Source organism: Hyla sarda, chromosome 1 (assembly GCF_029499605.1).
Source record: "Hyla sarda isolate aHylSar1 chromosome 1, aHylSar1.hap1, whole genome shotgun sequence".
Taxonomy (NCBI): domain Eukaryota; kingdom Metazoa; phylum Chordata; class Amphibia; order Anura; family Hylidae; genus Hyla; species Hyla sarda.
The window spans coordinates 150112348-150184436 of record NC_079189.1 but is presented as its reverse complement, the minus strand read 5'-3'; the positions used below and the strand labels follow the sequence as shown (position 1 = coordinate 150184436).

Genomic DNA, 72089 nt, shown 5'->3' with positions numbered 1-72089 from the left:
CTGCCTTGCCGTGTATCTGATCCTTCGCTTTGTGACCCGACCTTGCTTCTCTGCTGCCTGCTAATTGACCTCTTGCTACGTCTAGACTATGCAACCATGCCACCTGCCCTGACCTTCTGCTATCCAGACTACGAGCTGCCTTATCCCTCCTGTGCCTCACATCTCCTCAGCCGCCTGTGTGGTCGAGCCTTGCCAGGGGTAGCGACCTGGGTGCCGCCTGCCGCAACAAGTCCATCCCGCTTTGCGGCGGGCTCTGGTGAAAACCAGCGGCACCTTAGACTCCGCTCCCTAGCATGGTCCAAGTCATCTGCCACACAGGTCCAGCGGATCCACATCCACCGGGGTTCCTGTATTCTGAAACGTGAGTGTTACACATGCTTTTCTATTATTGTACTGCTTTTTAAAAAAAAAAAGTAAAGCTTTTTTGTAAGAAACCTCCTCCTCGTGTAATCTCCTTACTACTGGGGGTGACACACTGCAACAAATCTCCTCCTCATGTAATCTCCTTACTACTGGGGTGACACACTGTAACAAACTTCCTCCTCATGTAATCACCTTACCACTGGGGTGACACATTGTAACAAACCTCCTCCTCATGTAACTGCCTTACTACTGGGGTGACACACTGTAAGAAACCTCCTCCTCATGTAATATCCTTACAACTGGGGTGACACACTGTAACAAACCTCCTCCTCATGTAACCTCCATACTACTGGGGTGACACTCTGAAACAAACCTCCTCCTCATGTAATCACCTTACCACTGGGGTGACACACTGCAACAAACCTCCACCTCATGTAATCACCTTACTGCTGGGGTGACACACTGTAACAAACCTCCCCCTTATGTAATCTCCTTACTACTGTGGTGACACACTGTAACAAACCTCCTCCAAATGTAATCTCCTTACTACTGGGGAGACACATTGTAACAAACCTTATCCTCATGTAATCTCCTTACTACTGGGGTGACACACTGTTACAAACCTCCTCATGTAATCTCCTTACTACTGGGGTGACACACTGTAACAAACCTCCTCATGTAATTACCGTCCTGGGGTGACATGTGACCTCTCCTCCAGCTCAGTCGCACCACCTCCACAGCATCACACAGGTACTTCAGCCAAGATCTCTCCTCTCCACCACAGCTCTGCCCCAACATGTGATGGTGACATCATCACAGGTCCTACATCTGCAGCATCTAGCAGTCCGTGCCAGGGGAGGAGACGGAGGGAGGGTAAGAATCAGAGGTCTGTCCTCCAGGACTAGTGTAACAGGGAGGGTGTTCCTGCAGGACTCACACCATGCATGTGCCTAAATGTTAGAACTATTAAAATAAAATGTGAAACCTCACAATCAATAGCATAAACGTAACAAAATACCAACGTCTAGAATTGTGGGTTTTTGGTCACTTCATATATCATAAACATTTTTATAAAAAGTGATCGAAAAGTCCCATTACAACAAAAATAGTACAAATAAAAGCTACAGATCAAAACACAAAAAATGAGCCCTCATACATTTATATATACAGAAAAATAAAAGAGTTATATGGGTCAGAATAAGGCAATTTTAAGCATACTCATTTTTGTATAACAAGTTATAAAATAAAATGTTTATAAATTGGAAATCATTTTAATTGTATGGACCTAAAAAATTTTCATGAATGTAATTTCTACCGAAAAGGGCACTGTGTTAAAATGAGGGCTTCTTTCAATTTTGCCATAAATTTTTTTTTATTTATTTCATCATAGATTTTGTGTTAAAATGAGTGATGTCACTACAAGGTACAATTGGAGGCGCAAAAAACATATGGATCTGTAGGAGGAAAATTTTAAGTATCATGGCTATGAGAAGGTGAGGAGGAGAAAAATAAATAAACTCAATTTCCTTAAGGGGTAAATGTTTAATGTCTTGGCAACAAAAGTGAGTACACCCCTTAGTAGAAATGTCCAAATTGGGCTCAAAGTGTCAATATTTTGTGTGGCCATTGTGTGTGCCATTATTTTCCAAGATTGCCTTGAGCCTCTTGGGCATGAGTATAATTTTAAATTGTATAAGTATGTATAAGTATGAGTATAATTTGTATGAGAAATGGCAGTATACTACCTATGAGAAGATAAGGGGTATAACCCTATGAAATCCAGCCATAATTCTAACTCCAATTAGTGAGCTGATACAGCCACCTTAAAAAGGAACTTACACCCCTTTGGGATTTTATATTTCACTGTATATATGATAACACAGGGTGTTTATTTAGTATATTTTATGTAAAGATCAATAAAGAGTAATTTTAGGTGGGGGGGGGGGGGGGGTTCTCTATAGATGGGGATTCAGTCGCAGAGGGGCTTTGGCCCGGAGGGTTTTTGTTTGAGAATAATTAACCTTGGGAATCCTTGGGGACTTTTGATTATTATTTGATGGCTATGTACTAGCCGTCACACCCCCTCCTACAGACATAAATGGAGGGGTCGTGACATCACGAACGCAGAAGCTGAAAGCTTCGGTGTTCCGAACGCCACAGCTGCCGGCCTGGGGATCACGGGGGTCCCCAGCGGCGGGACCCCCGCAATCTAACATCTGTATAGGGGATAGCATGTTTCCAACGGAGTACCCCCTTTAATAGCTGTGAGTTGGGGTTATTTTGAAAAGACACAACATTAAACACTGTTATACAGGAAGTGCACTCACTACTTTACATTGTAGCATAGTGTCATTTCTTCACTGTTGTCATGTGAAAAGATATAATGAATTGTTCTCAAAAATGTAAGGGGGGCATGAGATTACCAGAACACTATGGCTAGCTTTTTGTGAACTGGTATTTCCTGTTTGAGTTTTCTTTTATTGCCTACAAATCCCAGAATTCCATTTTCCGCCCTCCCACACATCAGCCACCCCACCCATTGAAACATAAATGAGCTGCATCCATTCAAAAGACCTGTGGTTTTCAATCAGGGTGCCTACAGCTGTTTCATTAGTTGCAGATTGATCTCTCTCCCACCAAGCGATCACTCCACCCATTGAAGCAGACAAGCTCCCTGTCATCAGCTGACTAGTGAGTCAGATCTCGGCTGCATTGCAGCCTGGGAAAAATCTGAGACAACATTCATTTTGTATGCCGTTAAAGGGGTACTCCGCTGCTAAGCATTTGGAACAAATTGTCCCCAAGGATGGAGCAGGCGCCGGGAGCTTGTGATGTCATAGCCCCGCCCCTCATGACATTAAGTTCCCTCCCATAGACTTGCATTGGGGGGGTGGGGAGCGTGACATCATGAGGGGGCAGGGCTATGATATCACAAGCTCCTGGTGCCAGCTCCTGCGTTCAGAACAGTTTGTTCCAAACGTTGAGCAGCGGAGTACCCCTTTAAAAATAAATATTGGGGTGAAAATCACATAAGAATTGTGACCGTCACACACAGGTATGTGGTGCCTTGGGGGGGGGGTGTATGGCAGTTGGGGTGTTGCTGTGAGGTATATCACGGTTTTAATTAACTCTTGTCAGTCGTGACGCCAGGGTGAGGGTTAATACTGGGATCGCCACCCTTCCCAAAAGCGATAGGGAGATGTAGAATAAATGCAATGTCCACAACCAGAGCTTTGCTGAAAACTTTCGGAAACTTTACTGAAGATTTTCTGTAACATGGGATAACAGGAACAGTATTTATAACAGAGTCTATGTACAGCTTAGCTGAGATTGACGTATGGTTGGGACTTTTGTAAGTTCTTTAGCTTAGTAGGATTTAGTATGCGCAGATCTGCTAGATTTAGGGTTATGTTTAGGTCCAGGGTCCTTGCTAGAAGTAGCGGGGAAGTTTGTAAGAACCCACTGTTTGATTTGAGCCAAGGCCGGCAGGCTGTGGCCTAGTAGCAGTCACTGTAAGTTATGGAGGTCGGTCCTCATGAAGTGTCAGCAACCCAAGAGCAAAGAGATGCTGCTTGCTTTGCAGCACAGGAACAAGAGCACGATCATTGGCTGCAGCTCCCTTATATGGGCAGGGGCTGGCCGTTTTAGGATTGGTCCAGACCATCTGTCAATCAGCTTTACAAGGTATTGTGGGTATCACATGACCCAGAACCTCCAAAGGTCCTTTTACCTACCATAGAGACTAAACCACAGTCACATGACCCGCAGGCCCTGCGATGCCTTGCAAGGTAAGTATACACTTTCTATACAGTATTTACATTTATTTTAGCAATATATTAACTATATGAGGGGTGACTAGGGGATGACTAAAGAAGCGGAACCCCACAGTTACTAGGAACTCTGACTTTGGAGACCCCTAACCAAGGTACGGTATGCAATACGGTACCGGGACACCACAGGTACAGACACTGTATTATGAACTACACTAACTTTACAGCCCCTGTAGCATAGTCAAGTTAAAAAAAATCCTGGAATACCCCTTTAATACACTTCAAAAAGAAAAAAATGGCACAGGCAGTCAAACTTATGTGGCTGCGCCATTAGATCTATTCAGCCATCACACCAGCTGGCGTGAACTCCTTATGGAGCTGGAGGAAGCCTAACATTTAATGCCAGATTTGTTACTTGTTAATTTGCTATTACTTGTGCTGCAGCTTTGTCATTTGACCTCAGGGTGTATGCCAAGTGCAGATGGAGCAGTGGCATTTGATTTTCCATGCTTCTGTCTGCACCAACATGCACTCAAAAATCACTACTGTGCATAATACTGTTGTTATGTACTATTTTTCTTCCTCTTTTGGGGTTATACTAGTTGTTTAGGTGTTATGATGTCAAAAAGTTTGATTTGTCGGGGTCTTAATGCTGAGACGCTCACAAATTGCTAGATATAGCTTCTATAGAAAGTCTATAGAACCGCCTCCTGTCCCATACAGAGCAGGGAAATGCAGAACACTTTTCTCTTTTAACATGTCTCTATGACATTGCACATGTTTTTTGAAGTGACAGTTCGCAAATTATGGTGGAAAATAAGTATTTGGTCAATAACAAAAGTTAATCTCAATACTTTGTTATATATCCTTTGTTGGCAAAGTCTCAACAAGGTTTTCACACACTGTTTTCACACACTGTTACTGGTATTTTGGCCCATTCCTCCATGCAGATCTCCTCTAGAGCAATGACGTTTTGCGGCTGTCGCTGGGCAACACAGACTTTCAACTCTCTCCAAAGGTTTTCTATGGGGTTGAGATCTGGAGACTGGCTAGGCCACTGCAGGACCTTGAAATGCTTCTTACGAAGCCACTCCTTCATTGCCCGGGCAGTGTGTTTGGGATCATTGTCATGCTGAAAGACCCAGCCACGTTTCATCTTCAATTCCCTTGCTGATAGAAGGAGGTTTTCACTCAAAATCTCACAATACATGACCCCATTCATTCTTTCCTTTACACGGATCAGTCGTTCTGGTCCCTTAGCAGAAAGACAGCACCAAAGCATGATGTTTCCACCCCCCATGCTTCACAGTAGCTATGGTGTTCTTCTCCAAACACGATGAATTGAGTTTTTACCAAAAAGTTCTACTTTGGTTTCATCTGACCATATGACATTCTTCCAAGCCTCTTCTGGATCATCCAAATGCTCTCTAGCAAACTTCAGATGGGCACGAACATGTACTGGCTTAAGCAGGGGGACACATCTGGCACTGCATGATTTGAGTCCCTGGCGGCATAGTGTGTTACTGATGGTAGCCTTTGTTACTTTGGTCCCAGTTCTCTGAAGGTCAATCACTAGGTCGTCTCCCCCCCCCCCCCCCATGTGGTTCTGGTATTTTAGCTCACTGTTCTTGTGATCATTTTGACACCACGGGGTGAGATCTTGGGTGGGGCCGCAGATCGAGGGAGATTATCAGTGGTCTTGTATGTCTTTCATTTTCTAATAATTGCTCCCACGGTTGATTTCTTCACTCCAAGCTGCTTGCCTATTGCAGATTCAGTCTTTCCAGCCTGGTGCAGGTCTGGCCATAGTGGAGTTTGGAGTGTGACTGTTTGAGGTTGTGGACTGGTGTCTTTTATACTGATAACAAGTTCACACAGGTGCCATTAAAGGACATCTGCAGCAAATTACAACTTATTCCCTATCCACAGGATAGGGGATAAGTGTTTGATCGTGGGGGTCCGACCACTGGGACCCCCTGCGATCTCCTGCACAGGGCCATGGGTCTGCCGTGGCTCTCCCATGCAGGAGGCGTGCCGTCGCGGCCGACACACCGCCTCCATATATCTCTATGGAGAGGTGGGGAGACAGCGTTCGTGCCTCCCCGCCTCTCCGATAGAACTGTATAGGGAGGGGGTGTACCGCCAACCTCAGAGAGGTCAACGTTATGCGCATTAGCTGCAGATATCCTGTGGATAGGGGATAAGTTGTCTTTTGCTGCAGATGTTGTTTAATAAAGGTATCAAGTGGAAGACAGAGGAGACTCTTAAAGAAGAAGTTACAGGTCTGTGAGAGCCAGAAATCTTGCTTGTTTGTAGGTGACCAAATACTTATTTTCCACCATAATTTGCAAACAGATTCTTAAAAAATCAGACAATGTGATTTTATGGATTTTTTTTCTCATTATGTCTCTCATAGTTGAAAATTACAGGCCTCTCTCATCTTTTTAAGTGGGAGAACTTGCACAATTGGTGGCTGACTAAATACTTTTTTGCCCCTCTGTATACACTTAGGGTACGTAGTAGAAACTCACTGTTTTGGACTTAAATAGGAGTGGGGGAAATGTGCTGAAAAGAAGTGACATCTCCTTTTACAGCGCTTCAGTGCTTAAAGTGTACATACAGAAAAAAACGTTTCATATATTGTAGAGACATATCAAAAGTTTTGATCAGTTGGGGTCTGAACACTCATCCTGAGAACGAGCTGGGAGAAGTTTTCACTTCTTTCCTGGTTCTGTGTTCATGTGATCTGGACGGACTTACAATGTAAGTCTATGGGGCCTTCCAGATCTCTTAGACACAGAGGGGGAGATTTATCAAAACCTGAGTAGAGGAAAAGTTGACTGTTGCCCATAACAACCCATCAGATTTCTTCTTTCATTTTTCACAGGTCTATTTAAAGATAAAAGAAGCAATCTGATTGGTTGCTATGGGCAGCTGGTCAACTTTTTTTCTACACAGGTTTTGATAAATCTCCCCCAGAGAGGGGAGAGTAGCGTGCGCTGCTGCCGGTTTCTCTCCCCACTTATTCTACTTGTGAGTCTGGATCCGAACAATAAGACCCTGACCAATAAAAACTTTCGACTTGTCCATAGGACATGTCATAAATTCTGTGCACAGCAGTTACCATGATCATTTGGAGATGCACCGTCTCCAGTGACAACAATTATTTTTTTCCAAGCAGAATTTCTCAACTCTGAAATTCTCTACTGTGTAGGGGCCCTCACACCTTTTTTTTAAGCTTTTTTTTTTAACCTATGGAGGTCTGTGGGAGGAAAAATGCTATAAACTGAGTAAAAGAACTTTTTTGGAAAAACTACCATAACTTGTCAGTGAGGGTCTATTCACATGGGCAGAATTTCCGCACCAATTCCGCTTCCTTGAGTGGTTTCTGGCTTGTGCAGATTTTGTGTGGAATTCGTGCAGAAATTCTGCATGCGGAAATTCAGAAGTGTGGAATCCCATAGAAGTCGGAGGCAGAATTCCGGAAGCGGAAATTCCACCCATGTGAATAGTCTCTTAGGCTAGGTTCACACTAAGGAATTTCCGACTGTCTACTTGCAAATTTTTCCAGAAGTAATTTCCGCCTCCAAAGGCGTTTTTCGGTTTCATGCTGATTTTTGTCATTTCCGCAAGTAATCCACCACTATTCCGAATGTAATTCTGCCCTAAAATTGAAGCAGAAAACAGTGGGAGTGCACTAAGGAGCCAAGTTCTGCCCCTTTTGGACCATTTGATCACATGACCTGACCCATGTCAGTCAACTTTTTCAAGCTTGGCTGGGGAAGGAAGCTGCTGAAGTGCAGACATGAGCCGGCAAGCCAATTCCTGAATGTGTATAAGCACAGAGGACGTCATCACTGAGGTATAGAGTATGTCAACTAGTATTAGCTGGCCCGAACTAGGGATTTGTGTTTGCAGGTATAGTATAATGTGGCCATGAGGAGATATGCATTTTGCAAAGCACATTGTGCAAAATACACACTTTGCAAGTGTGAGCATCTACAGTGTGTAACCATATTGTGGCCATGAGGAGATTTTGCAAAGCACATGTTGTTTGTAAAATTGTGTGTTATTTTTTTAATAAATATTTTGGTGTAGGTTGAGTCTCGTCCCAGGATTTCGGATAAGGGCCATGGCGAATATTTTAATCAAACCAGAAATGAAGAAGCATGGCATGAGATTGCAGTTGCCTTATTTGACAATTTTGACCAAATGTCTTCTTCAATTCAGAATGAGATTAGTAAGTTTTCTTTTGAAAATATTCTATTCTTTTTGTGTGTTCCTATATCTTGGTTTTTATCTTTTTTTGTGATCAAAATGTTTGATAGTTTACGATTTTTTAAATAATTTTTTACTTTTATCAACTACATATAGTAAAGGACATCAGAAACAGATGGAAATCTGCGAGCGACTATTTTGTAAAGGGGATCAAGAAAGCTGAAAAAAGTGGAATCTGAAGCACAAGGCCCATCCAATCCGTTGGAATATTTTGACCAACATGTGGAAGGAGAGGAGGATGTGTCTAACCTTAGCACTGATCAGCCCCCCAGTAGTACACCTACACCAGCTGCTGGTGAGACTGAAGAGATGGAAGAAGCAACAAACATCCCTTCTTCACAAACAACGACCAGAACACCCACTGCTAGGAGGAGCTGTAGATCCCTCCGAATAAGTGATAGTCAGCTTGAGGTTGAAACTCAAGCTCTATCATTTATTTGGAGGGTTGACAGCAGTGATGACAGTTCTAATTTTGGGTATGAAAAGGCATCTTGCTGCTGCAAGGTGGCTCTTGACCGCCAAAACCATTTTAAAGCATTCTGTCACGCTGTTGAGCAAGTCTTTGTTTCCCCCAGGCCCTGCCTCCATTAGAGGATATGATAAAAAATCTGCACATCACAGCTGGACACAGGGCCCCCAGCCCTCCACCACCTGCCAACAATATTGGCACCCAAACCGAGGGTTTTTATGTGGGTACTTACAACCCCCAGCCTTCTCTGTCCTCTTCTGGGGTTTACCCCTACCATCCTCCCTTTCACCCACAATACCCTAGCAGTGGAATTATCCACCCCAACCCCTCTGCCTCATCTGCTTTGGAGTCATTTCCTTCAGAACCCACATATCACAATATGTGATTTTTTTGTAGGAGCATCTTTGAAGATGGTCAATATATTATCGTGTTGCCTTGTTTGTATGTTGTTGCTGAAACTATTTATGTTGTTAATTTATTTCTTTGAGCCATTGGTGCTTTACATTTAAAAATGTTTACAAAGTCTGATTTTCAGGCTAGGTCAAAAAAATGTAAATTATCCTCAAAAACATTGTTGTCTGTTCACTAATTTATATGAAAACATAATGAGATCCACAAGGAGGTACAGGGTGTTTATCTTGTGATATTGAGCTTACAACATATCCACGGTCAAGTATAGGTGATTCCACATAGGAATTGAATGGAGGTGGCATGTTTTTTCTAAAATTACATTGTGAATATCAAGGAATCACTTTTAAAATAACTTAGACTATAATTTAATAGCATTGACCTTTGATATCTTGTGGCATGTACATGGCAAACTCAACTACATTGCACTATTTGCAACACAGGACCTGAAGGGGGCCTGGTTACTACACACAACATTTTAAATCAGTCTATTGAGATTTTGTTTTTGTGAGTCTGCCAACTAAACTCTATCTACACTTCAATTGGATACACAATACAGAACATTGAATACAGGATATGGTAATGATATATTTTTAAAGGCATTGAGCCAAATTAAAATTTGAGTTTACTACTCATGCTTTGATATAAATATAATAATAGGGGAAATAATGGATGAAACTAAATTTACAAAGGGTGATGTTCTTCATCTCTAACAAAAAGTACCTAAAACATTAAAAGGCACAACAATGAACATCTTCTTGGGTCTTTAAGCCATCTTCAAATGGACAACCTGTTAATCAACAAAAGGCTGTCAATTTGTCCAGGGAACAGGAAATAGGAAGTGAAAGCTTCTCTAACCACTAGCGCTTGTTGAGATGTGCGTCCCGAACGCAATGACACAAATTCCTCCACTTCTATATCGGGGCTAGCATAGTCCAGAATATAGTTGTGGAGAACATATGTAGCTTTAATGACTGAGTCTACTGTCTCAACATCCAACTGAATGGCAGTGGTCAAGATCCTCCACTTCCCAGCCATGATCCCAAAGGCACACTCCACAAAGCATCATGCCCGGCTCAGCCTCTGAACACTCGTTTCCGGTCATCAAGTCCCCTTTGTGGGTATGGGCGCATCAGGTTCTGCATAAGTGGAAAGGCCTCATCCGAGACAAAAACATAGGGAAGTTGATGCATGGTAACCGGAAGTGGGTTTGGTGGAGGCAGAGTTACTTGATTTTGCAGTACATGACGGAAAAATTCAGAAGACATCAGCACCTGTGAGTCCCCGGTACTACCATAGGCGCCAACTTCAATAGCAATAAACTTGTACTGAACATCAATCACCGCCATCAGGATCACAGAAAAATACTTTTTGAAATTGTAGAAGCGTGATCCTGATCCCTGTGGCTGCTGGACACGAATATGCTTACCGTCGACAGCGCCTATGCAGTACGGGGAGTTGGCAACAGACTGAAATCCTATTGCTGCCTGAAGCCATCTCTCCTGTGTTGGACTGGGCAATGAAATTAGCTGCATGTACTGTAAAATCAAGGTGCATGTTTCCTTCACAATCCCGCTGATGGTTGATTTGCCAACATGGAATTGTTTCAAGAAATCTGAAAGAGAAAAAATAAAAAAATAAACATTGTTAGAAAATTAAACTACACATGACTTATAAAATATATGACATTTACCTCAAGGTGATCAACAGATGCTCCATTGGTGAGATGGCTTTACGCAATTTTGTGTTGGAACACTGAAGAGGTGGTCCCACAATGGACAAAAGACTATGAAATGCCTCCATTGGCATACGGACAAAGTTGTAAAATTTCTCAGGATACCTTTTAACTAAAAACAACATACAAAATTAAAGATAGTTCACATTGGGCCAACACATCTAAAGTTGATTTAAACATCCTCAAATTTACAGATAAGTACGAAAAAACATTGTTACCTGATGCTGCCTGCAACAACGCAATACATTAACCAAAATGCTCATCAAAGCACGCATCTCAGGGGGTTGCAAGTGCGTAATTTGTGGTTCCTCGGCAGGAAGGATTGCAGGAGACGGAAGATCTGACATTATATACATTTTGTGGATTAAAGCTGCAAGGAAGCAAAACACCAAGCAACGAGAAAAATCACTATTCCTTGACAAACAAGGAAAATGGAGATTCCAAACTGGATATGGGCACCTCCTTTCTTCATGCAGAATTTTTAAAGCGGAAATTACACTCACAAATTCTGATTAAAAAAATCAGAAGTGTGAACAGGTGCATGGAAATCCCATTGACTCGCATGTACTTTTTAGCAAGCGGAATTTTGGCCAAAAATGTCAAAGCGGAATTTCAGTCAGAAGTTCCATAGTGTGAACCTAGCCTTAGGGTCTATTCACACAGGTGGGAATTCCACTTGCGGAATTCCGCCTCAAGTGAAAGCCCAATAGACTTCTATGGGATTCCACACTTCTGAATTTCCGCATGTGGAATTTCCGCACGAATTCCGCACAAATTCCACACAAGCCAGAAGCCACCCAAGGAAGTGGAAGCAGAATTGGTGCGGAATTTCGCTATGTGAATAGACCCGATATGTTCACACTGAAGAATTGGCAAGGAATTCTCGCTTAAAAATTCCGCCTCAGAATTTCCGTTTTTCTTTCCGCACAGAATTTGCGCAGATTCCCCGCGGATTCATTTGCGTGGATTCCCCGCGAATTCATTCTACATGCGGATCGGAATTCAACATCGGAATTCCGCTTGAGTGTAAACTGAGGAGCAGAAATACAGTAAGGGTGCGTTCACAGTGAGCAAACCAAGAGGAATCCACGCTGAAAAATTTATGTGGGGGGAAAAAAGAATTTTCTATTCGCGCGGAAATGGGGGAGAAAGAAGTGAAGGGTTTTTCATCCATTTCCGCGCAAATTCTGTGCGAAAACGATGTTGGCCAGAATTTTTTTTTACCATTGACTTCTATTTATTTCTGCTAGAGGATTCTGCTTGAAGAATGAACATGTTCTTTCTTCAAGCGGAAAGGAATTCAGCGTCGGAATTCCGCTAGCAAAATTTCCTGATGTGTGAACAGGACAGCAGAAAAAACATTAAAGTCAATGGTTAGAGAAGATGTGCATTAATTTGGAGCGGAGAATTCAAGAGGAATTACTCGAGTAAATTCCTCTTGAATTACTCAGTGTGAACGCAGTGTAAACTCTATTGGGTTTTTCACTGCTGACTGAAGCGAGCGGGAGCATTCACACCACGATTTTGCAATACAGTTCCCGTATCAGGTTTTTCATGAAAAAACTGATTCTTCAAAACCAGACTAAACTGTATCAAAATGTGTGTACAAATTTTAACCCGTATACAGTGTAAAAATGATGTCCGGTTGCATCAGTTTTTTAAGAAAAAAACTTATATACGTTTTTAACTTTTCACTCCCTTATGAATAAAGTTTCACTTGTTTGATTGAAATTCCAAGAAAAAAAACTGTGCAAAGTAAAAAACCGTATGGTGAAAACCGTATGGAACCTTACGCACATACTGTTCTGTACGGTTCCCATTGACTCCCATGTTAAAAAAAATATGTATACGGTTTAATACAGTTTTTTTACCCGGACCAAAAACCTTGGTAGGCTACGGTTTTGTGTACGGGAAAAAAACTGACAAAACCGTACAGGATGCAAAACGGACACAACCTAATGCATCTTTTAGCATAGGGTTTTCAATGGGGAGTCAATGCATACGGCTTTCAATACGGCTCTATACGGTTTTCACATAGAAAAACGTATACGGGAACTGTATAGCAAAAACGTGGTGTGAATGCAGTCTAAGGGGAAGATTTATCAAAACCTGTGCTAAGGAAAAGTTGCCCAGTCGCCCATAGCAACCAATCCGATCGCTTCTTTCTTTTTGCAGAGGCCTTGTTAAAAATGAAAGAAACAAGCTGATTGGTTGTTATGGGCAACAGGTTTTGATAAATCTCCCCCTAAGTTCCTCTCCAAATCCTCAGTGTAAACATTCCAAAACCATCAGAAATAACAAAGGCATTGTAGGTATAGCTTCTGGCGGCCAGGCATGCTGGGAGTTATAGTTTTACAACAGCTGGAGGCACCCTGTCCTATTGACTTCCCCCTAACATCTACATAAACGCCATGTATGAAACCCCCCAAATATTACACGTGAACATAGTGTAAAGTGTGAAAAAGTCCAGTAAACGTGTGTGAACACATGAAGGCAGACAGCCAGGGCTTCCAGCAGCACCTTATCATGCGGTGACATTATCAATAACCGTGGAGTGTGAACAGTGCGCAGTGTGGAGGAGTGTGTGCAGGAGCGCCTGGCCCTGTGCCTCCCCTCCCCCAACGGTCTCTTTTAAGACGGGCCCCTGGGCGGGTGAGCGGGCGGCTGTGCGCCGTGTGTTGAGGCTTGTGCTTTGCAGACGTTCCCTGGCTGGGGTGTGTTGTGTATTGGCAGTGGGGCGGCTCCGACTCCCTGACGCCAGTGAGACCAGATCAATCCAGGCGGCCGGGGAGAGAGGAGGAGGAGGGAGCCTCACATCCCGGGCTGCTTGAGGCATGCGAGCCGCTCCGCATCGCTTCTCGACGAACACCGTATAGGACACACTGCAGGTAAAAAGCGGGACCGGAAGGGTGCGGGAGACTGGTGCGGTGCTCGGCCGGTACTTTGTAAGTAGTTTAATGTGCACCGGGCAGGGCGCCGCAACAATACACGACGGGTGAGGGGCCGCCGTGCGGGAAAAGTTACTTGCCGGGTGTATGTGTGACCTGTCCGCCTCCTTACGGGAAGAGAGAGAAGGCGGCGGCGGCGGGAGGACGGCTGAGCGGGACAAATGCTCCCGGTGCCTCGGCCGGCATTCAGGCTTTGTGTATACATACTCGAGGGGCTATCTGTACGGACAACTCCCCACCGGGGCCCAGTATGGGTGAGCAGAGAGCCCGGCGGTGAGTCAGCCCCGGGATAGTGGGAAGTTTTCCTCAGGATCCTGGAAGAAGGAGGGAGGGGGAGCGGAGGGGCATGATGGCGCCTGCACTGCACAGAAGCCCTTGTGTGAGCGACTCCCCACCCCCCATAGGCCAATCCTGCCGCCGGGACTTCTCCACAGAGTTCTGCGGGACACAGGGGGGGGAGACATGGCGTAAACGTGTCTGCTCTCCGGTGTGAGAGGCCTCATAGGTGGGCAGGAGTTTGTGTGTTACTAAAACGTATGATGCATGTGAAGTGTCAGACCTAGAGGCGGCTGTGTGATGTCTATGGTAGACCCCCTGCTGAGTACTGGATCGGGACGCCCCCCTCTGGAGCCTCCGTATAGTGGAGAATGGCTCATATAGGCATTCTATAGGGCAGTGTTTCCCAACCAGGGTGCCTCCAGCTGTTGCAAAACTACAACTCCCAGCATGCCCGGACAGCCGAAGGCTGTCCGGGCATGCTGGGAGTTGTAGTTTTGCAACAGCTGGAGGCACCCTGGTTGGGGAAACAGTGCTATAGGGGGTGACAGCCTCTGGATGTTCAGTGTAGTGGAGGGTGTATATCACCTGATTTCATAGTATATCTAGTCATTCCTATATCATTCCTCTAATTCCTCTGGTCTGAATACTGTGACCGCCCAAAGACCATAAGAAGAAAGAAAAATAAAACTCCAAGGAATGGCGCTATCCTGTATACATTGACTAGTATATTTAATACAGCCGTACTTTATTTAAAAAAGACACTCAGCAGGTACATCCATGAGCAAAACGCGTTTCGGGTTTAACCCTACCCTTTTTCACTCTGCGATTGAATAGGGTAGGATTATACCCGAAACGCGTTTTGCTCATGGATGTACCTGTTGAGTGTCTTTTTTTTAAATAAAGTACGGCTGTATTAAATATTGTATTAAATATACTAGTCACTTTTATTTTACACGGGATAGTGCCATTCCTTGGAGTTGTATTTTTCTTTCTTCTTATGCACTTTTTAATACTGCAACTGCTGCCACGGCTCCCGGTCAAGCTCCCACGGCCTGCAATACCTCAATTTAGGGGTCATATGCCTATTGTATAAATCCACCAGGTGAGAGTCCATTACCCAGAAGCCCACCTATTATCCACTGTACCCTCAGGATTACACGAGTTGCTGTCCTCCTTTTCCCCCCCCTTTCTATTTAGTCCATATACCAGGGACAGACGCCCCAGAATTTATAAAGCCTGTATACCGCATTTTTGTTACCCATTAAGATGCTGCTGTATGCCATCCATTTCCCATTGACTTGTATTATAAAAGAAAACCACACTGTAGTGTATTGGGGTTTTGTGGCTGACCACGTTTTTGCATACAGCAATGACTGTAACGGAAACTGATACAACTTTTGTGGTCTCTAACTTTGTCAGCCCTGCCATTGGTTACAGGAAGTCACAGGATTTTTGTCCTGGTATTTGTAGTTCCCCACAGGTCTGTTATTGGCGCACTCCACAATTCTGATAACTTTTTTTTTTTTTTCAGGAATTGCGCTATATATGTGATCTCTGTAGGCCCAGGGCTTTACTATTACACATTTGACCTGTGAAGAGTACTGGATTTGGGGCTCCACATAACCATAGGTGGGGATGGCCTCGGATCTCTGTAGAAGTGCTGGCTATTGATGCCAGTGTGTCCGGCTGTCTAGGGCTCACTCTTTGGGGGAGGGCAGCTGTCGTAGCACTATAGTGAGACTCCATATTTCTTGTCGGCGTGTTGTGTCTCGGGAAGCTGCTTCCTGTCTGCTCACAACTGTGCTAAATAACACCTTGTGTGTAGTCAGATGGCCAGCGCTGGGTTATTTCCTTCTCTTGTTCTGTGCCTCCAGGCTATGTTACTCAGTGGTGACAGTATCTGGTGGAAGGATGGGACCCCTCTGCTCTCTTCTTAGGGCAGGATGACCACATAGAAGAGCAGTGTCTCAGTCGTCTTGTCAGACAGATGTGTATGGCTCTAGTCTGTTGCATCAGTCAGGAAGCTGTTTCATATTCTCCCTGGAGAAATGTTAGTAAGCGCCTGGGCTGCTGGGGCTGTGGTTACAGGAGAACTCATCTGAGGTCTTTCCCTGTATTTGTGAGCCTGTCTGCTAAACCTGAATCATTATTCTTCATGAGAGCATCACTTTAAGACCGAATAGGCCCTCTCCTGGGACACAGGTTGTCCTTGCCTTGGTGTCTGACCTCTGAGCACTAGACATGTGTCTTGCATTATGTTTATGATGGGACCTTTCTCCTATTTTCTGTCTGCTGTCCAACATGATGGACCTTTCGGGTTTTGATAACTAAAATATAAACTGAACTAAGCCTTAGGCTGGGTTCACAACACGTTTTTGCAATACAGTTCCCATATCAGGTTGTTGATAAACATATTCCTCAAAACCTGACTAAACTGTATCAAAATGTGTTTACAAATTTTTATCTGTATACGGTTGAAAACTACACGGTTTGAAAAATTATGTCCGGTTGCATCCGTTTTTTTTCTATTTAAAAAAAAAAAATGTACGTTTTTAACTTTTCACTCACTTATGAATAAAGTTTCACTTGTTTGATTGAAATCCCAAGGAAAAAACGATGCAAAGTCAAACTGGATGGAACCGTTCGCACATACGGTTCTGTATGGTTCCCATTGACTCCCATAAACGTATACGTTTTCAATACGGTTTTTACCCGGACCAAAAACCGTGGTAGGCTACGGTTTTGGGTACACGGAAAAAAAACCTGACAACCAAACAGGTTGCAAAACGGACACAACCTGATGCATTGTTTGGCATATGGTTTTCAATACGGTTCCTTACAACTTTCAAATTGAAAACTTTTACGGGAACTGTATTGCAAAAAACGTGGCGTGAACTAGGGATCGACAGATTTTTTTTTTTTTTTTTTTTTTTTAGGGCCGATACAGATAATCTGAACTTTCAGGCCAATAGCCGATAACTTTATACTGATATTCGGGTAGAAGTTATCGGCTATTAACAAACCGATAATCGGTCGATCCCTAGTGTGAACCCAGCCTAATGCTGGTATAGTGACTGTATGAGTACTAGTACACCAGCCTGTGGTGGATCCAGGTGAGATTGTCCGACTGGTACAGGACCAAATGCAATTCTCAGCAGAAAAACACTCCAAAAACTGTATTCCAGTAACCAATCTGTTAAATTTTAGTGACATTTGTCAAAATGTTCCATTGAACAATCTCAGAAGAACAACAAAGGGCTGTCAAAGTGCAGTCCAGATTTGTTGGATCCCAGAAAAGCCCTCCACAAGAGGTTTTCTTCCTGGGAGATCTGAATAAAATTGGTGGTTGGGGGCTCTGTTTAGCAGGTGCTACTTCTAAACTAGACCTTTTCCTTATATATTGATACTGTTGTGTGGCTGCGTAGAATGACAAAGATTAAACCTCAAGTCTAGATGACAAGGCTAACAATGGGGGGGGGGAATCCCAACAGGCTGCAGTGTAAACATGATGTGAGCAATATAGTGGGAGATTTATCAAAACCTGTCAAGAGGAAAAGATGTCCACAGCAACCAATCAGCTTGATTCTTTCATTTTGCAGAGGCCTTGCTAAAAATGAAAGACAGGACAGGTTTTGATAAATCTCCCCCATGGTTCAAAGTAGTGCTGGGCGGCATACCGGTTCATACCCAATCCTGGTGTGTTTTTTTTTTTTCTTTACGATATGAATTTTTCACATACCGCCATACTGCTTCCATAGCAACCAACTCCAATGTGTGATGGCGTAGAGAAATGTCCGACTGCACAGCGTCTCTGGGAAGTGTAGTCCGAGCCGCACTGAACTGGCTGTGAGGAGCTGGGAGGGGACTACAACTCCCGGCGGGCACGTGTCTTCCGGGTAGGTGCGGGAAGCTCTAGCAGAACTGTGGAGACATGGAGTAGAGTTACCGGGCGGCCTGACCGAGACCCCAGGTACCATGGTGAGGGCCCTTGACCATCTGACACTATACTTAGTACACCCCCTGCAGTACCGTTAAATACCGTTAAACCTCCATAATTTAGAAAAATACCATGATATACATTTTTGGTCATACCGCCCAGCACTAGTTCAAAGTATGTGGCTGAAATGTGGGCATAAACATGAGGGGGAGGGGGGATTTATTGACACATGTGCAGAGGAAAAGTGGAGCAGTTGCTCATAGCAACCAATCAGTTTTTGTTTTTTTCTTTCTAGAGGCCTTTTGTAAAAATTAAAGAAACAATCTGGTTGCGATGGGTAACTGTTCCCCTTTTCCTTTTGTGCAGGTTTTGATAAATCTCCTCCATGGTTCCCGATAGGATGTAAAGTAATTGATTTGGGATAATTATTTTTGACGCTGACTTGTTTGCACTATACAAGTGAAGTCTGCATTTACTACTGTTAGTGCTGTCTGCTTGCCTTATGTGACGGCCCACGCCTGCCTATAGGCTTCTATTCATTTATTTATTTTATTTTTTTTAAATCCTCCCCCTCTATAAGGGCTAGCTCAGTAGGCTTCTGTTGAATAGAGGAATTCAGTAGAATTCATGCAGTAGAAAATATCAAATCCATGGATGACTGGTGATGCTACAATGTAATGTGAGGGTCACTACAGACATTGCAATCCACAGTTAGTCTTAATGATTTCGCTGCGGATCTGCACAACTTTCATTTGTATAGTAGCAATACTAAGTTACTACAGCTTTGCTGCTGCAGTTAACCCAGCATGACAATTACACAACATATAGAACTGTCTTCCACAGCTGTGAGCCAGGCTAACCAGCTGATTGGTGGCATTGCCAGATGTTGGCAACCCACCAATCCTGACTATTTATCCTCTGAATAGGACATCAATAAGTTACCATATGGGTCAATTCACACTTGTATATTTTCTTCTGCAGATCTGCTGTAGCAGATTTTGCTACCCATTGAAGTAAATGGGCAGCAAAATCTGCAACAGCAAATGTGCAGCAAAAATATGCACTTGTGAACGTACCCTATAGCTGCATTGAATAATCTGCAAAAAAAAAGCAGGTTTTCCACTGAATTTTGGTGCACAAAAGCTTAAACCACAAATCACTAGTCAGACCACACATAGAATACTGTGTACAAGAAAGATATAGTGGAGCTGGAGAGGGTTCAAAGACGGGTAACCAGATTTGCTAAATCTGGGCCTAAAACGCTACACCCGAACATAGTGTTTGGTTATAGCCACATGTGACCTGTAAATGTGTTGGGTGTTTTTGTATTTCTCAATTTTCGCTTTTCATTGTATCTGAAATGATGCAACACTGTTAAGTTCTGCATACTTTAGTATGTTTAGCATTCTTGGCTGGTGTAATTCTTCTGTACGAGCAATGATTTCAGTATTGATTCTTTCACTGTGTTTACACATCCTAGTGTGCCTTTTCATTGATAGGATAGACTGCGAATTTGGGCACAGTCCTTTTATTCCCATTAGAGCTAGTTCACCGCTGAAGGGACCGCCATTGCGAAAAGACTGAAATTAAGGGGGGGAAAAAAATACTGTATGTCCCCGCTGCAATCGGTCAGGACCCAGTGGTGTCCATTATGCTAAGGGTCTATTTGGCTCTTTAGTTTGGTACCAAACAGGACAGAGCTTAGTGGTGGTATGAACTTGGCCTAAAGCTGCTCTATTTTTTTTTTCTTTTACCTTCTATAAATGCTATGTATTGTTTTCCATCCCTAGTATTACAGCTTCATGTCCAAGTGGTGCACAGAACAGTCTATCCAGCTGTAGCTTTATCCAGCTAATGGAGGTCTCAGCTCGTCCTTATAAATAATGTAAGCTATGGCTAATGGAGGGGCTCCAGGGACTGAGGAAAAAGCATCATTACCAGACTTCAAGATGCTACAGATCTCAGATTGATTTACAGCACTGATCTGGTGCAAAATGATCCATCAGGGCGAGCAGGGTCATTCTGCAAAAGCATATACATGGGCCTGTGAGATCAGTTATTCCTAGGAACTGATGAAGAGCTAAGAGTAACATAGGGGTTATGTTTTCAATTCTTATGTATGGCATATTCCATCAAAAAAAAAAAAAAAAGTTTTCTTCCAAACATTTCTTGATATCTATATAACCAGTATGCCAGCTATATTTCCTTTCCATTTATGGTCCCACTATACTGCATTTTATCACTGTGTTTAGGTGTATGCTACCCTTAACTTCCAGTTGAGAAATATTCTCAGGAAGTGAATACTTATTTTTTATTTTTTTTTCGCTCCCCCTTGATTTTGAACAGGGACCAAATAATAATCTCAAAACACCTAAAAAGGCATGTCCACCTATATATCCTGAGATGTTTACTAAGTTTTCCTAGAGTTTTTGGTGCATATGGTCTCATGATGTTTGCACTTTTCTGATCAACTAATAAACTACTCACATTAGCCATGTGACAAGTTGCCGGATATGTGCTGTTAAAGGGTACCTCTCATCAAATAAACTTTTGATATATTTTAGATTAATGAATGTTGAATAACTTCCCAATAGCATGTTAATTAAAAAATATGCTTCTTTCTATTGTATTTTTCCTGATCAGTCCTGTCAGCAAGCATTTCTGACTCATGCTGGAGTCCTAAACACTCAGAGCTGCCAGCCTGCTTTGTTCACAGCCAAACAGGCTGTGAACAAAGCAGGCTGGCAGCTCTGAGTGTTCTCCTTTGTGAACAAAGCAGACTGGCAGCTTGTAGTGTTTAGGACTCCAGCATGAGTCTGAAATGCTTGCTGCCAGGACTGGTAGGGAGACCCCTAGTGGTCGTTTCTTCAAAGTGGAAAATTAAATAGAAAGAAGCAGATTTTTTAATAACATGCAATTGTAAAGTTATTCTGCATACATTAATCTATAATATATCAAAAGTTTTTTTGATGAGAGGTACCCTTTAAGAAACCTGAAAACAAAAACGAAATTCTTGGGGATTATTAAAACTCGACAATCTGGGCCAATGTCTTAAAGCAACAAGAGATTGCTTCGTGACACTTTAGACTTATAAGCTTTTTAATGCTCCTCTGTAAATGGTGGTGCCCATCTGGCACTTCAGCATCCCAGTCTGACCTCCGTACAGTGAGCAGATACAGAACATTAGCCGTAAAAGCTGGCCTCTTGTGTTCCTCTGGTTCATCTATCATCCTGATGTTTCCTAGCAGCATTGTGCAGCTTGTGTTGGACAGCTGTGTTCTTGGATAATTGAATTCTGTTTTTAATGATGGGTGACTTGGCTCTGAACAGGAATTATGTGCAGCCCTCTACCCCATGGCTCAGGGACTGCATTATCAGGGATGTGAATGTTTAGTTTTGCCCACCATATTGAACAGGACACATTTTAGTCTCCTTATTAGAGATCCTGCATTGATTCTACATAACCCTTTGGCCATGTTACCACGGCAGAAAAAGTATCCAGCACCAATCCATTATACACTGGGGTTTCTGCTGAATAATTCGCTCTGTTGCAACAGATTTTGCCAGTTTTGGACGCAGATTGAATGGATTTTGTTGTGGGATTTTGCAGCAATCCTGCTCCCTACTGGTGTTGAAAGAATCCAGACTTGTAGTAATTAGGGCTCAGTGTGGTCTGCCAGGATAGCGAATTCGCCAGGGCTGAAGAAGCACAAACATATTGCGGTCCAGCAAGAATGTTTCTCCAACCAGCTTCAGGAAGAATCCCCCTTGCTAGTGAGGGTGAGGTTTGTTTCTACCAAGCACAAAGGTTAGGGTTTACAAAGCCACTCCCACATACTGTTGAAAGCCACACCCATACATAGTCAGCATTAGATTACAAGGCAAAGGTTCAGCCTACAGAAGATGACACGCCTTCATGTGCCATCAATAACCACCACATCTGCAGCTATGGTGCCCAGTTGACAACACATGAATCTATGCCCTATCACACAATATCAAGCTCAATGTGACAACCTAATATTTCCACGACATCGGGCAGCCCCTGGCTTATGTCAATAGCCAGGAGCCACAGCTAATAGTCTGCAATGGTGGTCGTTGCTATGAAGCTATTAGCAATTTAGAGCCCATGATCAGTCGATCACGGGGTCCCGATCAACGGACATGACAGCTGGAGAGTCCCTTCCTGTGGTTGGCAGACTGGAGGAGCAGAGCGGCGATGACACCAATCAATGCTATGTCTATGGCAACGCATTGAACAGTGTTCGCAATCAAAGGTTTGCATGCAATAGTCCACTATAGGGACTAAAAATTTGTGACTAAAATAATTGGTTAAAAAAAATGTGAATAAACCCCAATAAAAGTTTAAAGGGGTATTCCAGGCAAAAACTTTTTTTTTTTTTAATTTATCAACTGGCTCCGGAAAGTTAAACTATTTGTAAATTACTTCTATTAAAAAATCTTAATCCTTCCAGTAGTTATTAGCTTCTGAACTTGAGTTGCTGTTTTCTAACTGCTTTCTGATGACTCGCGTCTCGGGAGCTGTCCAGCTCCTATGGGGATATTTTCCCATCATGCAAGGGATATTCTCCCATCATGCACAGCTCCCGGGACGTGACATCATCATTGAGCAGTTAGACAGAAAACTTCAGAAGCTAATAACTATTGGAAGGAATAAGATTTTTTAATAGAAGTAATCTACAAATCTGTTTAACTTTCCAGAGCCAGTTGATATATAAAGTTTTTGCCTGGAATACCCCTTTAAAGAATTAATAATTAATATCCCTCTTTTTCCATTTTTCAAATAAAATGTAGACAAAATAAACATTTGGTATTGCAACGTGTTGTATGAAAATATAACGTTAATGAAACTGCATTGTGAATTGCATAATTGTTAAACGTGTATTTATTATATACACTGCTCAAAAAAATAAAGGGAACACTAAGATAACACATCCTAGATCTGAATGAACTAATCGTATGAAATACTTTCGTCTTGACATAGTTAAACGTGCTGATAACAGAATCGCATAAAAATTATCAATGGAAATAAAATGTATCAACCTATTGGGTCACACTCAAAATCAATGGGGAAAACCACACTACAGACTGATCCAACTTTGATGTAATGTCTTTTCAAACAAGTCAAAATGAGTCTCAGAAGTGTGTGTGGCCTCCACATGCCCGTATGACCTCCCTACAATGCCTGGGCATGTTCCTGATGAGGTGGTGGATGGTCTCCAGAGGGATGTCTTCCCAGACCTAGACTAAAGCATCTGCAAACTCCTGGACAGTCTGTGGTGCAACGTGGCGTTGGTGGATGGAGAGAGACATGATGTCCCAGATGTGCTCAATCGGATTCAGGTCTGGGGAACGGGCGGGCCAGTTCATAGCATCAATGCCTTCCTCTTGCGGGAACTGCTGACACACTCCAGCCACATGAGGTCAAGCATTGTCTTGCATTAGGAGGAACCCAGGGCCAACCACCCCAGCATATGGTCTCACAAGGGGTCTGAGGATCTCATCTCAGTATCTAAGTGCAGTCAGGCTACCTCTGGCAAGCACATGGAGGGCTGTGTGGCCCCCCCCCCCAAAGAAATGCCACCCACACCCTTACTGACCCACCGCCAAACTGGTCATGCTGGAGGATGTTGCAGGCAGCACAACGTTCTCCAAGGCGTCTCCAGACTCTCATGTCTGTCACGTGCTCAGTGTTAACCTGCTTTCGCCTGTGGATGTCGGACCCTCATGGAGTCTGTTTCTGACCATTTGAGTGGACACATGCACATCTGTGGCCTGCTGGAGTTTATTTTGCAGGGCTGTGGCAGTGCTCCTGCTTCTCCTTGCACAAAGGCAGAGGTAGGTCCTGCTGCTAGGCTGTTGCCCTCCTATGGCCTCCTCCACGTCTCCTGATGTACTGGCCTGTCTCCTGGTAGCGCCTCCATGCTCTGGACACTACGGTGACAGACACAGCAAACCTTCTTGTCACAACTCTCATTGATGTGCCATCCTGGATGAGCTGCACTACCAGAGCCACTTGTGTGGGTTGTAGACTCCGTCTCATGCTACTACTCGAAAGAAAGCACCGCCGCCAGCATTAATAAGTGACCAAAATATCAGCCAGAAAGCATAGGAACTGAGAAATGGTCTGTGGTCACCACCTGCAGAACCACTCCTTTATTGGTGGTGTCTTGCTTATTGCTTCTCATTTCCATCTGTTGTGTTCAATTTCCATGTGGTGATTGCCAATCAGTGTTGCTTCCTGAGTGGACAGTGTGATTTCACAGAAGTGTCATTGACTTGGAGTAAAATTGTGTGGTTTAGGTGTTCCCTTTATTTTTAGTATAATTTTTTTTTTTTTTTTTTTTTTTAGCAGTGTGTGTATGATGATGATGGTTTATTTTTATTTTATTTTATTTTTTTGTTACTTCCTATACCAGGAAAAACATAAGTTCCATGAAAAAATACTGATAACTACAGATCATGGTGCATTAATATAAAAAAATTTGTTATAGGGGGTCAGAGACAAATTTAAAGCTCATTACTCATTTTCTTACTATTATCTTTTTTTCTTTACCCCTAGAGGATTCAGCCCTCTCCCGTTGTATTAACAGCGCTTTATACCTGCTGGGACCCGCTTGCTATCAGCAGACAGGACCCATGGCTTATGCAAGACATTGCTGATTGGGCCGATGTCCGGCCTTAACCTTTTAGACGTGATCAAACTTGATTGCGTTGTCTAATATGGGTAAAAAGCATTCCTCCATGGCAAAATCATGGGATGATGCCTTTCTCCTGTCCAATCAGCACTCCTGTACTGCAAGCAGCCTGCACTAATGGAGCACCAAAAACACTGATCTGTGCTATGGCTTCGCAGTAGATTTGGTGTTAAAATGAGGGCTTTTACTACGATGTACAATCCCACAAACAAGTCCTCATGTGGGTTTAGAAATTTTAAAGTTATGGATTTTAAAAGGCGAGGAGGAAAGAAATAGAAAGTGCAAAATGAAAAATTGTTGTCCTTTTTTAGGGTGCATTCCCATGTGGCGTATTTTGCTGCGTATTTTCCTACCCATTGACTTAAACAGAGAAAATAAAATACGCAGCAGCAAATATGCCGTGTGGGAATGTACCCTTAAGGTGTTAAAATGTTTAGCTTCTTTATAGGAAGGCTAAAAAAACTTGGATTCTGTACTAGTTGGTCTTGATGCTATTGAAGGAACCACAGACCAGACCACTTTCTGTTGTGCTGTGTGCAAAAACTATCCTTGTCCCCTGTTTGCTACTAGATTCAGAAAGACAAACCACTGCTATCCTTCTCTCATCCCCCTCCTAACAGAAGAGGGAAGTCCTGTTTGACCTGTGGTTTTTCCAATGGAACTTTTTGGGAAGGGCCTGCTGTGGAACATTCTTGCCAGCCATGGGAAAAAAAAATAAAAAATCTCATGCCTGAGCATCTGGGTTCAAAACACAAATTTTTCAACTCGAGTATTGTGATCCTGTAGGCAGAGCACCTAAATGCCTGTTGCAAATATGGACTGGACAAAAATTGAAATGTAATTTTGAGGCCCTTTTTATTCTGCTAGTTTGGTGTTATTTACTTAAACCTATAGAACCCCTTGTCTACACCAAGCAGGATGAAGCAAATTCAGTGTTTGCTGTCGAACTCATGTGGTGTCCAGGACATCCTGCAATAAATCTAAATCCAATGTGTGTTTTTCTTTTCCATAGTGGTTATCCTGCAATAAACTGCCCAGTCTCCAAACTCTTTTTATATTGTAGTATTTGCAGTTTATACTATAGTAATATGTGCATCCTGTAGGAGGAAAATCCATCTTTAGGGTAGGGGCACACGCAGCAAAATTCTGCACGTGTGACCCTACATTTTTAAATGGGCACTGTCCAGATACAAAAGCTTTTTATATGTTGTACATCTTGGCAAAAGATTAACCTTTCTAATATACTTCATAAGAAAATTGTATTTCCTTTTTATAGAAATCATGGCTTTGTCCAAGTTGAAGCACAGGCATAGACAATGTCCAGTAAGTGAGGGTGGACTAGCACTCTGTGCTCTCTCCCGTCTTGGCACTCCTCTGTGCTCTCTGCGGTCTGCTATGAGGCACAGAAGTGCTAGCCCACCTTCACTTGCTAGATTTTGTCCATGCCAGTGCTTCAACTGATGAATGCTAAGCCATAGCATTGATCAGTGTTATCGGTGCTCTGCTGCTCCAGCCTGGATCTCTGAAGTCTCCTGCTGTCCTCTCAGTTCGGGTTGCTGCAATTTCACCGTGGCGGTCCCGAACAGCCCACTGAGCTAACCGGCAACAACTTCCTACCGTTTTTTTTTTTTTTTTTTTTTTTTTTTTTTTTTTAAGATGCCGCAGTCAACTTTGATTGCGGCGTCTAAAGGGTTAATACCAGACATCAGCCTGATCGTCTATGTCCGGTATTGGCCACGGTTCCTGGCTGCTGATAGCAACCGGGACCTGCTGGGTATGAAATGCGCTTCGCATAATGGGAGCTGGTCACGAGCGTAAGTTTATGTTTGTGGTTGTTAAGGGGTTAAATGTATGTCCTGGTGTTAAGTACCAGGACAGACATTTACGTTTGATGTCATTGTGGGGTTAACATTTAGTTTGGATAGGACTTCAGCAGTCACAGTAATGCTTCTGAAGGGTGTGGGGACAAATGTCACTTAATTTAGCTGTGGTTTTTCCCCTGGGCGCGCACTGTAGCATCACAGCTGGTATAGAGCAGTTGGCTTGATTTCACAGTGTGTGGCCTAGTAAAGACTCGTATCCTAAAAGAAGTGCTGCACAAGCCCGAATTCTGTGCTGCTTCTTGTGAGCTGTTAGCCGTCTGTTAATAATGGAGGAATTCGCAATAGTTCTCAATTTAGGAAAATGTACCTGCATTTACATGGTGAGCTTCATCAAATCCTATGTAGAGTAAGAGTGGGTGCAGTTGCCAATATCAACCAATCAGATTGCCTTTAAAAAAATGAAAGCACACTGTTTGCTATGGGAAACTGCACTACTCTTAGGGTGCATGCACACCACGTTTTTGCTATATAGATCCCCTGTGTGGTTTTAAGTTAACCGTATGAACCATATAGAAAACCGTATGCATTGACTTAACATTGTAAAACATATGTCAAATGCATCATCTTATACGGGTTTTGTGTTTTTATTTTTTTTTATTTATTTTTTTTTAACCGTACCAAAAACCATAGTCTACCACGTTTTTCAGTTGAGGTGAAAACCCGTATTAAACTGTGTACAGTTCTTTTTAACATGGGAGTCATTGGGAACCATATGTGCGTAGGGTTCCATCCTGTTTTCACCATACAGTTTTTGACTATACAGTTTTTTTTATTTTATTTTTTTTACAGTGAAATTTTTATTAAAAATTCAGCCGGCGGTTGCTGTGGCCAGCTATTAATCATTTAGATTAAAACCCACAAAGTTGACGACAGCATCTGAATGACATTTAAAACTGTGGTGGTGCAGTAATGTGAATCTCCCACCAAACTGGAATTGCGTTGCAGTCTGATCCACTGTTCTGGCAGCTGATACGCTTCCCTTGCCTTCTGGTTGCCGGTATTCTTCTATTGATAAAGCCTTTCTGGAGCAGGTTCTACCAGCAAAGCGCAGATCACATAAATCAGTGAGGTTTAATGGAACTGCTTTGGTCTGTCCTGTTAAAGAAGTACTCCAGTGCAACAACACTTATTTTCTATCCTTTGCATAGGGGATAAGTGTCTTATTGCTGGGGGTCCAACTGTTATCCCTCTATGGGAGAGCTGGAGATACCGAAATGCTCTGAGTAACATGAAGGGGACATATTGACCGCCACTTTGTGCGGGGGTTGACACGCCCCCTTTATTAGGATTTCCGGGGTGCAGTGCTGGAGATTGCAGGGGTCCCAGCGGTTGAACCACCTGCAACCAGACACTTATGCCCTATCCTTTTTTAAAAGTGATCAAAATGTGTGATTGCTACCAAAATGGAATCGGTAAAAACTTTAGATCATGGCACAAGGAGCCCAAAAGTGTTTATTTTTTATTTTTGCAGAAAATGTTATGGAAAATAGTCCCCTAATAGATGGATGTGTAGCTGAATGGCCTGATCTTTAGAGGGGTACTACACCCCTATAAATTTATAGGAATCTGTTTGTATTTAACCTCTTAATGAAAGTTTAAAAACCTCTGCTACATAATAAACCTGCAGTTGCAGACTTAGTAAGTCAAAATTACATAATTGCCTTGTCAAATCTGCAGCAGATCCTGTGTATGAATGCACAGAAGGGTACGGTCACACGGAGCACATCCGTAGCGTATTTCACAATGCGGATGTGCTTTCTATAGTCACAAGAGTGAGCTCCTTGCTGTGGTGTCTGTTCATGACTGTTGGTGAGAAATCTGCCGCTATGAGTGGACACACGGCTACCCAGCCCAAGCAGGGAGCTCACTTGTGTGCCTGCAGTCAGCGCAACCAGTGTGAAATGTGCTCTGTGGGGGAGATTTATTAAAACCTGTGTAAAGGAAAAGTTGACCTGTTGCCCATAGCAACCAATCAGATCACTTCTTTTATTTTTCAGAGGGCTTTTCAAAAATGAAAGAAGCGATCTGATTGGTTGCTATGGGCAACTGGAAAACTTTTCCTCTGCACAGATATTGATAAATCTCCCCCTGTGACCCTACCCTAAGGGTGTATTCATATGCAGCTGTTCTGTCAGAGGTTTGTTCCATAGGTTTAAAGAGGACTGTAAAAGTCCACACAGGATTCGGACAATCCCTTTCAGATGGATGTTACAGAATTTTAGGCACTGAAACTTATACTATGAATCTGTCACATGAGCAATCCCCTAATGCTTTGATCACAAGTAGTGATGAGCAGAAAATCACTTCACACGTTCATAATAGACTGTGGATTATTGGGGAGATTTATCCAAACCTGTGTAGAGGAAGAATGGTGCAGTTACCCATAGCAACCAGTCAGTTTGCTTATTTTTTATTTTTTTTAGGCCTCTTTAAAAATGAAAAGCGATCTAACTGGTTGCTATGGTCAACTGCACCAATGTTCTTCTGTGCATGTTTTGTTAAATACCCCCCCCTGTGTTTCTAGCCATTGACTTCAATGGGACTACAGCAAATCTGCTGCTTATTTTCCCTCAATGAGAGCTGAGCCACAGTAACTCAGGAGGACACTGGCTTTGGCAGGGGAGGATAGGTCATCAATAAAGTCCTGTGTTGCTGGCTTTAGGGTATGTTCACATGGCAAAACTTATGCAATTTGGCAGAAATTCAGTTGAGCAAAGCTTTCTGAATACCATTCGGCCAGAATTGTGGCAGAATTTTTGTTCTCAAAACCTAAAATTCCACCACAAAAATTCTGCAGTCTGGGACTGCAGAATTCCATTTAAATTAATAGATTAATCGTAAATTACAGTGGACTCTCCGGCAGAATTCTTCCAGGGCATTCCGGATGTAAATTCTGCTATGTGGTACGTAACCTTAGCAGGGGTGTGGAAATAAAGAAATAAAAAAACTGCTTTTCCAAGGGACCAAAGTGGAACACAATCTACTTGTCCCTCAAGAAAAGCCACTTGTCATGGTAGATAAAATAATTTTAACCACAAAAGTATGTAAATAAGGTCTTAATTAGTTTCTGCACTTACATTTTCCCTCGTCGTCCTTTAATTGCCATAACTCTTATTTTTGCATCTACAGACCTATATGAGGCTTGTTTACAGGTTGGCCTGATTACACCAATACCAAATTTGTTTAGTTTCTGTCATGTTTTAATAATTTTTTTTTTTCTTTTTTACTTTAACCCCTTCATGACCCAGCCCATTTTCACCTTCAGAACCTGGGCATTTTTTTGAACATCTGACCACTGTTACTTTAAACATTAATAACTCTGGAATGCTTTTACTTATTCTGATTCCGAGACAGTTTTTTCGTGACATATTCTACTTTATGTTATTGGTAACATTTCACTGATATTTGCAGCCTTTCTTGGTAAAAAAAAAAATCTAAAAATGTCATGAAAATGTTGCATTTTTCTAACTTTGAAGCTCTCTGCTTGTAAGGAAAATGGATATTCCAAATAAGTTACATATTGATTCACATATATAATACGTCCACTTTGTTTGCATCAAAAAATTGACGTGTTTTTTTTTTTTTTTTTTTTTACTTTTGGAAGACATCAGAGGGCTTCAAAGTTCCGCAGCAATTTTCCAATTTTTCTCAAGATTTTCAAAATCGTACTTTTTCAGGGACCAGTTCAGTTCCGTACACCCTGAGTGTCAGTGTGAGGTGCAGACTTGTTCCCCATGCAAGTCTGCATCCGCTCCTGCACCTCACACCACATAAAAAAAGGGAAGTCGGACCGGCCCTGCTTGCCTGATACAGGGCTAAGTCTTTGAAAAATTCAACTGCCCGGCACCTAGAACTACATGTCCCGGCCTTTGGGCGATAGGACGTCCATATCCCTGCCTCAGGCTGCAGTACTGAAAGTCTAGCCTAGACTATCCATCTTGGTGCCATCCCACTTTTTGAGATTTTTCTAGTTTTTCCCTGTCTTTATTCACATGTGTTAATGTTTCTCATTACTTACAGAAAAATTTTATATTAATTCATTACCACAATAAAATCTGCTGCAGGTCCCTATTAAATTGTGTAGTATCTGAGAAGAAAAACAAGTTGTGAGCAGTTAAAATTGGAGTCTTTGACTGTTCGCTGCTGCTATGTGGAGAGCCAGCCCATGCTTTTTTTAAAGGCATTTTCTAACGGAGTTGGCGATTTCCCTCTCCTGCAGACCTCTATGCACACGTGAGCCTTAAATCATGTAAGGAAAGAATCACATGACTTGCCATGAGAAAACCCAGGTAAAAAAAAAAAATAAAAAAAAAATAATCATGAATATGCTAATACACACTAATTTTAAAAAGCACCACAATAACACCAGTGTGTCTAAAGAAAGACAGTGGTGGAGATTTATCAAAGCCTCTCTGAAATTGTGCAGAAAATGTTGTGCCAAATTACAACCCAAAAGTGCAATGCTTTATTCTTAACTATGCAGTGAATGAGATTTATTAACTGCGTTGTGAAAAAAAAAATAATAATAATAATAAATTCATACCACCTCTGCCTTGCCTACTGCAAGTTCTGAGGTGATTTTTTATTTTATTTTTTTATTTCAATTGTGGGAAATTTTATCAATCTGACGCACGTATGCCAAAAACACAGCAAAAAAAGGTTGAAGTGGCTGCACACAGAAAAAGGTGTGTTTTTTCTTTGGTGCAGAAGTAATTGCTGTGGTTGGTCTGTGCCCTGTGCAGACTGGTAGAACATATTTTCACAGTCAGATGTTTACATAGACATTCAGTGTGGCACATCCTTTTTTAGTATGCCAGTGGTTGTCCAACCACTGCAGAAGAACCTTGTATTATATAGACTCTATGGTATGATGAGAACCCCCACCCTTATTTTCCTGCACACAGGCCGACATTTATCATTGTCTTTTAGACAGTTTTTTGGGGTCTAGAAAAGGCGCAAAAAAGGTGCAAGCAGGTTTATTTGTGGCTTTTTTGCACCTTTTAGTTTACACACTTCTGCTGATTTTGAGTTGCAATACGCATGGTATGGACGGGTTTTATGAACTGCGCCTTTTTGTGAAAATACACAAAAAAAAGCGCAAAGCAGGTGAAAAGTCTCTAAAACGACACCAGCCCAGACTTGGCTTAGCTTTTTGATGTATGTGAAGAGAGAAACTTCAGAAAATGTGACCTGCACAAAATGTATCAAATGCTCTGCGACCATTTACTAAATTTGGTGCTCCTACACATTATCAGCACACACAAGTGTAAAGAAAATGCTTCACTTAGGCACCTACAATGATAAATGCCGGCCACCGTGTACATTGTGCCTCCTCCCTGCCTGACTTTTTGAACTGTCTTTGGAAAACAGGTGTTAGAAAAAATGCACATCTGCGTGGGTGTGTATGTGGAGAAGCACAAAAGCAGGATAGCCACTATATATAGATCTGTCTACTCAGCTCTAATTGCATAATTTAATCAGGACCCTCTGCAACGGAAATGCATCCATACTGCTCTCAGGCATCAAAGGAAACATCTTTCCAAGCTGTATCCTTTTGCAGGGCTACACACAGTCCCACACCACACGCCTAATTGTTAAACCCCTCCACTGGGAAGAATGAGGAATTCTTCTCTTTTGTCTCCTTTAAACAAGAACTTCCTCCGTTATTTAGGTTGGGTGTCGGAGATGGACTGCGTCACAGAGGCCAGCTGATTTTCACCCCTTCCCTCCTGCTTCACTTTCACATGGACAATACATGTCTCACTAAATGACACGACCCTACCGACAGTATAAGAGTCAGAACAGAAGCATGAAGGATTAATTTAATGGCCATTGCAACAAGACGCACAAAGTCCAAAGCAAAAGTACAGTACACTGCAAATATATTTTTAGTTTTGCGAAATCTAACTCACAGTTGTAATCAGGGCTGTGGAGTCGGTAGATAAATGTTCCGATTCCGTAGTTTTTTGTACTTCCGACCAGGGCTGTGGAGTCAGTCGGAGTCGAGGAGTCGGACGAAATTTTGGGTACTCTGAGTCGGCAAACAATGCACCGACTCCTACTAAATTTAGATTGGAATAAAATAAAAAAAAAAAAAAAAAAAAAAAAAGTTTAATTGTCCGAATTCACAAAAAGTTAATGACTTCTCTACTATAAGAATAAAGATCAATACATGCAGTGCCTCATGTAACCGCAAAACGAACACGTTAAGTGACTGTGAAGAAGCATGCTTTTCATGTGCTTTACTATTTGGCACACAACGCACAATTAGGAGCGGCAATACTTATACTTTCCATAGTGTTGTGTCCTGCTGTTACAGGGAACCCATGGGTAACCTAGCCTCTCACTGATGAGGGATTAAGGAAATATGTTTTTTGCAGGACTAGAGACATTTGCATAAGTGAAGGGAATGGAGGGTCAATAGTTCAAGACTGAAGCTGTAAACCATTGGAAAAACTGCTGCCATTCAGCTAAGGCTATAAAATCTTGTAAACTCGATTGTTAGCTTAAAGGGGTACTCCGCCCCTAGACATCATGAGGGGCGGAGCTGTGATGTAGTGATGCTCCGGCCCTTGTATCGCCCTGTCATTACGCACAGAGCGAACTCTCTCTGTGCAGTGATGAGAGCGCGGTGCCGCTTCGGCGATCCCGGGGGTCCCCAGCAGCGGGACCCTGGCGATCTGACATCTTATCCCCTATCTTTTGGAAAGGGAATAAGATGTTAGATCGCCGGGGTCCCGCTGCTGGGGACCCCCGGGATCGCCGCTGCGGCACCGTGTGCTCATTAGTGCACCGAGCGAGTAATGACGGGCGATACAGGGGCCGGAGCCTCGTTACATCACGGCTCCGCCCCTCATGATGTCACGGCCCACCCCCTCAATACAAGTCTATGGGAATGGGCGTGGGGGTTGTCATGCCTCCTGCCATAGACTTGCATTAAGGGGGCGGGCCGTGATGTCACGAGGGGGCGGAGCCATGATGTCACGCTGCTCCATCCCCTGTATAGCCCATCATTACGCACAGAGCGAACTCTCTCTGTGTAGTAATGAAAGCGCGGTGCCGCAGTGGCGATCCCGGGGGTCCCCAGCAGCAGGACCCCGTCGATCTGACATCTTATCCCCTATCCTTTAGATAGGGGATAAGATGTCTAGGGGCGGAGTACCCCTTTAAACTTGACTATGGGATTCTACTAGGGAAATTATGTTTTATAATTAATGCCCCTTCCTGGATCCTCCCACTGCCCTATCTTCAGCAGCAGATCAGCACACAAACTGTTCAATACAGTAGACTGTTGGCTTCCCAGCCAGTAGTCCTGTGATAATGACATATATGTTGTCTTTCTTTCGTTCAAGGAATGTATAAATACATTCACATACAGAGGAGTCGGCGTTGGAAGCACAGAAAACTCCGGAGTTGGAATCGGAGTCGGAACATTTATCTACAGACTCCAAAGCCCTGCTTCTGACTCCGGCTCCCCGACTCCTCTGTATTAATATGCGAATGTATTTATAAACACTTAAAGTTGAATCCAAGAAGCTGTTCCACCAAGTTCTTCTAAGCTCTTCTAGCAGAGAGAGGTAGTTGGGCAGAAGCTGCTGCCTTCTTCTTTTTGTGTGCTGATCTGCTGCTGACGATGGGGCAGTGGGAGGATCCAGGTAGGGGCATTTATTATAAAACATGATTTCCCTAGTAGGATCCCGTAGTCATGTTTAAAGTTTAAGCTAACAATCACGTTTACAAGTTTTCATAGCCTTAGCTGAATGGCAGCAGTTTTTCCAATGGTTTACAGCTTCAGTCTTGAACTATTGACCCTCCATTCCCTTCACTTATACAAGTGTCTCTAGTCCTGCAAAAACATATTTACTTAATCCCTTATCAGTGAGAGGCTAGGTTACCCATGGGTTCCCTGTAACAGCAGAACACAACACTATGGAAAGTATAAGTATTGCCGCTCCTAATTGTGCGTTGCGTGCCATATAGTGAAGCACATGAAAAGCATGCTTCTGCACGGTCACTTAAAGGGGTACTCTGCCCCTATACATCTTATCCCCTATCCAAAGGATAGGGGATAAGATGTCAGATAGTTGTCAGATCGCCGTCACGTCCCCTCCCATAGACTTGCATTGAGGGGGCGTGGCGTGATGTCACACGGGGCGGAGTCGTGATGTCACGATCTTCCGTTGTCGGGAGGAATTAGCCTGAGGGCCTCCAGCGCTTCCGGAAGCAATTACAGGTGGGTGCTGCTTGCTATACTGCGGGGGTCCCCAACGGCGGGACCCCAGCAATCTGACATCTTATCCCCTATCCTTTAGATGGGGGATAAGATGTCTAGGGGCGGAGTACCCCTTTTTAAAGTGTTCATTTTGCGGTTAAGTGAGGCACTGCATGCATTGCTCTTTATTCTTACAGTAGAAAAGTAATTAATTATAACCTTTTGTGAATTGGGACGTTTAAAATTGGTTTATTTTTTTTATTCCAATCTAAATTTTGTGGGAGTCGGTGCATTGTTTGCCGACTCGGACTCCAAGTACGCAAATTTTCGTTCGACTCCGACTCCACAGCACTGGTTGTAATACAGATATATATTTTTTTTGTCATGGAATTTACCATTGTTGTGTACAAGACTATTAATACAGCAGCTGTACTGATTACTTTTTCATTGTCATTGCAGAAATGAAAGAAAAAAACCACTTGGTTTTGTGTACCCTAAAAATTATGATTTATATAGCACAAGCATATTCTGCAGTGCTTTAACCCATTAAGGACACAGCCCATTTTATTTTTGCATTTTCGTATTTTCCTCTTTTTTTAGATTTCCATTCCCAGACCTATATAAGTGCTTATTTTTTGCGTGACCAGATGTACTTTGTAACGGCATCACTCATTTTACCCTAAAATATATGGTCTCTTCCCCCCCCCCCCCCCCCCCCCAAAAAAAAAAATGTTTTTGTGAAAGGAAATTTTTACGGATAAAAGACATTTGGGGGGGAGGGGGCGAGTTTAATTTTCGTGCTGTACACTTTGCAGTAAAAATTACATATTTTCTTCTTTGGGTCAATACGATTTAAAATGATACCCATGGTTACATACATTTCTATTACTGCACTGCTGTTTAAAAAAAAAAAAAAAAATTACGGTATATAATATATAAATCATTTTTATTTTTTTTTTTTTTCTTTACAAAATTAGAATGTTTAAAATTGCCCTATCTTGACCACCTCTAACTTTCTTATTTTTCCATATTCAGGGATGTGTGAGGGCTAATTTTTTTGCACCTTGATCTGTAGTTTAATGCCGTTCGTCATACGGGATCATTAACATTATATATTTATAGTTCGGACATTTACGCACTCGGCGATAACAAATGTATGTTTATCTTTTTTTTTTTTTTTTTTACGCTTTTTTTATTTTATTAATATGGGGAAAAGGGGTGATTTAAAACTTTATTGGGGGAGGGGGTTTTCACTTTTACATTTATTTTACACTATATTTATAGCAATCATTAGATTGCTAATACTGTTGAGTGCTATGCATAGGGCATAGCACTGATCAGTATTATCAACGATCTTCTGCTTTGGTCTGCTGAAAGGCAGATCAGTGCATAAGACACCGGGAGACGGACGGAGGAAGGTGAGGGGACCTCCGTCCGCCATCTTGGCTGGTCTGATCCCCGCGATCAGATCAGCCATTAGAAGTGCTGCAGATGCCGTGATCTGTATTTATCACTGCATCTGAGGGGTTAATGGCAGACAGCGCGATCGCTGATGTCCGCCATTACAGCCGTGCCTTAAATGTATGGCGCTGTCCTTAAGGGGTTAAAGTGAGTGTCCTCAATAGGGCTCACAAAACAAAAATTCCTTGCAGATGTTGTCCTTGGCGGGATCAGTGTTATTACTGAAAGCAGTGCTCAAAATGAAGTCTATCCAGATCACCTTAGTTTCTGTATGGAGCACCACTGCCTGTGTCACTTGTTGACCATTTGGATGTAGAAAAACAGATCGTTGATCTAACACTTAAGTGATAAAAGCAAATTTCACAGTTATTGAAACATTCTTAAATTACATTTTGTTGCATAAGACTTTGAATGCTAGTCTTTTATTGGTCATGGAGCACTGGCTTTGTTGCATGAGAGTGAAACGCTCAGTATTGCAAGACCAGCATTTGAAATGCATTGTATTGTCCTTTATAAATATTACACTGCTTTGTTATTGGCTTTTATTACTTTGAGTAACAATTTCACCCGCATTATCTGGTTGGTACAGCCTAAAAGTGTGAGTGCTGGGGACACCATTTTTATTTATTTCATTTATTTAATTTTTTTTGAGCCATTATTCGTGAGATGGCCAAAAATGTAAAGACTAGTCTCCTTATCACCCGCACTACTGGCCTGTACCAACAGGTTAGTTCTGGTGACACTGAAGAGCAGAAATTGTACTACCAGTTCTGCTTCACATTGCTGACTTCCACCTCTGCACGTCTTGGAAATATGCCTTCGGAGGCTATAGTTGGTGGGAGCCAGTCAGGATTGTTGGGTGCAGGCAAAAACACATCCGTAAGTTGTGGATTGCCGTGAGCTGTAACGTAGGTCTGAAAAAAAGCAGTCTGTGGTTATTTCTACGTATTGTATGTTTCTTGGTGGTTATTGACATATAGTCATTTTGTCAGTTATATGCTACAATTGTCATGGCAAATATTCTGCGGTCTTTGGGGGCTACTGACAAGTATGTGGTAGTCTTATTAGATTAATGCTTTAGAAACTTGCTGTATGTGCAGAATCCTCAGTGATTCTTGAAATGTCATTGTGCATCTGAAATTGTATGTTGGCGGCTATTGATATGATTAAGTAAGTGAAACTAAGAATAGCACAAATAGAGGGGAATAAGTTGACCTTCTCCAAGCACAGGTCACATATTCTCAAGGGGGTTGTGTGCTTACTGTGAATGTATGCCATGTAGAAGCCAATATGTTCTGTGTTATTTAATGTTTTCAGATGATGAAACCACCCGACCCTAACCTATTATTTATATCTTTTTTTTATTTTTTTATTTATTTTTTCCACCCCCTTAGATGCTGCTTGTCTGCTGGGAATTACAGACTCCTACTCTTGGGCTGGATGCTGTCTTCAGACTGAGAGGCAAAGAGAGAAAGCGTTCTTATTTTTAGAAAGTTGGACCACTCTGTGCTCTGATCTGTGACCTTCTCTGCTTGTCACAATGAATGTGACTAGCCTTTTCTCCTTTACTAGCCCAGCAGTAAAGAGGCTGCTTGGCTGGAAACAAGGAGATGAGGAAGAAAAATGGGCAGAAAAAGCAGTAGATGCATTGGTAAAAAAGCTGAAGAAGAAGAAAGGCGCCATGGAAGAGTTGGAAAAGGCTCTGAGTTGTCCTGGACAACCCAGTAACTGTGTCACCATTCCCCGCTCACTTGATGGAAGGTTACAAGTATCTCATCGAAAGGGGCTACCACACGTCATTTATTGTAGAGTATGGCGCTGGCCTGATCTGCAGAGCCATCACGAACTGAAACCTCTGGAATGCTGCGAGTATCCATTTGGCTCTAAACAGAAGGAAGTCTGCATAAACCCTTACCACTACAAGAGAGTGGAGAGTCCTGGTACGTAAATAAACACAAGGCACAAAACCTGATCTAAACTGATGCTGACTGTATTGTATAGAGCAGAGCTACACAACTTGTGCTCCTCGGTGACCTTTTGGCCAGTCCCAACCATCATGGTAGTGTATAGAGCACTGTGACTATTTTACATATGACCATTTTTGTTAGGGGTTGGGATGTAGAAGTTGGAATTCAGAAGACTAATCCCCCCCCCCCCCCCTGATTTACTTAGGGCTCATCAACACTGCCGCCTGCTCCCGTCAAAAAATGCCCATTCTACAATCCGTTTACTACTTTTGCAAATGGGTAGCAAAGGGCTGTAAAAGGATCCCATTGATCTCAATGGGATTTTTTTTACAGTCCTTTATCACCCGTTTGCATTTGTTTTGTTTTTTAATCCGTTATTTTTGATGGGCAAAAGACTTTGAATGCATAATTTTTTTTTGCCTGTCAAAAATAACGGGTGAAAAAACGGGTCTTTTAAATTTTTAATATTGAAGTCTATGGCAAATGAATGAACATGTAATGTCATCCGTTTGCCCCTGGTTTATACTATCCGTTATTACTTCTGAGAATGCTCAGAAGAGGTGAAATCAGCAGACTTATGCAGTGTTGTGGGACTACTACTACTCCAATCATGGAGCAGACTTGTTTCCATGATGGGAGTAGTAGTTCCCCAGTTGCGGGTGGCTGGGGAGACTATTAGTGCTTGTGCTTCTACTACCCCCTTCATGGAACAATCTGTTCCATAATGGGGGATGTAGTACAGGGGCTGAGAGTGATCACACTGGGTCTTACTTCTGAGACCTGATGCGATCAGAAGTTATAAAGCAGGGGAGCGGCAGCATGATCCGCAACCCTGTGATGTATCCGCAACCCTTCTGATCGCATCGGGCCTCAGAAGTGCAATCAATTCCTCAGCCACTGTACTACAACCCCTATTATGGAACAGACTGTTCCATGATGGGAGTAGTAGTAGTACAAGCACTAATGTAGCCTCCCCCATTTGCCTGCAGACTCCTGCAGCCAGGAACTACTACTCCCATCAATTAAACAAATCTGTCCAATGATTGGAGTAGTAGTAGTAGTCCTGGCTGCAGGAGTCTGTAAGTGGCTGACTTTTCATACTAACGGATGAAAAACTGATGCAAAAGGATGCCCCAGAATGTCATCAGTTTGCATCTGTTAGTAGTACGGTCTGTTTAGGAGGCTGTGATGGGAGAAAAGCGGGACGGAAGTAAATGGCTGTGTGAACCTAGCCTAAGAGTGAAGTTGTGTTTTCTTTGTGGGTTTTAATTCCCTACAGGTAATTTTTTTCCATTGTTCCAAGGTTTCCCTATTTTTTTTTTTTTTTTTTTTTTTTTTTTTTTTTTTTTGCTTTTTTTATTTTTTTTAACTGCCCTGAGCTGTGGAGTTTTCTGTGGAAACCATAGTAAATGTTATAAAACTGGGAAAAAGTGGCGTGTCCCTAAGTAAAATGGAGAGTTGATCAGGTTTTTAAAATTTTGGTGCAAATTCTGGCACACAAGCTGATTTTAAAACGGGTTTGGTTTACAATAGTAAATAAGGGCCATAGTGTGTGTGGGGGTTCTTGTTTTGGCTACCCCTGAAAAACACAGGATGCCATGCATTTTTAGGTGGTCATGCCACTTTTTCCTGGTGACCATTCCCTTTTTTACGGGTTTTCTTCTGAGTAGAGTCGGTTGTGTTTTTTTTTATATATATTTTTTTTTTTTTGTAAATTCTTGGGCACGAAGCAACACAATTTGGGCGCAATACCTGGTAAAATAAAGATATCCTTAGTAAATGACCTCTAGTGTGTGTGAAACTCACACGCTCCAAGTGCCTTCTATTTGAAATGAGCTGCAGTTAAAGGGGTATTCCGGTGAGGGGAAAAAATAATTTAAGAATGTGTCACCATTTTATTACTAAATAAAATTGTTCTATCAAGAGAAAACCTTTCATTTATGTATTTTAGTTTTAGGACAATGTAGTTTTAATGTTGTTTATACACGCCAGTGATCAGCATGAGAGATCAGTGTGTGCAGTGTTATAGGTCAGTGGTCGGCAAGCTGCGGCTCGCGAGCCACATGAGGCTCTTCACGCACTTTAATGCGGCTCTTGCAGTGCGGTCGGGCCGCGGCGGCCGCCCATGCACACTGGTAACATACAAGGGCCTGATACTAGTATCAGGCCCTTGTGTGCAGAGCAGCAGCGGCCGCATAGTGCCGACCACTGCTGTATACTAAAAACCAGGGTGCCTCCAGCTGTTGTGAAACAACAACTCCCAGCATGCCCGGACTGGTAAAGGCTGTCCGGGCATGCTGGTAGTTGTAGTTTCACAACAGCTGGAGGCCCCCTGGTTTTTAGTATACAGTATTAGTTTTTACCTGCTCTGGCCGGCCCCCGCCTGCAGCCACACACAGGAGCCGGCCCAGGCAGATAATCGTTGGGTTTCCTATGCCGGACATCACTGTGTCCCGAAAAATCTTTTCGGGACATAAGGATGTCCGCCGGTCACATAACATTCCCCGCCCGCCGCGCGTCATCCTCCGGTCCTCCTCCGGTCCTCCTCCGGTCCTCCTCCGGTCCTCCTCCGGTCCTCCTCCGGTCCTCCTCCGGTCCTCCTCCGGTCCTCCGCCTCTATGGTTGTACGCACGGGACCTCCGTGACGTCCCATGCGTACAACCATAGAGGCGCAGGAGGACCGGAGGACGATGCACGCTGGCCGGAGCCTGGTAAGTGACCGGTGGCGCGTAATCTTCAGTGTTTCGCCACCGCTCCTACGGTCCCGGCACCTACTGCTATGGTCCATAGGCCATAGCAGTAGATGGTGACCGGAACCCTGTGGGGGCGGTATACAGACATACAGCCTCCAGCCGTACACTGAATATGGCTTGAAGCTGTATGTCTGTGGTTGGGGGGGGCTGCCAACTATTGTGGGGGGAGCTGCCTACCATTGTGGGGGAACTTCCTAATATTGTGGGGGAGCTGCCTACCTAATATTGTGGGGGAGCTGCCTACCTAATGTGGGGGGGGGGGGCATGCTGCCTGCCTAATGTGGGGGGAACTATGCTGCCTGCCTAATGGGGGGGGGGGGGGGGGGGGGGACTACAAGGTACCGTACATCATGGTAGGAGGGGTAGTTTTATACTGCGAGTATATCCCAAACTCTATATTTTAACTGTGAAAGTTGGGGGTCGTCTTATACGCATATATGGTTTATGGTTTATGGTTTATGGTATATATGGTTTATGTGAGGGGCACATGATGGGGGGGGCATTATATGTGGGGGCTAATGACAGGACCACCCCCCCTTCATGTGCCCCCACATATAATAAAAACTTATTGAAACTAAAAACAGTGTACCATCCTATGTATTTTCGGTTTTAAAAATGTGGCTCTCAAAATAAATTTCAATCGTGGTTTTGGCGAGATTTGGCTAAGGTGAAGAAAACTGTTGCCCACCACTGTTATAGGTCCCTATGGGAGCTCTAACGCTGCAAAAAAATTTTTTTTTAAAGTGTTAATAAAGGTCATTTAACCCCTTCCCTAATAAAAGTTTGGATCACCCCCCTTTTTCCCATAAAAAAATAAAACTGTGTAAATAAAAATAAACATATGTGGTATCTTCGCGTGCGTAAATGTCCGAACTATAAAAATATATTGTTAATTAAACCGCACGGTCAATGGCGTACGTGCAAAAAAATTCCAAAGTCCAAAAAAGCTTATTTTTGGTCACTTTTTTTATACCATTAAAAAATTAATAAAAAGTGATCCTAAAGTCCGATAATAACAAAATGGTACCGATAAAAACTTCAGATAACGGGGCAAAAAATGAGTCCTCATACCGCCCTGTACGTGGAAAAATAAAAAAGTTATAGGGGTCAGAAGATGACATTTTTAAATGTATAAATTTTCCTGCATGTAGTTATGTTTTTTTTTCCAGAAGTACGTAGGGTATCATTTTAACCGTATGGACCTACAGAATGTGTCATTTTTACCGAAATGTGCACTACGTAGAAACGGAAGCCCCCAAAAGTTACAAAATGGCGTTTTCTTTCTTCGATTTTTTTTTTTTTTTTTTTTTTTTCCGCACAAAGATTTTTTTCCCCCCCCCTGTTTTGCCATAAATTTTGGGGGAAAATGACTGTCACTGAAAAGTAGAATTGGTGACGCAAAAAATAAGCCATAATATGGATTTTTAGGTGGAAAATTGAAAGGGTTATGATTTTTAAAAGGTAAGGAGGAAAAAACGAAAGTGCAAAAACTGAAAAACCTGAGTCCTTAAGGGGTTAAGTTCCTTGCTTTCACCAGATTCCTCATGTTGGCTCCCTCTGCTGGTCAACAGTGGGAGATATGACAAGATATTTAATGTTTCATATTTTGACAAGTACATTTTTTAAATATATCCAAAAATATTTAACAATTTGAAAAATGTATTTAAACTATAAAGTTAAAATAAATAATATTTGGTGACACATTCCCTTGAAATCAACTGGTGTTAGAAAGTTAAACAGATTTGTAAATTACTTATATTTAAAAAAAAATCTTAATCCTTCCTGTACTTCTCAGCTGCTGTATGCTCCACAGGAAGTTCTTTTCTTTTTGAATTTTTTTTCTGTCTGACCACAATGCTCTCTGACACCTCTGCCCATGTCAGGAACTGTCCACAGCAGGAGCAAACCCCATAGCAAACCTCTCCTGCTCTGGACAGTTCCTGACATGAGTGGAGGTGTCAGCAGAGAGCGCTGTGGTCAGACAGAAAATAACTTCCTCTTTAGTATACAGCAGCTGATAAGTAGTGGAAGGATTAAGATTTTTAAATCTGTTATAATTTAATTTACAAATCTGTTTAACTTTCTGGCACCAGTTGATTTAAAAAAAAAAAACAAGTTTCCACCAGAGTATTCCTTTAGTCTCCCTTCTACTCTTAATTTTCCTTCATTTCAGTGGGCCATCATTTTAGCTTTTTATTGGTGTCCAGCACTTGAGAAATAAAGCTGTCATAACTTAAAAATATCTAGCTTAGCTATAAATCTAACTATTGCAGAAATAGTGGTTGTTGCTGCGTATACTAAGTGGATAACTAAGTCATTAAGGGGTTTTCCCCACATAAACAGGATAAGGGTTAACCATTTAATTGCATTAGGGGATACATTTACAAGATGTTGAAAACCCTTTAGTTTTATTGAGTTTTAAGAACTGGATGTCTTTATTCTGGGATAGCTTTGACCAGCTACATGTTTGGTTTATATGGGCAGATAAACTAGGGCTTGGAATTTGTATTACAATTGTTCTTTAAAAATTTTTGTAATACGTCATTGCTGCTTGGATATGATTAGAGATGAGCGAACTTACAGTAAATTCGATTTGTCACGAACTTCTCGGCTCGGCAGTTGATGACTTATCCTGCGTAAATTAGTTCAGCCTTCAGGTGCTCCGGTGGGCTGGAAAAGGTGGATACATTCCTCGGAAAGAGTCTCCTAGGACTGTATCCACCTTTTCTAGCCCACTGGAGCACCTGAAAGCTGAACTAATTTATGCAGGAAAAGTTATCAACTGCCGAGCCGAGAAGTTCGTGACGAATCGAATTTACTGTAAGTTCGCTCATCTCTAGATATGATCTGCACCTCCATGCTCAGCCACTAGTGCTCATTCCCATCCTTGCATCCATACCCACAGGAATTATATACAGCTTAAGTGAAGTGCCAGACCTCACCCTCGATTTTGTATTTGATATTATCTAGGGGTTTGCCGCAATGTTGTAAAAAACAGAGATTTAAAAAAAAAAAAAAAAAAAAAAAATACTTGTCCAAGGGACTAAAGCGGAACACAATCTACTTGTCCCTCAAGAAAATCCACTTGTCCTGGTACATAAAATAATTTCAACCAAAATAGTATGTAAATAAGGTCTCTATTAGTTTCTGCGCTTTCATAACTTTTTACATCTACGAACCCATATGAGGCTTGTTTTTTGCGGGGCCAGTATACTTTGTAATGACTTTTCATTTTTCCTTAACTTATGCTCTGAAAAAAAAATGCTAATTTGGGGGGTTTTTCTTTTTTTTCGCCAGTCACCTTGTGGTCAAACTTGCATACGATTTTGATACTTTAGGTCAGCCTAATTACACAAATAACAAACTTAAAGTTTTAATGGGGAAAAAAAAATCCCTGACCTAAAAAAAAAAAAAAATATATATAATATATAATTAAAAAATTTCCCCGTATACTGGGCTGTATGAGGGCTCATTTTATGCTGTTTATAGTTTGTATTGGTATCCTTTTGGTATTGATCTGACTTTTTGAACATTTTTTACCTCCTTTTTTTCTGGGATATGATGTTCTAAACATAAAACTCAATTCTGTGTATCTTTTTTTTTTTTTCTTTTTTTTTTTTACGTTAACACCATTTACCGCACGGGATAAAAATTTTATTTTTTTAATAGCTCGGTCAATTATGCACGCGCCAATACCAAATATGTTTTTATGTTCACATAATTTTATATGTAAATGGGGGGGATGATATGAACTTTTAATATAAAAGGGGTTAATGGGTGCTTTTAAACTTTTTCCTTTAAACAATTCCTCAAAAAAAAGTGATTTAAATAAATAAAAAAAAGTTTAGATTCCTCATACAGATCAATGCCGTTTTATTGAACTCCATTGATTTGTGTTCATTTGGTTGAGCCTGCTCAAGTCTGGCTCAATCAAATGCAGATCTATGGGGGCAGCCATGAATGCAGAGGTAAGCCCTCTGGCTACCTCCACAGGGGATCACCCCAGGATCGCGCTGTGGGGGGCGATCCACCCCGCTAGACCACCAGGGATGGTTAAAAGATCACTTTAGACACCGCTGTCAACTCTGACAACGATGATCTAAAGGGCCAATAGCCAGCTGCGGCGATAGCCGCATGTTGGGCTATTAGCTGCGGCCCCAGTCTACATCCTAAACCTATAGATCTGTGTAAAAAAATATATATATTACATACACACACACACACACACACACACACACACACACACACACACACACACACACACACACACACACATCTATATATTTGGGATGTAGACTGTTCAGTCACTAGTAGACTCTAGTCTTATAAAGTCTGAGGGTTCCCCTTGGTGTATCAGCAGAATCCCCTTGGCCTAAAGTGCCTACAGATTTGTTGTATGCAACCTCTAGACATGGTTTTCTCAGAATTATTTTTTTATTCTGACTCCCAACATTTAGACAGTTATTCAGTGTCCTAGGGGGAGATTTGTCAAAAGGAATTGGAGAGGAATTTATTAATTCTGCTTGCTTATTCCTCTCCAATTCATTCAGGTGTGCCAAACTCATTTGAATTGAATTCCGCTACTCGGTTCACACTGAGGAATTTCTGCGAGCTGAATTCAGTCGTGGAATTCTATTCCTTATGAAGAATGGACATGTTCATTCTTCATGTGGAGTCTGTGTCTAAATTCCCATAGACTGCAATTTAAAATTTTCTTTCTCGCAGAACAGTGCTAATAAAGGGAAAGTCTAATTGGTGGTTGTGGTCCAGCAACAATCAGTTTCCTCCTATATTCCACGCAAAAAAAAAAATCGAAATTCCGCTGCAGAATTTTGTAGTGAATTCCTCTCTAATTCCTCAGTGTGAACATACTCAGAGTGGTTAAGTTGCCCATAGCAGCAAATCGGATCGCTTCTTTAATTTTTTCACAGGCCTCTTTAAAAACGGAAAAACTACCTGGTTGCTATGGGCAACTGCACCACTCTTGCTCTACACAGGTTTTAATCTAATGTATAGATAGCTATTCAGAGAGAACCATATATAGTTGTTGCATACAACAAATCTGTGCTGTAGGAGCTAGTCACTGTACTGGAGCATTGCCCCACATGGGGATTGGCCGACATGTTAAGCAACTATGTCAGGTAGAGAGAATCAGGTGTTTTTCCTGTAAGCGATAAACTCTTGGTAACCCCAGATGTAAATGCTGTGCACGTGTGGCTTCCTATGCAACAAACACCTTTTTTACATACTGTTGTAGTTTGTTGTATTCCTTTGGTGTTGAGCCACCTCCCTTGCCTTTCCTTCCTGCTTCATTGTCTCTTGTCCATGATATGAGCTTACCAACTGTGCATCCTCCCAGCTGCTGGCCTCTGCCGCTCCCTTGATATTACTTTGTGTTTTTGAACATTGCTACTTGGGTTACTGGTAGAAGCAGACATCAACATGTTGCAAGGTTGGGCTGCTGGAGCGTTTATTTTTTAATTAGAAAGTTAATGGATTTTTAAGCTTGTGTATCAAATGTTGGGTTGATATTTGCTTTTCATGCCTCCAAACACCAGAGTAGGTTTGTTAAATTAGTGAAATTGGACAAACCACAAACTTTTTTCTGTAAATGTTAACTCCTCCTGAAGGGATTGGTACAGCATTGTTAGAAAGTGCTTACGTCTGATCGTCATGTTCAGCATGCCGGCTACCTGCAGTGGGTCCCAGCAGCTTGACGCCTGCGATCAGACATCTTATCCTTTGGAGCGGAGTACCCCTTTAAGGGACATAAGGAGTGAGTTATCAAAACCTGTGTAGAGGAAGGGTGGTACAGTTGCTCATAGCAACCAATGAGGTCACATTGATTTTTGAAAAGGCATCTCAAAAATTTAAGAAATCTCATTGGTTGCTATGACTAACGGCATCATTCTTCCTCTATACACACTTCTAATTATCTCCCCTTTTTAGGGTAGTTGCCTCCAATAGGTAGCACTAGGGAGACTGCATTCATACTTTTGCAGTAAACTAGTTGCTCAGTTCTGTGTGCCACTGTGTATACAGTAGGACTGCACAATAGATCTCAATCAAATAGCAATATGTCGATTTTAGCCCTTTGCAAAATTTTGCAATTATCTAAGCACTACTATGAGGAGAAACAGTGGGCTGTACAGTGGAAGAACCGGACGTGCCGCATGGGAGATGACAATCAGGTGAAACACTGGAGCATAAGCTGGCTCCGGCGGTAAGCTTAGCTCCTGTGCAGCCTGGCCCCGCCATTATGCAGCCCATTTTTTTGCCTTCCAGCAGAGCCTAGCATTGGGAGGAGGTGACTTAACCTCTTCACGACTGGCTGCCATTAATATACGGCGCAGCTGTGCGACAGGTCTATGAACAGAGAATGCCGAAGGAAGTGTCGATAGCTCAGTAGAGCTGATCAGGGGCATTTTGCTGTGGGTGTCCCGATCAGCTGGAAGTGGGTGGAAGGGTCCCTACCTGCCTACATCCTGTCCGATCGGTGCTCCATTATGCAAGCAGCCTGTAGTAATGGAGCACTGATCAATGCTATGTCTATGGAGTGCAAGTAATAGTCCCCATGGTAGTTTTTTCCGAACAGTGTGCCTTCAGCTGTTGCAAAACTACAACTCCTAGCATGCCTGGGCAGCCTTTAGCTGTTCAGGTATGCTGGTAGTTGTAGTATTGCAGCAACTGGAGACAAGTTGGAAAAACCCTGCCCTATGGGGCCCCCCAAAAAAAGTAAAAAGAAAAGTTAATGTGAATAAGCCTATCCCTAATGAAAAAGGTTAAATCCACATTTTTAAATTTGGTCACTTCATGTACCAGAAAAAAAATTGAGTGATCAAAAAGTCCCATTGAAACAAAAAATGGGTTAGAAAATTTCATTTTCCAAGTGCAACTGTCATGAAATCTTGGTGCAATAAACTGCAAACAGCCTTTGTACTGTGTGCAGGTGGTGTGTATAGCAATATTTTGACCTAATATTTGAAGGCTTTCATGAACCCCCCCCAAAAAATGCTTTTGATCCAAGCCACTGACGGTCGGATAGGCGTGGCGCAAGGTACGCGATGCCCTACCGCTGCCGCCACCCCCTGTATGTCATCACTGGGACACCTGTGTGATTGACACACAGGTCTCAGTGCATGCGCCCCTTCAGCTCATCTAACGTGAGCTTCCCCAGTGAGCGCTCACTCCCGCCTCCGTCTTACTCCTTAGTGTGCCTGTGCAGTGCTAGGTGCAGAGAGCGCGCTTCCTCTCTGCCCCCAGTATCGGGAACTGTCCTGCTTGCGCACTCATCTCCACCAGAGAGAAGATAGTATAATAACCAGCCAAAAAAAGTGAGCTGAAGTGGGCATGCGCTGGGACTTGTGTGTCAATCACACAGCGGCCCCAGCGCTGACATACAGGGGGGGGCATCGCTTACCTTGCGCCACGCCTATCCGACTGTCAGTGGCTTTGATCAAAAGCATTTTTTGGGGGTCATGAAAGCCTGCAAATATTAGGTAAAAACATTGCTATACCCACCACCTAAACACTGTACATAGGCTGTGTGCAGGTTATTGCCCCCAGATGTCAGGAGTTGCGCTTTAAGCATACTCATTTCTCATTTTTTGTACAAAGTTATAATTTTTTATAAAAAGTAGTTATCTAAAACAAAACCTACATAAATTCATTGTAACCGTATGGACCTACAGAATAAAGATAATAGGTCATTGTTACCAAACAGTGCACTATGTAGAAGCATATAATTGTTGGCGCATAAAACAAGCCTTGTATGGGTCTGTAGGTGGAAAATGGAAGAGTTAATAATACTAATAAGAATGCAAGCAGGGTACGTGGGGAGAACCCATAATGGCCATAACCTTTTCTTTTAAGAGCCCCAAAATAAATAAATTTTTTTTTTCTTTTTTTGTTTTGCTGACATTTAGTGGCTTCCATTAGGTATATTACATAATTTTACACATCACTGTATGACTAAGGGGAGGCCACAAATAAATCTGCATCAAACATAGATTTGAGTGGCTATGTTTTTTTTTTTTTTCTGTGCTATATGGTAAATGTTTTGTCAGCAGTTGAAGCTTGTGCTGTGGACCCGCACCACACTATGCAATGCTTATAGATTTATTTAAAAAAAATTGACTTTTCTGTTTAAAAGGGGGGTAAATCGGCAATAAATCCAGAGCATAACTTGTCGTGCAGCAGGTTTAAAATTCACACTGCAGGTTTTTTTATTTATTTATTATTGCAGATTGATTATACAGTGTGTATTGCAGGGTCCAGGTCGCCATGGTGATTAAGAAATTTGTGCTGGCCTAGGTTTTTACAAAAATTTTGCAGTAGGGTTTGAATCTTTTTATTTTTTTTATTTTTTCTTAAAAAGAGGCTGTTAATTGGCTTCAGTGGTCAGAGAAATCTGCTGCTTAACACTGGAGGCAAAACGGGGATGAGGGGGACACTACTGATCTGGGAGATGAGAGGACAGTAATGCTAGTGACACATGGGGGGGGGGGGGGAGTTGAAAGGACACTAATGACTGATCATATGCTGTCATGTTTCCTGACATCAGACCTCTTGACTCCTAGATGCATAGAAAACTTGTCAAGCTCTGGTGTACTGTAATACACTGTTTTCCAGATATCTAAAGCCTATTTGCCCCAAGTGATATTACCCATGTCACTCAGCTTTTTGTAAAAATGTGAGACCGTGAAGATCGGAGTATTTCTTACCACATCTTTTACCTGCTGTAAAGATACAGAAGTGACTTACTCAAAAAATATCTAGACACATAGTTAGAAGATATGAGAATTGTATGTCTTAATGTACAACACACTGTATAGATGTATCCACAATAGCTTTAGAGTATAATGGAAAGTTTGATCATTCTAGGATATTCTTGAGTTTACACATCTAGACATAATATAAACCTATCAGGGAAGCGCAGCACAATAAAATGTCTACAAAAACTACTGAGGGGCCAGTTAAAGGAATGACACTGCAGCTGTGTACTGCAATACTGCTCACTGCGTCTCCTTAAGGAGTCTACACTATAGTTAGATGCACTGTATTTTTCACCATATAAGACGCTCCGGCATATAAGACGCACCCAATTTTAAAGGAGAAAAATCTAGAAAAAAAATTCTGAACCAAATACAATGGAAAGTATAGGACAGTGATCTTCAACCTGCAGACCTCCCAGATTTTGCAAAATTGCAACTCCCAGCATGCCCGGACAGCCGTGTCCAAGCATGCCAGGAGTTGTAGTTTTGCAACATCTGGAGGTCCGCAGGTTGAAGACCATTGGTATAGGAGGTAACTCGTGTGTCCCCACCGCTCCAGACCCATCACCACTGCCCTGGATGTCGCACTCCATCTCGGTCGCCGTCGCTCCGTAACGTCTCTGCTGCCCTGTATCCTCACTCTCCGTCGCCGCCATCACGTCGCTACGCACGCAGCTCCTATTGGATGACTGGACAGCGTGCGCAACAACGTGATGACTATGGAGAGCGCCGGCCATGCATGGGATCTCGGCACTGAGCAGGTAAGGTCCCTCCCGGTGTCCTATAAGCTGTTCAGGACGCCGCGCTTTCACCGCGACGGTCCCGAACAGCCCGACTGAGCAGCCGGGTTAGTGTCACTTTCACTTAAGACATGGCGGTCAGCTTTGATCGCCGCGTCTGAAGGGTTAATACAGGGCATCACCGCGATCGGTGATTTCCTGTATTAGCCTTGGGTCCCGGCCGTTGATGGCTGCAGGGACCGCCGCGATAGGACAGGGTTTTAATGTGTATTTGCTGCTTTTTTACTAAGTTTTGTATGTTACACGTGGAGCTCATAGAAGTTTTGGAGAGCTGAAATTTTTACCATTGTGTAAATGAAGTTTTTTACCCGTTTGCTTATTCTTATGTCATGTACTTTCCCACATTTCATGAGATGAATGTTCTTCTTAACCCCTTAAGGACGAAGACAATTTTATTTTTACGTTTTCATTTTTTCCTCCTCCCCTTCAAAAAATCATAACTCTTTTTGATATTTTCATCCACAGACTAGTATGAGGGCTTGTTTTTTGTGCGACCAGTTGTCCGTTGTAATGCCATCACTCACTTTACCATAAAATCTATGGCGCAACCAAAAAAATACTATTTGCGTGGGGAAATAAAAAAAAAACGCAATTTTGCAAATTTTGGAAGGTTTTGTTTTCACGCCGTACAATTTATGGTAAAAATGATGTGTTCTTTATTCTCTGGGTCAATACGATTAAAATGATACCCGTGATTATACACTTTTCTATTACTGTTGCGCTTAAAAAAAAAAAAAAATCGCAAACTTTTTAACAAAGTTAGTATGTTTTAAATCCCCTATTTTGCAGACCTATAACTTTTTCATTTTTCCGTATAAGCGGTGGTATGAGGGCTCATTTTTTGCGCCGTGATCTGTACTTTTTATTAATACCATATTTGCTTATACAAAACTTTTATTACATTTTAAATTTTTTGGGGAATGAAATTTTATTTAAAAAAAAGCAGCTATTTTGGATTTTTTTCTTTTTTTTTTTTTACGTTCACGCCGTTCACCGTACGGGATCATTTACATTTTATTTTAATGGTTCGGATATTTACGCATGCGGCGTTAACAAATATGTGTGTAAATTTTTTTTATTTTATTTTTTTTTTTACACTTTTTGGGGGGTAAAATAGGGAAAATGGGACAACTTGCGTTTTTGAGGGAGGGGCGTTTTCAATTTTATATTTTTTTATTTTTACACTCTTATAGTCCCCTTAGGGGACTATTTATAGCAACCATTCGATTGCTAATCCTGTTCAGTGCTATGTATAGCACTGATCAGGGTTATCAGTCATCTTCTGCTCTAGTCTGTGGGAAGGCAGATCAGAGCAGAAGACTCCCGGAAGACAGTGGAGGCAGGTGAGGGGACCTCCGTCTGCCGTGCAGGATGATCGGATCGCCGCGGGCGATCCGATCATCCTGTTAAGTGACCACGATGCTGCAGATGCCGTGATCTGTATTGATCACTGCATCTGAGGGGTTAATGGCGGACATCCGCGGGATCGCTGTTGTCCGCCATTACCGGCGGGTCCCTGGCTGGGATCTACAGACGGGACCTGCCGCGCATGATGCCGGCATCGCTATGATGCAGGCATCGCTCCGATGCCCGCTGTTATGCTCAGGACGTAAATGTACATCCTGGTGCGTTAAGTACCACATCACCAGGATGTACATTTACGTCCTGCGTCGTTAAAGGGGTACTCCCATGGAAATTTTATTTATTTATTTTTTTTAAATCAACTGGTGCCAGAATGTTAAACAGATTTATAAATTTCTTCTATTAAAAATCTTAATCCTTCCAATACTTTTGGGGGCTGTATACTACAGAAGAAATGCTTTTTCTTTTTTGGATTTCTCTTATCACAACCACAGTGCTCTCTGCTGACGCCTCTGTCCACTTTAGGAACTGTCCAGAGCAGCTAATGTTTGCTGTGGAGATTTTCTTCTGCTTTGGACAGTTCCTAAAATGGACAGCAGAGGTCAGCAGAGAGCACTGTGCTCTAGATAGAAGAGAAATCCTAAAAAGAAAAGCACTTAAGTCTACAGCCCCTAAAAAGCATCGGAAGGATTAAGATTTTTTAATTGAAGTAATTTACAAACCTGTCTAACTTTCTGGCACCAGTGGATAAAAAAATAAACATTCCATGGGAGTGCCCCTTTAAATGGCAAATTAGCTAAGGGCTCGTTCACATTAACGTCTGTCTCTGTTAATTTATGCCCGTTCTCAAATCCGTTCAAGCCTTTTGCAAACGGCTGTAAAGGAATCCCATTGATGTCAATAGGCATTTTTTTTACAGTCCTTTGCAAGCCGTGTGAAAAAAGGCTTGAACGGATTTGAGGACAGGCATAAATGAACAGGGACAGACGTTGATGTGACCGAGCCATTAGATGTTGGCAACAGTTTTCTGGACTGGTGTGATATTGTGCAACAATTTTAGGTTGCAGTTGTTAAAACACGGACCACTGCAAAAAGCTATCATGCCACACTAAAATAAAATTTTCCTGAAAGTCTAAATTATTTGTGCAATGTGCCACTTTTAATGCCTAAAAAAAGGGAAATCCAGTTATAAATACCCCCCATTTGTTAAAACCAGGCTTTGTAGGCTATAGGACTGCACTTCATGCTGAACTCTGTTAAAGGAGTAGTCTAGTGCAGACTATTCCAACTCCATTCTGCCCATAATTTTTTTTATGGACACACGTTTTTGTGCTTGCCTATTCTAGCAAGTTTTGCTTAAAAAAATTACTATTTTTACTGACACATTTGTTTATAAAAGTTATGATTCTAGCTTGAGCTCACATTTCTTTAATTAGAACATTTGATATAGAAGATGTAGTGAATGTATTATAAACATTGAATGAAAAGGTGGTCTTGCATTAGGAAAGCTGCAATACCATACTCTGCCTATAGACAGGCCTCCAAAAAAAATTATCTAAAAGTTTTATATGCAAATGTATTATCGATTAAAAAGTACAGATGAAGTCGCAAGAAATGAGCCTTCATACCTCCCTATATACGGAAAAATGAAAAAGTTATAGGTGGTCAAAATAAGGCGATTTCAATTACTGATTATGTATAAAAAGTTTTTTAGATTTTTTTTTTTTTTTTTTTTTTTATAAGCAGTACAAAAATATAAAAATCTAGCCATGGATATCATTTTAATTAGGGATCGACCGATTATCGGTTTGGCCGATAGTCACTAGAGGTGAGCGAACTTACAGTAAATTTGATTCGTCACGAACTTCTCGGCTCGGCAGTTGATGACTTTTCCTGCATAAATTAGTTCAGCTTTCAGGTGCTCCGGTGGGCTGGAAAAGGTGGATACAGTCCTAGGAGACTCTTTCCTAGGAATGTTCGTGACGAATCAAATTTACTGTAAGTTCGCTCATCTCTAATAGTCACGATTTTGGGCGTTATTGGCAATTACCTTGCCGATAATGCACCGCCTCGGCCCCACTGCCTCCCCCATCCCCGGTTTTATAATTGCCTGTTCCCGGGGGCCGGTGTCCACGCTACTTCTGGCTCCTGCTGCGTCCTGTGTTACGCTGTGCAATGACGAGTGACGTCCTCAACGCGACGTCACTGTCGGTGCGCACAGTGACAGCTCAGGAGGACGCCTCCGAAGCCAGATGTAGCGTGCACCCCGGGAACAGGTAATTATAAAACCGGGGATGGGGGAGGCGGGTGTGCGGCGGTGAGGGGTGGCGGACAGGCAGGGGGAGAGAAGCGGGTGGTGGCGGCCTATGGTACTGCAAAAGCCGCTGCAGTTCATTCATTTAAAGCGCCCGCTTTAAATCAATCTGCAGCGGTGTCACGGGGGAGGGGTGGCAATAAATAGCCGATAACTTATACCGGAATATCGGTATAAGTTATCTGCCCTAACCTCCACAGATTATTGGTATCTGCCCTTAAAAATTGATATCGGTCGATCTCTAATTTTAATCGAATTGACCCACAGAATAAAGAACACGTCATTTTTACCGATAAGTGTGAAAACAAAACCCTCCAAAATGTGCAAAATTGTCGTTTTCATTTAAATTTCCTCCCCCCCCCCCCCCCCCCCCAAAAATTTTTTTTTTTTATTAGTTCACCGTACATTTTATGGTAAAATGAGGTTTCATTACACAGCACAATTGGTCGCGCAAAAAACAAGACCTTATATGGGTCTGTAGATGGAAATATAAAGGAGTTATGGATTTTAGGAGCGGAGGAAAAAACTAAAATGCAAAATGGGCTTGGTCCTTAAGGGGTTAAATATATATTGGCCACTGAGACCTACAGGGTATTCCGCTTTGGTTTTGTATTGGAGCATGCATATGCAATGTTACTGGTTTCCATGATTCACACTTGAAAGCTTGTTTTGTGAAGAGCAATCTGAATTGTTTGGAAGATTTCCCCCCCAAAAAAACGAATGCTGTTCTTTTCACCATATTCACCAATGACATTAAAAACGATTAGTGGGTGTTTATGTATTGCAACTGAAGATCTGTTTGTGGTATGTGTTTTTATATATATGTGTGTGTGGATATACATTTTTATATTTTTCTTCTTTTTTCTTAGTTCTTCCTCCAGTTCTTGTTCCAAGACACAGTGAGTACAACCCGCAACATAGTCTCCTTGCTCAGTTTCGCACGATGGAGCCCACTGAGCCACACATGCCGCACAATGCCACGTTTCCAGATTCTTTCCAACAGCCAAACAGCCATCCATTTCCGCATTCGCCCAACAGCAGCTATCCAAACTCTCCTGGCAGCAGCAGTACTTACCCTCACTCTCCGGCAAGTTCTGATCCTGGAAGTCCTTTTCAGATCCCCGGTAAATGCTTTATATGCATTAAATGCTCCTGTATATATTTTATTTTTATGGTTCAGTATTATCATTTCACTTGTGACTATGCCGATTCTGAAATGTTTGGTAACAAACCTTTTTGTGAGGAGTGAATGTCAGAGTAAAATGTGTTGTGCAATAACAAAGTGCTCTGGTTACTAAGCGGTGCTCTGAAGAACTCTGGGCTATTAATTCCAGGTAGTATCTGGGCATTGTAGGTTTTATTTTCCAGACACTTTGTTTTTATTGTAGAAGCCAGGAAAGGATGTGTTTTTTAAATGTGGGCATCAACATCCTCCTATTTTCATAAAATGACTAGACACAGTGGGGGAGACTTATCACAACCTGAGTAGAGGAAGAGTGGTCCAGTTGCTCATAGCAACCAATCAGATTGCTTCTTCCATTTTTTCATAGGCGCAATCTGGTTGCTGTGCACCACTCTTCCTCTTTACCACCTAGTCCCATCTGGAAATGTATTAGCAACAATAAGGCTTGACTTAAAGGTTTTCAACTTTTTTTTTTTTTCTTTTTCTCTTAGCGGACACCCCTCCTCCAGCTTACATGCCCCCAGAGGATCAGATGACCCAGGAGAACTCTCAGCCAATGGACACAAACATGATGGTGCCTCCTATCCCTCAAGAGATAAATCGAGCAGGTAAGCAGAGTGTTAAAGTTTTTTTGTTTGTGTACCTAATGAACAGTTAATGTGCTTACAGAGTCTTGGACAGCACATGTTTTAATTGGCCTAAAAAAAGCTGCAGCTTGTCATTGGTTAAGTATTGTTTAAACAGGAAAACACTAGATCTGTTGATAAAACACACTGCGAGCGATCCACTTGTTGGAGTAATTGCTATATCAACCATTTCCTTGTTTATACAACAGCTTAGGGAATAAAGTAGCTAAAATATCATTCTGTCCCTCCTTTTCCCAAAAGAAATGGGATGCTTGTTTGCTGAAAAAGCTGCAGCTATGAACAACTTCTTGTGTCCTGTGCTGCACTTGTTGGCTCTCATTGTACATGTCAATCAGATAAATCTGCTGCCATTCAATGAAGAAACGTGTGTGTGTGTGTGTGTGTGTGTGTGTGTTTCAAAATATATTTTGTTCCACCTTTCCCTCCTAGCAGGATAAAAGATTATTTCTGTCTTCGATTCTAATTGCCTTTTTCCCCAGGATATGCCATAAGTGGTCCCCCTGGAAGGACCTGCACCAGTACATGGATGTCGTAGTTGCTGCATCCGGGTGGTGACTGAACAGAGGTGGCTGAAATTACAGAAGCGGTTATACTTGCTGCATTCTGCTTTTTTCCCAGAACTCCCATTTACTCCCATTTCTATTGTGGAAACTGTAACACAGCAAGCTCGGCTGTTTCCAAAATGCCACCACCTCTTTAGTCTCCACTTGTATGCAGCTGCCTCTACAAGTATGGTGTCTGTTGGGAGGCCCTGGTTTTGGGGAACTCTGTGTCCTGAAGCAGAATATATCCTGTTGATATGCGAATTGTTAAATGGCAATAACCCTTTAAATACACTGCATCAGCTTTAACCTTAAGACTTTTAAGACTTAGGACTAGTTTTGCAGTTTTTAATGTTTTAAATTTTTTTTTCTTGGCCATTTCCCGTGGGAACAGTTTCTTTTGGTTCCTACTTCCCTTTTTTATATATATATATATTATTATGCTGGATGCTGCATTTCATAGTCACGAGTTGTTGTAGATCACTGGCCCTGTAGAGGGCACAGAACTCACTACTTAAGACTGTTGTGATGTTTGTGTGAACTGAAAGATCTTGTTCACACAGGGCAACTGCTCTCTAATAGTAAAATGCAAATTTATGGTGACTTTTTTTATTACCATGGCAATTCTTTGCATTTGACAGATCAGTCACAGAATTTCATAGCTGATTCTTTAGTAGTGAGAGGCCTGAAAACATGTTATATCAGAAGCTAACTGTTGCTTTTGTTATCTGGTAAAGTACTGAAATAGGTCTTCATTATGGATATGCTGAAGTGGCGATACTGGTTAAGCACGGAGTGCCTAAAGTGTACTGCACCTTTATTAGGTCTACACCAGATTGCAGCATCCTTTTACAACCCTCTCCTGCTTTTCCAGTCCCAACGCTTTTTCTTCTTTGTTTACTGAAACCTGGACTAGACTCTTTAACGTGGGGGGGGGGGGGGGGGGGATGGGAGTGGTATAAACAAGGTTCTGTTCAGACTTAAACTTTATACAAGTAAAATACAATACAGGAAGTAAAAGTCTTGATTTTGAGGCCAATGTGGTTTGAGTACAGTGACGCCCCGACATACGATCATTTCAACATACGATGGCCTCTCAGAGGCATAAACGGCTATCCGGCAGCGCAGACTACTTCAGCCACCGCCGGATAGCCGTTTATGGTGCCCCGTGTGGTCCGCTGACGATCACTTACCTGTCCTCGGGGCTCCGGCGCGTCCTCTTCGGGATCCTCTGCATCGTCTGCACTCTCCATTGTCGTCATTACGTCGCTGCGTACGCCGTCCAGTCATCCAATAGGAGCGGCGTGCATAACGATGAGATGGCGGCGACGGAGAGCGAAGATGCCGGGGAAGCAGAGGCCTTACCGGAGCGTCGGGGATGCGGCGACAGCGATGAAGGGCGACATCCAGGGCAGCGGTGACGGTCCGGATCGGCGCGGACAGGTGAATACAACTTCCTCTACCAGTGGTCTACAACCTGCAGACCTCCAGATGTTGCAAAACTACAACTCCCAGCATGCCTGTCCGGCCATGCTGGGAGTTGTAGTTTTGCAACATATGGAGGTCCGCAGGTTGGAGACCACTGTCCTATACTTTACATTGCACGGATCCCTCAACATACGATGGTTTCAACAAACGATGGTCCATTTGGAACGGATTACCATCGTATGTTCAGGGACCACTGTATTTGTATGTCTAACACACAGTAGAAAAAGCTGTCTGGCACTATCTGTATAAGGGGGTATGCTATTCTGACAAGCTGCTTGATGGGGAACTAAATGTCTTCTTCGGTGGTTCTCTTTACAGAAGTATAGTATAACAGTCCAGCATAGAAGAAAAAAAACGAACGGCAACTCACTGCAATGTGAAGAAACTTTATTCGCTTCATGTGCAGATAAAAACCACGAGGCATCGGGGACACGCAAAACAATTGTTACCCGGCAGAGCACACTGGCGTCCGTGCGAACAGCAGCCTGATGCCTTGCGGTTTTTATCTGCACATGAAGTGAATAAAGTTTCTTCACATTGCGGGGAGTTGCCTTTCGTCTTTTTTCTTCTATGCTTTATTTTTATGTCTGTTGGGTTCTAAATAGGGATCGACCAATATCGTTTTTTTAGGGCTGATACCAATAATCTGTGCAGGTTCGGGCCGATAGCCGATAATTTATACCGATATTCCGGTATAAGTTATCGGCTATTTATCCCCCCGTGACACCGCTGCAGATCATTGCTTTAAAGCGGGCGCTTTAAATCGATGAGCTGCAGTGGCTTTTGCGGTGCCATAGACCACCGCCGCCACCCGCTTCTCTCCCCCTGCCTGTCCGGGGGTCCTGAGTCCTACTGCCGCTCCGCTCCCCCCACCGCCGCACTGTTCCGCGCCCCCTACCGCCCCACCGCACCGCCCCATTGCCTCCCCCATCCCCGGTTTTATAATTACCTGTTCCCGGGGTCCACTCTACATCTGGCTCCGGTGGCGTCCTCCTGAGCTGTCACTGTGCGCACTGACGGTGACGTCACGTCACTCGTCATTGCGCACAGCGTAACGCAGGACGCAGCAGGATCCAGAAGTAGCGCGGACCCCGGGAACAGGTAATTGTAAAACCGGGGATGGGGGAGGCAATGGGGCGGTGCGGTGGGGGGTGCGACTTGGGGGGGGGCGGTTGCATTGCCCGGGGGGAGGGCATTATTGGCTAGGTAATTGCTGATACTGATAATGCCCAAAATTGTGATTATCGGCCAAACCGATAATCGGTCGATCCTTGGTTCTAAATTAGGATTGGACCTGGCTATTGTTCATTTTGTCCCCTTATGGACCAGTTCTATGGAATCTGTTTGCCTGTTGATCAGCCTATACTGCCAGACATTTGTTGGTCCTGAGAGATTTAGTTTAACAAGCTGCATCCTGTCAGTAGAATTGGGTGATTTCCATTGTTGGCCTTTGCTGGGAACAGAGACACATCGCACCTGCTCTGCATGACTTATAGCAAACGTAAGGAAGTTGTGTGAGAAATCTGTGAGAGAGAGATGATTCATCCCAGAAGAATTGCCAGCTGGCAGCGTTTCTTACAAACTTTGAGAAAGCTGTAGCCTTGATGGTTACTGGTATCTTGATGTGTGAAAGTTAAGTAACCCTTTTCTTCTAATAAGGCACATATTAATTATGCCTGCTGGGGGAGGTTCACTGGAGACACACACTATCATCATGGATTTCATTGGCTGCAGTGGGGACAGCTGTTGCAGCTGCAACTATTGAATATGCCATTTAAAGGAAATGATCAGCTGTCTTCTCTTTTTGCGAAAAAGTAGTAGTGAGACCCCTACCAATCATTAGAATGAGATAGCAGTGATCTGTGGAGTGAAAGTGCTGGGAGTTAAAGGGGTACTCTGCCCCCAGACATCTTATCCCCTATCCAAAGGATAGGGGATAAGATGTCAGATCGCCGCGGTCCCGCTGCTGGGGAGTCCCGGGATCTCCGCTGCGGCACCACGCTATCATTACTGCGCAGAGAGAGTTTGCTCTGTGCGTAATGACAGGCGATGCAGGGGACGGAGCAGCGTGACGTCATGGCTCCGCCCCTTGTGACATCACGGCCCGTCCCCTTAATGCAAGTCTATGGGAAGGGGGCGTGATGACCGCCACGCCCCCTTCCCATAGACTTGTATTGACAGGGGCGGGCAGTGACGTCACAAGGGGCGGAGCCGTGACATAATGATGCTCCGGCCCCTGTATTGCCCGTCATTACGTGTTGAGCGATCTCGCTCTGTGCAGTAATGAGAGCGCGGTGCCACAGCGGGACCGCGGCGATCTGACATCTTATCCCCTATCCTTTGGAGTACCCCTTTGGAGTACCCCTTTAAAGGGCTTTGTAGCCCCTGTGACGACTGAGGTAATTTGTGAAAGGCAACAGCTGAAGGCACTCTGGATGGGAAACACTGCTTTAGGAGGTAACTGTGCTTTGGATTGACAGTGTAACTGCTTGTGTTTACCTAGAGCTCCATTGCCTTGCATATTAAACATTACATGCCGCCCATTGTTTTGTATTTATCCTTTTGTATATTTGCCAGCAACAAAGAAGCCTGTTGGGATATTGTAAGGGGGGTGGGGGGGGGTGCAGTTGCCAATAGCAACCAATCGGATTGCTTCTTTCAAAAAAAAAAAAATTTCTTAATGAAAGAAGCAATCTGGTTGCGATGAGCAACTGCACCACTCTTCCCATACACAGGTTTAAAAATAAAATAAAAATCTCCCCCATTGTGCTGCCTGTGCTTTGGAGCTGCAAATAAATCTCCTGACACTCTCTTTAAGGGCATATGAAGCAGCCTGTGAAATGACACCCATCTCCCTCCTTCTTAGGACTTCTCACAAAGTTTTGCACATATGGTTACATACACACCTTGTGTGTGGATTTAGTTTGTGCCTATGCCATGTAATTATAAAATGTCTGTCTTGCAGATGTTCAAGCCGTTGCTTATGAGGAGCCAAAACACTGGTGTTCTATTGTCTATTATGAGCTGAACAATCGAGTTGGCGAGGCTTTTCATGCCTCCTCCACAAGTGTGTTGGTGGATGGTTTCACCGATCCGTCAAATAACAGGAACAGATTTTGTCTTGGGCTTTTGTCCAATGTTAACCGTAACTCCACTATTGAGAACACTAGGAGGCATATTGGGAAAGGTATGTTTGATCTAGTGCCTATAATATAAAAAAAATATATATTTATTATGATGGCCCTTTATTGCTATGTGTTATTGACCAATTTATGCATTGCTATCAGTACTTTATTTACATTTTTATGGCAGTTCCAGATATAGTAGATAGTTTGTTGGATAGATGAGAAAAAAAATATATAATTTTTTTAAATTCTTTTATAGGTGTTCACTTGTATTACGTTGGAGGTGAAGTGTACGCAGAGTGTTTAAGTGATAGCAGCATTTTTGTCCAGAGCCGGAATTGTAACTATCACCATGGTTTTCACCCAACCACAGTCTGTAAGATACCAAGTGGTTGCAGCCTTAAGATATTCAACAACCAGGAGTTTGCTCAGCTTTTGGCTCAGTCAGTGAACCATGGTTTTGAGACCGTCTATGAACTAACAAAGATGTGCACTATCCGGATGAGTTTTGTAAAGGTAATGTATCATTAACATAGTGCAGTTTGCGTTTTGACCATACTGTGGTTGATTTACGAAGAGTGGAGTGTATTAGTTTTCGTTTTGTGGTTATGGTTGGTTGTTGGTGGGTGGTGTTTGTTTTTTAGTTGTTTTTTTTTTTGCCTTTTACAACTGCTCCTTCAAATTCACCACATTTTGCCTATGGTCCCACAAAGCACTAACGCTATGTGTTTCATGCTGTGCAGCGGAAAATACACTGCGTATACTGCACTGAGCATGCACACAGGTCTAGCTGGCGGCATCCCCCCTGTGTGCTTAGTGAGGTTTGGGCACGGGGCCACATGTCAGTCTTGCCGGCTAGTCCTGTGTGCATGCTCGGTGCAGAATATGCAGTGTATTTGCCTCTGCCCAGCGTGAAATATGTAGCATTAGCGCTACGAATGGACTGTAGCCTTGATGTGAAAACCTTAGTAAATATGTCAGGGACATGCCACTTTTGGTGTGGTCACACAGTTTGTCAGGATATATACAACAAATTTCCTTGGGGAAATGAATCCCCTCAGGGATAACCCTGACTAAAAGGATTACCGTATTTTTCGCCGTATAAGACGCACTTTTTCTTCCCCAAAACTGGGGGGAAAAAGTCGGTGCGTCTTATACGGCGAATACACCCCTATCGCGGCGGTCCCTGCGGCCATTAACGGCCGGGACCCGCGGCTAATACAGGACATCACCGATCGCGGTGATGCCCTGTATTAACCCTTCAGACGCGGCGATCAAAGCTGACCGCTGCGTCTGAAGGGAAAGTGACACTAACCCGGCTGTTCAGTCGGGCTGTTCGGGACCGCCGTGATTTCACAGAGGCGGTCCTGAACAGCCCGACTGAATAGCCGGGTTAGTGCTTACAGGACACCGGGAGGGACCTTACCTGCCTCCTTGGTGTCTTCTCCGTTCAGGGATCCCCTGTATGGCCGGCGCTCTCCTTCCTCGTCGTCGCGTACGTGCGTCGGTGTGCGTAACGACGTGATGACGGCGACGGAGAGCGAGGATACCCGGCCGGCAGCAGAGACGTTCCGGGGCGACGGGGACACCGATGGAGCGACATCCAGGGCAGCGGTGACGGGTTCGGAGCGGCGGGGACACGTGAGTATTACCTCCTATGCAGTGGTCTTCAATCTGCGGACCTCCAGATGTTGCAAAACTACAACTCCCAGCATGCCCGGACAGCCAACGGCTGTCCGGGCATACTGGGAGTTGTAGTTTTGCAACATCTGGAGGTCCGCAGGTTGAAGACCACTATTGGGGTCAAAATCTTTAATTTTTTAGATTTTGCACCTAAAAATAGGGTGCGTCTTATACGCCGGTGCGTCCTATAGGACGAAAAATACAGTAATTTCCCCAAGGAAATTGTGTGTGTGTATATGTGTGTGTATATATATATATATATATATATATATATGTATATGTATATGTATATGTATATGTATATGTATATGTATATGTATATGTGTATGTGTATATATTTATCTATATCTCAGAGACACCCAAGGGGAGCTTTTTTTCTGGTACAGTTTGTCAGGACACACCACTTCCCTAGCAGTGTTTCTGAGAAAAGTGGAGAGTTTATTGGATTTTTTGGGCGCAAAATCTGATGCACGAAATATGGAACACATTTAGTAAATAACTCTCGCTGTCTCCAACTGGTTTAACCCCTTGTTGTTTATGGTTTTGGATGAAATTTGGATAAAGTTGCTTTTAAGAGTTTGGAGTGCTGCAGCACTCATATCTGCTTAAAGGACATCTGCAGAAAAGACAACTTCTCCCCTATCCACAGGATATGGGATAAGTGTTTGATTGCAGGGGGTCCGACCGCTGGGAAGCCCCGCGATCAGACACTTATCCCCTATTCTGTGGATAAGTTGTCTTTTTCTGCAGATGTCCTTTTAAGAGGGTACTCCGGTGGAAAATAATTTCTTTAATATTGACTTGTGCCAGAAAGTTATACAGACTTGTAAATTACTTCTATTCAAAAATCTTAATTATTCTAGTACTTATCAGCTGCTGTATGCTCCACAGGAAGTTCTTATCTTTTTGAATTTCTTTTGTTTGACCACAGTGTTCTCTGCTGACACCTCTGTCCATGTCAGGAACTGTCCAGAGTAGGATAGGTTTGCGATGGGGATTTTCTCCTGCTCTGGACAGCTCCTGACACGGACAGAGGTGTCAGCTGCTGTATACTACAGAGGAAGTTCTTTTCTTTTTGACCACAGACTAAGTACTGGATTTTTTAAATAGAAGTCATTTACAAATCTCTAACTTTCTGGCATCAGTTGATTTAACCCCTTAAGGACTCAGGGTTTTTCCGTTTTTGCACTTTCGTTTTTTCCTCCTTACCTTTTAAAAATCATAACCCTTTCAATTTTCCACCTAAAAATCCATATTATGGCTTATTTTTTCCGCCACCAATTCTACTTTGCAGTGACATCAGTCATTTTACCCAAAAATTCATGGCGAAACAGAAAAATCATTGTGTGACAAAATCGAAGAAAAAAACCCATTTTGTAACTTTTGGGGGCTTCCGTTTCTATGCAGTGCATATTTCGGTAAAAATGACACCTTATCGTTCTGTAGGTCCATACGGTTAAAATGATACCCTACTTATATAGGTTTGATTTTGTCATACTTCTGGAAAAAATCATAACTACATGCAGGAAAATTTATACGTTTAAAAATGTAATCTTCTGATCCCTATAACTTTTATTTTTCCACGTACAGGGCGGTATGAGGGCTCATTTTTTGCGCCATGATATGAAGTTTTTTATCGGTATGATTTTTGTTTTGTTCGGGCTTTTTGATCACTTTTTATTAATTTTTTTTAATGGTATAAAAAGTGACCATACGCTTCTTTGGACTTTGGAATTTTTTTGCGCGTACGCCATTGACCGCGCGGTTTAATTAATGATATCTATTTTTATAGTTCGGACATTTATGCACGCGGCGATACCACATATGTAAATTTGTATTTTTTTTATTTACACGGTTTTCTTTTTTTTTTATGGGAAAAGGGGGGTGATTCAAACTTTTATTAGGGAAGGGGTTAAATGACCTTTATTAACACTTTTTTTTTTTTTTTACTTTTTTTTTTGCAGTGTTATAGCTTCCATAGGGACCTATAACACTGCACACACTGATCTCCTATGCTGATCACTGGCGTGTATTAACACTCCTGTGATCAGCATTATCGGCGCTTGACTGTTCCTGCCTGGATCTCGGGCATGGAGCAGTCATTCGTTGATTGGACACTGAGGAGGCAGGTAAGGGCCCTCCCGGTGTCCTGTAAGCTGTTCGGGATGCCGCGATTTCACTGCAGCGGTCCCGAACAGCCCGACTGACTGACTAGCCGGGATGGTTTCACTTTAGAAGCGGCGGTCAGCTTTGACCGCCGCTTCTAAAGGGTTAATACCGCACATTGCTGCGATCGGCGATGTGTGGTATTAGCCGCGGGTCCCGGCTGTTGATGAGTGCCGGGACCGACGCAATGTAAATATATGTCCTGCGTCGTTAAGGGGTTAAAAAATAAATACATTTTTCCACTGGAGAACCCCTTTTTAATACAAGGGTTTCAACACCCAGAGCCCCCAGACTTTCCCTGTACCTCCTATTTATCATAATTTTTGGGACATATGTTGGATGAAAATAACAGAAACCTAAATGCTCGTCATATTCATGTAAGTAACAACTAGCTGGGTTCAGACTGAGGAATGTTTTACTGGAGATTCCGAGGGCAGCCATGGCCAGCTGGATCAGTCAGCGCTGTATTCCACTGAAAGAATGAGCAAGATCAGTCCTTTGGCAGTGGATCTTCAGCAGCATAATGTGCACTCTCCAGCGGTATCCCATTGATAGCAATGGGAGCCTGCTGCATTGGCATTTCAAATCTGAATGCAGCTTGCAAATTCCGTAGTGGGAACTTATCCTTACAGACAAACCACATTTTACTAATCGATCAAAAACCCAAACTGTCTGGTGTTCCCACAGCAACCAATTACCGCTCAGCGTTCAAATTCTAATGAGCTCTGGTAAAATAAAAGTGGAGCTTTGACTGGTTGCTTTGGAAAAGACCAAACAGTTTGGTCAGATATCCTAGTATGTCTTGAACTCAAAGGGAATAAGGGATTTGCCCAGACAAAAATAGATAAATTAAATAAAATGTACGTGCTCCAATAAAAAAATGCTTTTGTTTAAACATAGAAAGTACCTGCATAGCCAGTCACTGGTCGAAGCACGTCACCACAGTGGCCAGTACTTTCTGCATATCAGAACAAAAGTTCTGTTCAGCTGTGACTGCATGCAGTTTTAATGTATTATGTTTTTTTTTTTTGTGTTTTTTTTCCCTCCTCCAGGGCTGGGGTGCAGAGTATCATCGCCAGGACGTTACCAGCACCCCCTGCTGGATTGAGATTCACCTGCATGGTCCACTTCAGTGGTTGGATAAAGTACTTACTCAGATGGGCTCCCCCCATAATCCTATTTCCTCAGTCTCCTAATTAGAACTGGACATTTCTGGATGATATGGAGCCGTGCATGTACTTGAAGGATGTTAGACACACATACTGGCAAAAGAAAGGACTGGGTTTTTTTTTTTTTTGTTTTTGTTTTTTTGTCACTTTGGGAGCCTCAAATACTTGATGTTTGTGACCAACTCTTAACATGAAAGGGGAAGAGAGGGTTCCTACTATGTGGCTAAATCTTCTCAGCAGCTAACTTTTTTTTTTTTCCCTCCAAAATTGGATTTAGAGTTCACAGTATAGCGGTGTAATTTAAAACCATGCTGTGTAAAGTATTAACTAAAGCAAACTTCCTACTGGCTGTGTTTTAGACTTAGCAGGGATATTAAAGTGAAAATGCCATTCGGTTCCATTTCCCAGTAACTTTACATGAAAAACTTGTGGCACTACTTAATTTGTGTACTGGCCATACTGCCATCAGAATATTAGATGTTCCTTACTGTTTGTACAGTGTTTTATATAAAACCTATTTTCCCTTCTTCTTGCTAAAAGTAAAGAATAGTTAGGGTGGACTAGATGAATTTTTCTTTGCTTTGACGGTTTGAGAAGGTTCACTAGGATGTATTAAAATGTGAGCAGTGCTTTGATGGCTTTTTTATCAGCTGGATATGTACTGCACAAGTCAATTTTTTTTTTTTTACTTTTACAGTGGACTGTGTACCTCTCAGCAACGATGGGTATTAGCAGCTAAATGAATGGAGTGTAACTGTTCTTCCTCTTTGCAGTACCAGCCTTGGTTCTCTGCACCTTTTTAATAATCTACTAGCTATTGCGCTTCACTGTCTGCCGGAGGGGACTTGCGATGTTGAAGATGATCTCTCTCCTTTATCGTAACACTACTGCTATGTCATAGATCTTGGCTTTGACTGCTAGTATATAGGGGAAAGCATTGTTTTCTAAAAGACATGGAAAAATCTTAAATATTGCACCTCCTCTAGTGCCGGACAGCCTGAACAAACACACTTTTGCTGAGCGTTCAAATTGGATTGGATTTTAATATCCAAGGTTTACTCACTTGCAGACTTATTCTTTTCCCTTTTTTTATGATGTTACGTTTTTGTACTATTTTTGTTTTTCTTTTGTATTCACAGTTAAGCTGTAGTACTTTCCGAAAGTACTTTTATTCCAAATCTAGTAGAAGTTGTCTACTAGAAGTTTAAATAAATGGTCATTATTGCTTACCTGTATAGCTTGTGTGGTATGTGCTCCTTGTTTTAGATTCATGGTCTTAGCTTGTTGTACGTTGTTTATATAAATCAGTGCTGTGATGTTGGTGCCTTTTTACAGCTCTCTCACGATGTAACTATGCATCTTAGCTCTTACAATGCACTGTTCTCTGGAAATAGGAAACCAGCAGAATTCCACATGTATCCTTGTTTGGTTGGAAGAGAAGGTAAGTTATTGCAAAACAAGTATATCATAAAAAAAACAAAACTGGGAGAACCTGTAAACAGTTTGAGGTATGAAAACTGCTATTGGATCCATTAAAAGGTCTGAGAGGAAGTACATGCAAACACCTGAGGTCTTAGTGCTAGGTAAGAGGAGGGTCTGGGAATGGTCTCAATACAGACAGCTCTCAAAATCTAGAGATTTTATCCCCTGAGCACTTGCAGTGTTTAGAGCCTTCAACCTTTTTCTCTGTTCTGCAAGATGCATGACTGAGACACAAGGTATGTATACAGATAGATGTATATGTATATAAAAAAAATTCCCTTTGTGGTATTTTTAGGCAGTAGTAATATTCTTTGTTTTTAAAAAAGAAAATCTGTTTAACTTTCTGGCACCATTTGCTTTAGAAAATGTTTTCCAGTGGAGTACCCCTTTAAGAAGCAATCTGATTGGTAACTTTGGGCAATTGCTCCACTTTTCCTCTGCACAAATTGGATATATCTGCCCATACACCAATCTTTGAATGTGATCTTGCAAATGGCAATACCCTTTAACCCCTTAAGGACGCAGGACGTAAATGTACGTCCTGGTGAGGTGGTACTTAACGCACATTTACGTCCTGTGCATAACCGCGGGCATCGGAGCTATGCCCGCGTCATGCGCGGCTGATCCCGGCTGCTGATCGCAGCCAGGGACCCGCCGGCAATGGCCGACGCCCGCGATCTCCATTAACCCCTCAGGTGCCGGGATCAATACAGATCCCGGCATCTGCGGCAGTGCGCGATTTGAATGAATGATCGGATCGCCTGCAGCACTGCTGTATCCGATCATTCAGAACGCCGCACGGAGGTCTTCTCTCCTTCCTCCATCCGGCTCCCGGCGTCTCCTGCTCTGGTCTGTGATCGAGCAGACCAGAGCAGAAGATAACCGAAAACACTGATCTGTTCTATGTCCTATACATAGAACAGATCAGTATTAGCAATCATGGTATTGCTATGAATAGTCCCCTATGGGGACTATTCAAGTGTAAAAAAAAAAAAATATGTAAAAGTAAAAAAAAGTGAAAAATCCCCTCCCCCAATAAAAAAGTAAAACGTCAGTTTTTTCCTATTTTACCCCCAAAAAGCGTAATTTTTTTTTTATAGACATATTTGGTATTGCCGCGTGCGTAAATGTCCGAACTATTAAAATAAAATGTTAATGATCCTGTACGGTGAACGGCGTGAACGAAGAAAAATAAAAAAAAGTCCAAAATTCCTACTTTTTTAATACATTTTATTTTAAAAAAATTATAAAAAATTTATTTTTAAAGTTTTTTATATGCAAATGTGGTATCAAAAAAAAGTACAGATCATGGCGCAAAAAATGAGCCCCCATACCGCCGCTTACACGGAAAAATAAAAAAGTTAGAGGTCATCAAAATAAAGGGATTATAAACTTACTAATTTGGTTAAAAAGTTTGTGATTTTTTTTTTTTAAAGCGCAACAATAATATAAAAGTATATAATAATGGTACCATTTTAATCGTATTGACCCTCAGAATAAAGAACACACGTCATTTTTACCATAAATTGTACGGTGTGAAAACGAAACCTTCCAAAATTAGCAAAATTGCGTTTTTCGTTTTACTTTCCCCACAAAAATAGTGTTTTTTGGTTGCGCCATACATTTTATGATATAATGAGTGATGTCATTACAAAGGACAACTGGTCGCGCAAAAATCAAGCCCTCATACTAGTCTGTGGATGAAAATATAAAAGTTATGATTTTTAGAAGGCGAGGAGGAAAAAATGAAAACGTAAAAATTAAATTGTCTGAGTCCTTAAGGCCAAAATGGGCTGAGTCCTTAAGGGGTTAAGGCAGTGACCACGTTTTTCTTTTAGCTACCAGATTTGTAAGGCTAGGTTCAGACTACGGCATTTCTGCCTGCAATTTTGCTTTGAAATTGCAGGCGGAAATTCCACTTTCCAAAATGTATAGTGTAGTGAATGATTTTCCGTTCACAAATTCTGAAGTGTGAATTTGTGAAGCGGAAAATCAGCTTTGAAAATCCGCTTAGAAATTTCCACCTGAAGAAAAGCGTTGCTCTTTCTTCAGGGGGAAATCCGCGCTGAACACATTACAGTCTAGCACCGACTGATTCAGCAGGCGCTGGACGCACTCGGAATCTCCAGGCGGAAATTTTCTGCCTGGAGATTCCGTAGTCTGAACCTAGCCTAATAGATTATAATCTCAGCTAGAGGACAGAGCTGTGGCTGCATGCTAAGGAATAGCCTGCTTTGCAAATATTGCATGTAAGAGACAATTTTGAGTTTTAATGACTTTGAATAGTGTAGTCATTACACCTTCTGTGTAAGGGTATGTTATGTCTGAGGAATCTACACTTGCAGAATTCTGACCGTAAATTCTGCACAGATATTCAATCTGGAGACTGCCGAAATTCGGTGGCGGTAGGACCACACAGACCTTTACTTTTACAATTGCCAGCAATGCAGTCTGCATTGGGCGGATTCATTTCAGCGTCTGAATTCTCCGGTGCTGAAATTCCTTAATGTCCACACAAATGTTAAGGTTCACATGGCGGAATTCCCGAGCGCAATTCCGTGCACGGAAATTTCGTAGTGTGGCCATACCATTAAGAGGGTTGTAACTTTAGCAAAGTAAAATGTTCCATGAGTTTTGCATCTAATGCAAATGAATAGGGTTTCATAAATGATTGGCATGCAATGGGAGAAAAAATATAAAAATCATTTGGAATAATGACCACTGTGTATTTGTATTCTGCAGCATAGTCATTACTTTCGACTTAAGAGAAAAGTTGTTGGTTAGCCTAATAAATTACAATGTTAACTCTTGTGAGCATCTGCTGGCATATCCACAGCAGAAATCTGTCAGCCACAGATTCTATGAAAATACAAATTAGCTTAATGGTACTGCATTGAATGTAGTAACTGACCGTACTGCAATGTTGTCAATATTTTCTCCTAAAATAAATCTCTTAATTATTATGACATTACCACAGGCGTTAGACAGTTGGTCCTGAAGGACCAGGAAAACCGTTAATGGCCTCTCCACCTCAGGCGAAGGTGTCAGAGCCACCCTGATAACTTGTGGTTCAGACAGCATGGAAGTGATTACAGGTTTTCTTCAACCCCTTCAATCTGCTGGATGTATCTGTACGTCCTGCGGGGGGGTCAGGTTTTGGTTTGGTTATCGGGGGATAAGATGCCTGATCACGGGAGCCCCGCAGCTGGGGACGCCCGCGATCATGCACGCGGCACCCGTTAGTAATCAGTCCCCGGAGCGTGTTCGCTCTGGGTCTGATTAAGGTCGACCGCAGAGCCGGCGGCGTGTGACGTCATGCCCCCGTGTGATGTCACGCTCCGCCCCTCAATGCAAGCCTACGGGAGGGGGCGTGATGGCTATCGCACTAAAGAACTATGTAACCAGAGTCCAAGTTCAACCTATAACCTTAATTTGTCACTTATGTGTTGATCCATAAGAAGGCAAAAACCCTTATGAGGCTGATGCCAATTGCACCATGCTAAGAAGGGGGGGGGGGGGGGGGGGGGGATTCCTTTGACTCCTAATATGGCAGTCAGAATAAATCCCTAGACCAACGTTCTGTCACTATAAATCTAGTATACATAACCAGCAATGTGATTACTCTCCAGAAACATCCAGGCCTCTTTTGGAAACGCCTTAATAAAATGGGAATGGTTGGTGATATTATCTTCCTGTTTGTGGCACATTAGTATATTTTGAGGGGGGGGGGGGGACCATGCCGGCCGTTTTTAATCCAACTTTTGTTTTTTCAATAGGAAGAGGATCATGTGACACATCCAACTTATTGAGAATTTCACAAGAAAAACAATGATGTACTTGGTTTTAACGTAACATTATTCTTTCATGAGTTATTTACAAGGTTCTGACCACTTATAAAATGTGCTCAATGTGCTGCCCATTGTGTTGGATTGTCAATGCAACCCTCTTCTCCCACTCTTCACACACTGATAACAACCCCGCAGGAGAAATGCTAGCACAGGCTTCCAGTATCCGTAGCTTCAGGTGCTGCAGAATGGGCAAAACAAAAATTGGAACAGGACCCTCAGTTTATGCAGAAGATTTTGTTCAGGGATGTGGCAAACTTTAATGTGAATGGTGAAGTTAACAAACAAAACCACCACTATTGGTCTGACACCCACATTGGATAGATCCCT

The 72089-nt window shown here is 42.5% G+C and overlaps 1 protein-coding gene across 2 annotated transcripts; it reads left to right on the top strand.

The window, feature by feature from the left end:
- The first annotated feature begins 13716 nt into the window (after positions 1-13716).
- On the top strand, positions 13717-67667 carry SMAD1 (SMAD family member 1). Of its 2 annotated transcripts, none has more exons than XM_056562861.1 (7): positions 13717-13911; positions 37854-38399; positions 55299-55553; positions 56104-56220; positions 61255-61476; positions 61674-61930; positions 66316-67667. In XM_056562861.1, the coding sequence occupies exons 2-7, from the start codon at positions 38000-38002 to the stop codon at positions 66457-66459; spliced, it is 1395 nt and encodes a 464-aa protein (XP_056418836.1). In that variant the 5' UTR covers positions 13717-13911; positions 37854-37999; the 3' UTR covers positions 66460-67667. The 2 variants fall into 2 exon arrangements, with proteins under 2 accessions (XP_056418836.1, XP_056418837.1); XM_056562862.1 differs by lacking the exon at positions 13717-13911 and adding an exon at positions 14456-14476.
- Positions 67668-72089: the final 4422 nt, after the last annotated feature.

Coding starts and splice junctions, on each gene's coding strand:
- SMAD1 (XM_056562861.1), top strand. CDS start 38,000: ATGAATGTGACTAGCCTTTTCTCCTTTACTAGCCCAGCAGTAAAGAGG. Junction 38,400..55,298: donor CAAGAGAGTGGAGAGTCCTG/GTACGTAAATAA, acceptor CTTTTTTCTTAG/TTCTTCCTCCAGTTCTTGTT. Junction 61,477..61,673: donor TAGGAGGCATATTGGGAAAG/GTATGTTTGATC, acceptor ATTCTTTTATAG/GTGTTCACTTGTATTACGTT.